The 71,868-nt window shown below is 51.5% G+C and overlaps 2 protein-coding genes and 2 pseudogenes across 2 annotated transcripts in view; 2 read left to right on the top strand and 2 right to left on the bottom strand.

Annotated features, from left to right (window-relative positions):
• LOC119099278 (uncharacterized) overlaps positions 1-3,550 on the top strand; it is a 4,182-nt gene extending 632 nt beyond the window's left edge. Inside the window, exons 2-3 of the mRNA XM_037222402.1 lie at positions 1,541-1,801; positions 2,943-3,550. Coding sequence (XP_037078297.1) covers positions 1,541-1,801; positions 2,943-3,064 — 383 coding nt within the window. The 3' untranslated portion in view covers positions 3,065-3,550. The remainder of the gene's footprint in view (positions 1-1,540; positions 1,802-2,942) is intronic.
• Positions 3,551-22,483: 18,933 nt separating this feature from the next.
• Positions 22,484-33,982, top strand: LOC119097944 (integrator complex subunit 2-like). The gene is given in 23 exon segments (XM_037220885.1): positions 22,484-22,954; positions 23,480-23,615; positions 23,983-24,199; positions 25,074-25,204; positions 25,643-25,816; positions 26,375-26,547; positions 27,129-27,326; positions 27,647-27,830; positions 28,276-28,424; positions 28,839-28,938; positions 29,356-29,529; positions 29,731-29,794; positions 30,637-30,658; positions 30,888-30,990; positions 31,037-31,083; positions 31,574-31,686; positions 31,689-31,801; positions 32,275-32,488; positions 33,052-33,095; positions 33,097-33,133; positions 33,216-33,393; positions 33,734-33,783; positions 33,936-33,982. Coding segments are annotated over 23 exon segments (2,955 nt in total). The 5' UTR covers positions 22,484-22,667.
• Positions 33,983-35,927: 1,945 nt separating this feature from the next.
• Positions 35,928-45,334, bottom strand: LOC119099323 (rab GDP dissociation inhibitor alpha-like; annotated as a pseudogene).
• A 19,876-nt stretch (positions 45,335-65,210) lies between these two features.
• LOC119097943 (uncharacterized) overlaps positions 65,211-71,868 on the bottom strand; it is a 14,424-nt pseudogene continuing 7,766 nt past the window's right edge.

Below are 71,868 nucleotides of genomic sequence, written 5' to 3'. Positions count from 1 at the left end.
GGAGTGGAGGTACTGACATGCCATGGACTACGTGCAAGGGCGTATCCAGAGGGGTCAATCCGAGGGGGAGACTAAGTCCAAAAGGTGTCCTGCATTTGTAAAAGACTCGTCGTATTTTGTTCGCTTTTGCTTTAAACAGTGGTGTGGAAAGAAGTGCATGAGTAACAGCTGCTTAGGTTTTTTCTTAGATTCACCAATATATCATCACTTGCCAAGCTCTGCCTATTTCCGGGCGCGGGCATGGCCCGGCCGCTTCCCTTGATTCGCCCTTTGCATACGTTTTCTGCATGCTCATCACTATACTTTTTATAGTTTCATGTTAACTTTCACTTGAAGTGAATAGGACAAGGATAAAGCCAAACATTATGCTGATGTATGCAGAATGCGTTGGAATAATACTCGCAGTCCGAGTTATCAATTCGGAAAAACAATTACTTGAACTCGATCTTCAGCTCAGTTATCATGAAATTGAGCTTAATACCGGACTTAGCGATTCCAGACCTTGGTCTTCGACTAGCTTTCGTTTCCGACGTTAATATCAAGCTTTAGGAGAAGCGTAAGACCACTGCCCAGTTCCCTTCACCCCGTCACCGCGTGCAGGCGGGTACTTGGTAGCCGCGGGCAGTGAGTAAAGCTTAGCCGCCCTGCCAGTATCAATCGTCATATTTGTAGGGAAATTCAGACCAAATGAATGTCTTTGCTTGCCACACCGAAACAAAACTGAAGGAAAATGTTCCGTTAGGTTCGCCATGATAAATAGGCGTGAAAGCCCCGCAGTCGGTCGCCGAGGGCACAGCGCCGATGTTTGGCGTTGTGTTGCTGCGTTGTGTTGCGATTAGGCAGTTTTATCCTTGTATCGTGTCGGCATTTACTTGTTTGTATGGAAATGCCGCTTTTGGACTCGAGGAAAGAAGGATTAGCAGACATCCGGCTGGTTGCCAGGGACACAAGGAAGATAACAGATAGACTGGGGGCTATCACTCTTCCGTCCCGCCGCTCATCCACCTCAGGTGTCGAGCATGCCAGCACGCAGCAGGGAATCCAACCGCTGCCACTTGCAGATTAGTGTGACGCCTGCCACTCCTCTTTCCAAGTGAAATACCGCGTAAAGGACCCACCACATCAACATGAGCTGCACGTGCTGCCAGACTCAGCTGTGTTCATTTCATTCGTTGTTTCAACCTTCCATTCGTTGTCATCATGTATTTTAAGACATAATTTTTCCTCTGCCATGCACGCTCATACCTTCGTGGGAAGAGCAGTGAGAGGCTCAGAAGATCGTAATATTCCAATGGAAAGTTTAGCATGAACCCTATAGTAATATATGAAAGGAATTGGCTTCAGAAATCATTTGGCCCTCCCGCTATCCGAGACGTTCTTGCGTCCCCACTAGGTGCCTGTATACTACCCTGCGTATGACGTCGTGCCACTGGTCCGTTTGCACGTCCAGTCTAGATTGAGGAATTCTTCGTGATTGCACCGTGTACCGCGCAGCGTGGCAGGACCTTCTGTAACGCATGTGCCTGGCTGTGTGGCGCAGCACGGCTGGTTCGGGGCCAGGAGGAATGGCCTGAACATGTCGGCTGCCCCACCGGCTACGTCGTCGACATGCGGCCTAAGGCGCAGAAGCAGTTCCGTCCAGGTTACATCATCTGCGCTAAGGGCAACTACCGAAACTGTGTCCTCGGCACCAAGTGGTTCATGCTCGACGGCAAGTCCTGCCTCGAGTGCAAGTGCCACGACGGCAACACGGGCGACTGCAACGAGGTGCAGCCCTGCCCGCCACCGAAGCCCCGCTTCCGTGAGTACATCGGCTGACTTGCAGCCCGTGGCGATGAGGATGTGGTGTCTTTCGGAGGTGACGACTGGAACGACACTAACGTAAGAATGCAATCGTAGCATGCCGAAAGCACAACCATGAATAAACTGAACTGTGGGTCCCTCGTGGAGGTCTTACGCAGCTTGTCTCAGTAGTGGCCGAGGCTCCGGCCCTCGGAGAGTCTGTTCGCAATAGGTCCTCCCGCTGCGCGGCCGTACAGTAATCTGCTTTTCAGTTGCCACGCTTTTGCCAGGGGCTTGCCATCAGCTGCGCCGCATTTATTTGATATTGCCTCACTTGTACACCACTGAGCGACGGCACTGGTTCGTATGCTACAGGTTTCAAACTCGACTATGTCCACATCTTTGTTGTTTTATTCTCACATTGTGCGTCCGCACAACTTTGATCATCGCTAGTAGCTCAATATTCGTCCTTGTGTGGCCGTCGCCCGCCATCCGCCGGGTGGAAAAACAGGCCGTTGAAAGCCACGAGCGAGCCAAAAACCTCGTTGTGGTACGCCGCCGGTTCAAACGCAGCGTGCAGACCTGGCGGCGCGAACATGCAATTATTTACAATTTGCCAGTGTGATTGAAGTTGTTCGCCATCACGGTGATGTCTCGCTGTAAAGCTGTTGCGTTTTGCGGTTATCTGGTTTGTGCGCTGGTATGCACTCGACTGTCAATCAAGCAACAGACACTGTTCGCATGACATTGTAAGAACGACCGTACTTATCAGTCGGGACGGGAATAGTCATAAAAAGCAGCGCGGACGCTGTGACGACACGTTTGATTTATTGGGAAACACTGAGGTCGGGTGGTGGGACCAGTCTGAGAATAATAACTTCTTCCTATAAACGCTTCATTCATCATAAGTCGCGTGGTTTATTAACAAGGTTTAGTACATTCATATTGCCTCCATAACCACACCAATCCATCCACTTCGCCCGACTTACGTTTCCCACATTTTGCGTAAAACGGAATGCAATTCATGTTCAAGGCTCCCTCAACAATGTCCTTCAGCGTATCTCCTCTGCCTCGCCCGGCACTTCTAAATGATCTGCCGTGTTACCGCCGCGCTGCCGTGCCGTGCACCGAGCGCCCTCAGCCCGAACTTCTGCCCTCAGCGACGCACCACCACTACAACTGCAGGAAAAGAGACCGCAAGGTGTGCCCCAGCGAGAAGTGCACGTTCCTGTCCCGAGAGCCCCGCTGTGTCAACTGCGACTGCGACGGCGTAGCTCTCTGAGCCTGCGACTGGGCTGTGGACCGCCGAGGTCAGGCGGCCGACACCTGACCCAGCGCGGGCGCTGGCACCCGGCACTGCCTCGTGAAGTGCCGGCTGGCGGGCGGGGCAGCCTGCTGGCAGGCAGGGCAGCCTGTTGAAATGATGCGCGGTGCGCCTTGATGACGGGCTGGTGGTGGACCCGTGGGGTATGGTTTTGTACGGTTTTTCTTTGTCTCGATGTGGGAGTGCAAGCACGATTTTGTTTATGTTTCATTTGTAGGAGACGTTCATTTACTGAGCCTGAAAAAGTGGAGGCGTTTGTGTGCCGACTAAAACGTAAATCGGTTACGAATTGAGACGTGTCACATTCAGAGAGTGCAGCAAAGCCTAGGCTTTCGTTTTGTTACGGAATGTTATGCGTTACTTCGTGTGACTGTTGACGTATATGAATAAGAAATACACCTGTACATGGACGTGCAGGCACGTACATGGACCAGCTGACCGGAACTTTATCTTATATTGTGAAGAATCGGGCGAACGCCTCGCCTACATTTGTCAGGACGAGGCATTACAACAACGAATGCACGACAAAGACATGGAGACAGACTGGAGCTGAAATGCGCTCGACACTACTTATGTGCTTGTGGTTTAGCAAGTGAACCACTGACATATTTTTCAAAAACTGTGGGTCTCAACAAGAGCATTTTCAAATACTCATCTAAAGACATAGGTGCATCCTGCTGCTGCAAGCTCACAAGTGCTTTGATAAATGTAAGACTGCGCTACGAGGGCGCTAGGCAACAAAACGCTCATCATTGGTGCAAAATATATCGGGCAGGGGGAGCTGTCACTGCCAGCGGTCATAAACTAGGCCGTCAATTTGGGCTGCAGCGATTTGTTCTGCTAAAGTGAAATCGCCCGATAATGGTATATAATCCCTTCCGATCGCATGGCACTCCAGATCATATATTTAATAAGCACCCGGTTAAAAGGCAATCAGCTATGTTCGTGATGAATGCGGAGAACGTATGCGGATTTCGGGATGAGTGCTACAGAGCCGGGCAGCGGATCTATGGCTCCAACCGGCGTTCTTCAAACTGTCCTGAGTTGTTCAGTTCGTAAAACGTCTCACTGATAAGCCGCTCCCAGTCGACCCGTTAAGAATGAGATGGGCTGGCACGAACCGGTTCCCTTACGGATGCGTGGGGATTACCACCGAGAGCATGCTTTTGCCTTTTGAAAGATTCTGATTTAAGCCTAGGACCGTGAAGCTATGGAACAGCGGCCGTCAGAACAGGTCACTGAGTGGGTCTTCCAGACAGGGATCTCATTAGTTATGTAAACCCTATCAACATCGTGGCCGTGGGCGCAAAACGGCCTCGACACCGACGCACGTAATTCTGCTTCGCCCATTGTTCATCTGCAGTCATGCAACAATGTGTGGGCATGCAGCAGGAGGCGCAGGGACGCATGCCAATGAGCGCTTACGGCCGTGGCTAACAGCACGCGGAGTCGGTACGTGTAGGCTGCAGTCACGGGGCGGCGGTGCCAGCCCCGCGACCGTGATCGGACCCGGCGGCCAGCAGCCAGCCTGCCCGCACAAAAATACGACGCGTCGCACTCCAACTATGTGTGTGTGTGTGTGTGTGTGTGTGTGTGTGTGTGTGTGTGTGTGTGTGTGTGTGTGTGTGTGTGTGTGTGTGTGTGTGTGTGTGTGTGTGTGTGTGTGTGTGTGTGTGTGTGTGTGTGTGTGTGTGTGTATGTGTGTGTGTGTGTGTATGTGTGTGCCTGTGTTACAGGCGGAATAAAAACCCGGGGGTTGCAAAACCGTCTGGGGAACTTGCAAACTATCTGAATGGCCAGGTGGTTTGCAAAGACCCTAGGGAGTTTGCGAAGTCCCTGGGTTGCTAGGGAATTTGCAAACTCATTATGGAGCCTGCAGAATCTCTGGACAATTCGTGATATTTCTCGATGATTTGCTTGCAGGCATCCTTGGTGCAAAAATGATTTAGTATTATAGAATTTACATCTGCATCGGATGCCACTCAGTTGCACCTCTGCATGCCGCGACCGAATTTGTTCGCATTAGACCTCACAAGAATCGTTCTCTTTCTTTGAATGTATTAAACTTGGTCAACCCTGACACAAACCAAAAGGGCGGGACGTAAGATCGACACAATGCATTGTGCGCATTCCTCTGTTTTTTGGAAGCTTACGTGAAGATCAGGCATGTAGTCCATCGGACAATTACATTTTAAAAGACGCACCAAGCATGAATATTGCGTTTGAACCATCATTATGAGGCATAATTATGAATGGAGTGGTTATAAACGCAACAGGAATTGTCCTATTTTTTTTAAGTGTCTTCTTGTCGATGTGAGTCACAATGGCACGCAGTTTATGAGCTTTGAAACAGGTTTGTGAGTGCAGCAGTCGTTCAGGAGCTGCGGCATTTAAGACCACAACGCATAAGCCTGGATTTACGCGGCTATTTTCGTTTGAGAGCCATGGTAGGTGCTGTATATCCGGATCTAACCGGTTTGAAGGAAGCTTGGCTGACCTTTCCAACCGCTGCGTGGTTGTGGAACGTCACCTCATTAGAAAGCAGCGTTGATCTGTCCGTTGTTGTGAAGAAAAAGACCCTAAGTCATTATTCTGAGCTTTGACAGATGGCTAGAATATAGCATGGGTGTCAGCTTTGGTCAATCATTGGCGTCGGGCCGAACTGAAGACCCCACAACCTGCCCCTCCCCCATTCTTCTCGCCGGATTTAGTCCGCTTGGTGTTGATAAAAAGCAATGTACGTGTGTAACTTGTGTATGTTTTACAAAGCAAATATTTTACTTAAGCCATACAATCGTGTGCAATGGTGGATCCAGGAAGCATAGGCGCTGTACGTACGCTCCGCTTCTTATCGGTAAGCGAAGGCGCTCCCTTAGAGACCACCGTAGGGCGCCGCTGACACTCTTCTATGACGGCCACGGAAGGCGGCACGTACTTTGGTTGTGGGGGACGTGGATAGGGTCAGCCATGAAGGACTTAGGCTATACCCGTTCCCTAGAGCTTTTCAGCTTAGCCTCACAAGAATTTGCGTGTCTTATGACCCTTGGTGTGCAAAGTTAACTGCATCGTTTATCCCCTCAACAGTTACGATTTTCATCTGGTGGTGCGGGCAACTACGACTTTTCATAGGAGGTGGAGGGAGGGTTCTAGTGTCGGTAAACGCAAAACTATATGAGAAGAGTATACGTTTCTGTGGGGAGGTAAACACCGGCTACATTGGCGGATCCAGCAACCGGGTTTGGTACCCAAGCCTTTAGACCAAATTACCGCTACCAGCGACCAGCGAGCTGCGCTGACAAACACTTATGTGGAATTTAGTCGAAAAGCAAGTTATTTGGTACGTAAAAATGCGTTTTAGAAACGGCGATGAGGACAAATTGACAGTAAATGTGACGTAGAAAACGCATGTGCTATAAGTAGAATCGCCACATTCCTACCTAATTTAGCACGCACTGGGCTTGGATGTCAATCTGACCACTCTCCGAAGGCTTTCCAAAACAATTTCCGACCGTTGCGGCGAAGCGGTTTTTAGCGTTGGTAGGTGCACAGTCAGGGGTGTAGCTTCCTATTCATTTACGGGGGGGGGGGGGGGGATAGCTCCATACCCAGCTTTGGGAAGCCAAGTAGCAAAATTATGGGAGAAACCTGTTTGTTGACATATATTGGGAGCGTCTTGGGTACTTTTTCACCGCCCACCCCCGAACTCATTTCGTGAAACTGCGCCCCTGTGTACAGCTTTATACGATAAGCATACATTTCTGTGGGGGAGGGGGGGGGGGGGGGTAAACATCCGACTATATTAGCGATCAGGTTTTGGTGCAGCTACGCCGCGCCAAATTTCGCATAGCTGTAGGCAATTGAGTTAATGATCTTGAGGTAAAAAATATGACATATACATGGTCAGGTCGCTGAGCTATGGCACGTCAAAGTCAGGCTATTTTTTTCTGAAAAGGCAATTCCTAAAAATGCTCAATCTGATGCGGCAAGAAAATGTTAAACGAAGCAATAGGTAAATGTACGAGACAGTTTTTTAGATTAGTGTTCGATTGTGGTTAGAATTACGACTCATTCCATAAAACTTGAGTGAAATATCGAAGCCTACGTTTTCCACAGATATTTTACTGTCTTTGCGCGTGGGGTGGCTCGACAAGTGCTAGGTGCAGAGGATTCAAAATTTATAAATTTCGCCCCCAGGATTGCCTCTGGCATAAAATGCAGCCAGTATATTACACCGACTCTGCAATCCCAATGCCCCGGATTGATGACTTGGTGAAAGAGAAGGACATCCGAAAGTGTACAAGGCTCAAAAATATAAAGAATCGCCCCTGGCCGTCTTTTCCCTTTTTAGGTCACGTTCCTCTCTTGTACTAAGGGAGACGCGCTAAGACCATGCCAATGTCTCTCCATCTACCCAGATGCCGACTGGAGGCCGCCAAACGAGTATTTTCTTGTCGTGCCGTGATAACCTGGAACCGCCTGCCTCCGACCACCACTATGTCTTTATCTCTGACTTCTGAGAGATTGAAAACTCGCATTTCAAAACGCCAATGTTGCGCCATGTGCCTTAGTTTTGAGCCTATGCTGGCTACCTGTATGATTGTTTGTCATATGTCTGTACGAGTTTATCGTTTCGACTTTGTGCAGGGTTTATAACTTCAAATTTTATAGTATCTTACTTATCGTACTTATCTTATCGTATCGTACTTATCGTACCGTATTTTATCAAATTGCATCATTATACTATCGTATTTTATAACCTACGTCGTAGTATCTTATGCTAGAGTGAAGTTCATAGCATTGCCTTTTACAGTACTTTATATTTTTGCAATGTGTTGCAATGTACTGTGTTGTAAATAATGTTTTGTAACGAGTGAGTGAGTGATTAAGGACACGAAGCTAGCGAAATACCTTGTGGATGGTTGGCCAGCAAACAAAATATAAAAGCATGAAGTCAGATGGTTTTAGCCGGTCAGCCTGTTTTGTCTTAACCAACCACTTTTTTTAGTCATTTTCTCGTAGTTTTCCAGCCAGTTACAATTTTTACTCAGCCAGTCACTTTTGGTTTGACAGAGTTCAAGCCTAAACTGCTTTCTCATTGAAGAACGTGCTTTAAGCTGATACTCCTTTCGCAGTTCTTAATCATGAGGACGTCAGCAGACATCTTATCGGGATTTCCTGCAGAGCAGAGGTCACTGACCTGAAATAACCCCATCGAGGGTTTTTAGCAACATGCCGCATAATGTATTCCTTCACGCGTATCTCACCTTCAGGCTAAAAAATATGATATGGGCTTATAGGTTTTCTACATTTTGGGTTCACCATACATTTCTGAGGCTTATAGGTTCGATAGGCCATCAATTTAGATTTTCTCACCGTGGCCTTCTTAATTTCAAATGAGGTCACTGACCTGAAATGGACGCCTGTGGCCTTTTGTCTAGAACAGGTCTCTAAGATAATGGCGGTTGTATGAGGTCTGGAGGCACTTCGTATACCGATACGGAGTTTGACTTTATTTAGCCCAAAGATCAACGGGCATTTTGACCTAGGATATCCCAAAATTTCGCACCCAACCTAGTTAACACACGGGTCTCACTACCTCTCGAGCTAATTATTTCTGGTTTTCTTGTTCTTTTTATCTCGGAAGTCCCATTTGACCCGTTCCCCGCCGAGCGCCACGCATTCAGTCGACCCGCTCATGTTAATTTGTTTATATATATATATATATATATATATATATATATATATATATATATATATATATATATATATATATACATGTGGGGGGTGGGTGTGGGTGTGCGTGTATGTGTGTGTGAGGAATGTGTGTGCCCCACATTTGATGTGTATGACAATGTGTGAAATTGTAATTTATTGTCGGTTAACCTACCTTCAACATCACAGATTAAAAGCAGACCAGCCTTCAAATCAGTTTCACGAAAATAAGTAAGGTCGCGCATGATTAAATGATCACATTTTCCGCTGCACCCGCCGGTGCGCTTCACCCTTGCAATCTAAAAGGGTGATTTATGACCGAACCGGTGAATTTCTTGTAAATGGTAAGAGATCGCAGCTAAATGTTTTAAAACACAATGGTCACAGGATGTCAGTTGAAAATCAAAATTTCCGGTCATGTTTCCACAAAAGCGTTGGGCAAGTGGAAATGTGAAAATGTGCAGAAACATTTCCAACCTTATTGGTTATGTTGGCATGCATTTATCTGTGTTTAAGGGAGTATTACACATTTATATGGGATTTTGAACTAAAATAGCCAGTTTGAACACCTTGCAGTGCCATTCACAACCTTGTCCTCTTAAGACGTAAGTGCCTGTAGCTTCTGAGCTGCACGCCCGCGAATGGGAAAAGGTATATGGGGAAAGTATCTAAAGGTTACCTTGGCATTCACGACGGCATGATAGCGTCATTGAAATTCTGTCATTCCATAACTCATGCGCCAATCAAGACTCAGGAAAACATCATTGTCGAGGCGTTCATATCTGGTGTTCCAGAGCAAGATTTGCAGATTTAACGGTGATTAACTGGCACTCGATCAATGTTGTGCAAGGAAGGGTGACGTAATGAAACTATGACGCATTGAGCAGCACATTCACTCAAAAGATAATTGTGCTGTCTAAAATGAGGCTTTTCCATTTAAGAAATATGCCGATAGTTACAAGTGAACTTGCTTCATCATATCTGGTACATGCTTCAACATCGTTACTTGTAAAAATTCCTTTTCACCATGCATGGCTGCCTTCTAGGCTACAGGTGATATGTTTGGATAAAAATAGCTCGTGATGCAGCAGTTAACAGACATTGCTTTGCGACGAACCCGTTGACGGCAACTCGCAAAATGCTCGCAAAAACCATATTGCCGCAAATATACACCAATTGTCTTTGCGGAACCCCAACGTTGGTAGAGCGCTGAAGTTGTCTGACCACATTTGTAATGTAGCGAAACGCATGGTCGAGGGTCCGCCTTTAAGAACAAGCGTTCGTGTATGGCTTGCCAAAGAGGGCCGTTTGGCTGCTGGCTTGACAGTGTCAGCCTGGTTGCAGGGTAGCCGGGAGTCATACAATTGCATAGCAAGGAGAAGGTTCTTTCTTGCTCTTCTGATAAGGGCCCAAAGCAGGATGGTTTCGTTGAGCCATCATTACAATAATGATATGGTGGTTTTGAGTGCCAGCAACACATTTTCAGCACAGGATCCGACTCAAAATCGATCCCAGCTGGGTTTTCGTCTTCTGTTTTGGCATTGCATATCTCATTTCATAACGGAACTTGTGTTTTAAGTTAACGATGTCGCACCAAAGATAGTATTCTGTAATCCGATTTTTTTCTGAGGCTGTGCATCTAAAAAAACGGTTCCGGGTCAAACAATGCAACTCAGTATTGGAGGGTCCAGGGCCGTCACAAAAGAATGCAAATCGACACCCTTGAATGGCTGTGATTAAGGCAGTTACTTTTCTTCACACTTGCCACTCACGGATTCAATGTATTATAAGCTTACCAAACACATAGTGCGATTGCTATATTAGATTACGGCCAGGATGAAAGATTCGTAATGCTGATTCAGTCCGTGACCTGGGGTCATTTTTCGACGAGAAGTGAGACGGCAGGTGACAGGCCGATGATGAGCGGTGTTCGGTCAGCAGCGGTCCGAGCAGACAGTCGGCACCTCGGCCTGGTCCTCTGCTGATCTGAGCGGATCGTCTCGGCCTCGTCGTTAGCGGAGGGTTCGTCGCCATGTCCCGTGAGTTGCTCTAAAAACTGTGGGTTCTTGGCTATCTTATAAAAGGAGGAATAACCATCGGTTTGTTTCGGATGAGGATTATGAGAGAATTATATGGTGCAACACTAAATAAGTCTGAGCGGTACGTATTTGTTTGGCGCTTCGAAAAGACCAGTGAAAGAAAGAAGTTCGGCGCCTTTAGCTTGAGGTGCTAGTCGAACGAATGAAAGGAGTACACCATTAATATGTGATCCAAAAGTAGAAGCAGCAAGTTTCTTATTTTGCAAGCGTCTCATTTCAAACACTCAATGATTGGGAGTGTTTTTGTTTTTAGGACTTCACAAATCAGTGCATCCAGAAAAGGAATAACTTAGGTAGTGGCGTATGCAGGGATTCACCGTGTAGGCGAATGGGGAAAGCACTCGACTCAAAATCCTCAGAAAAGTTATCACCTAGCACGCGGAAGAAATTTGGTACATTACATTGCACCGTGGCATGTTTTCAGCGTACGTTAAGATCGCTGGTCAGTTATTTTTGTTTTGGTCCGTATTCATTCATATCCATAGATATTAGTGCAGGTAAAAATTATAAACTGATCACATACACACTGAACTGTTCACTGAATGGCCCTGGGGTATTTCAACAGTCATTCACGCAGCACGCAAAATATGAATATCCTTTGCAAATACCCTAAAAATTTCCGAAGTAGCCCAGGGATTTCCAGCCTTCTAGGGTGTTTGCAAATTCTATAGCCATCCGGGGAGTTTGCAAATTGCCCTGAGACTTTTCAAACTGCCTGGCAAACTAAAAAACTTAACTAGGTAGTTTGTGACTTTCCTAGGCAGTTTTCAAACTCAATGTGTTTATTCTGTCTGTAACATGTCCATCTTTGCAGTGTCTTCTTCCGTATAATGCATATTTATGTTCTGACTTTTGTACTGGATATGTATAATGAAGCTTTGCCTCACAAGACAACATGCTAATGTGTGACTTGAATATAGCTGATTCCTTTGTTCCAACGTAGGCAGAGGCAGAAATGAAACGTACGTATCTACTACGAAGGGGTCGCTTAAAGCGAAGTGCCAGAAAGCTTCAGTTAGGCGAGTAGATGTCACTGGTGGCTTGCGCACTTTTACGCGTAGTTCAGCAATTTATCTCCTAAGTATTTGGGCATTTTTCGTAGGATCAAGAGTGATATTTGGCTGAGGTGTACGCTTGGCTTGCTGGTGGTGTTGTCACCCAACGACACGTGTGCTGCCTCTTCTGTGTTTCTAGCCTTCCAGCGTTCCTCTCCATTGACGATAGCTATGACATTCCATGGTGGTCGAAGATCGGTTTCGATCCTGGATGCTCCTCTACACCGACTTCAGAATCGAAGACCTGACTTCGACAAGCGCTCTCCGAAGCGTTGGACTGCTTCTAAGGACTGTCCTGACGTCTTGTCGTCCGCAAAATCTTCCTGTCTTCTCTGAAGAGCCATTACCGCAAGGGGCATACCATCGCTGTTGTCTTTCCTCTGCCCGCCCCGGCTGATCTGCACGCTCTTTGAGCTGGCTTCTCGTGTACGATGCCTGTGTATGGTACCGTTGCTGCGGTCGTGTCGGTTCGGTGGCTTACGTCTCTCTTCTCAGTGGCGTCATCAATCTTGGTGGCGTCTGTGCGAATTGAAGGCGCCTCACGATGCCTTTGTTGAGGGCGTCAGGGTGGTGTGACGGGAATTTCAGGCAGCGGCCGCTGGCTGTCGGTTTCCTATAAACCGGTGTCCGCAATCCGTTGTCCGTTTCCTCGATTAGTGCGGTTAGGAGCGGAAGCCTGTTATTGTCCTCACGTTCCGTAGCGAGCTGGATGGACGGCTGTAAGCTGGTGATGTGGTCGCGGAAAGTCGTCACACATTCCTGGCGCTGTCAGGGGACGAATGCGTATTCACCGTGTCACAACCACACTAATGGTTTGATTAGCGCGGCTTGCATCGCCATGTCCTCGAAATGAACCAGATAGCTGCTGGCAATCACCGGTGACGGAGCTGATGCTATGGCCATTCCCTAGTACTGCTGGTCAGATCGTCTGTTTAAATGAAACGTGGTTGTGGTGACAGGCCAGGAGAAGCACCATTCTGTTGTTGATCGGAACGGCTGTCCCTTCCAGAAGCGTATATGCGCACATCAGTTAAAGGTTTCATGTGTTGCGGCGTTGGTGAACGGGCTCACCGCTTCGAAGCTGATGATTTGGGTGACCGGTGTTCGGCACAGTTCTTGTCCCAACGAGGCGAATTGGGATGATTTATGCTGATATAATGATGGATTCTCCCGTAGAAGGCTTATAATTTTGGCATTATTTGGATCAGGCACTGGCTCAGCGAATGGAAAGCTGGACCAACCAGCTGACGATGGAGCTCAGGAGCACGCTGGCCTAGTGTATCTTTGGTAGTCCTTACATGTGTGACATTCTGCCATAATGCTGATTTATATGTCTGCATTGAGGTTCTGCCAGGTTTCAATCATCCTTGTTCTTTTAAGACGCTTCATAAGTTTTCGCTCAGATGTTGATGTATGGTCCTTTTTTATCCTCCCGTATAGCTTAGCATTCTCTACGTTTTTCTTCACCTCACGAGTGAACAAGCTCGAGGTCGAGGTTATGGTCGGTGCTGTATTCAAGGTGGGGCACCGGGCGCGCGTGCCCCTCATATGTTATATTATGAGAATATCCATGTGAATAAATTTCGGCAAGTAGAAATATAGAAAAGGCGACTTATGGCTACCATAGCGTCTTTTCAATCCAGCAAAGGGCTCGCAATCCCAAAACAAGGCCGCCTGTTCCAGAAAAGGACTTCCTAGTGCCCAGAGGACCCTCCTAATCCAGGATAGGATTTCTCTGATTCACAAAAGGGGGCTAGGTTCCCATTATCCCAAGTAGGGAATTCTTGTACGGAACAAGACCCGTTTGATGCATGAATTAGATCTCCTGTTGCAGTACATGAACCTCCTGATGTATAGCAGATACCTTTTTTATCGAGAACAGAGACCTTCTAGTTCATAACAGGGTCCTTACAAGTCAACAAAGAGGCCTGTTTGATTTTTAAAATGCCTTATGAGCTAGAGTGTTGGCTATCTAATTCACACGTAAGGTTTCTTGGTCCAGAAAACCGGTCTTTTCATGCAGAAAATGAGTTTTGAATCCGAGCCTGGTTTAGTGCTCCCCAGCGAACATAAGGTACCTTCTTTATATGAATTTTGATAACATACACGTACTTCCAGTTGGGGCGAAGGGGTCCCCGTGAATCTGAGGTGCAAAAGCATACCCTTGCTCACTGTCGGCAATCAACGGGCAACTACCCTCTCGGAAAATTAACTGTCAAGCAGCTGCACAGCCATCACGACTTGATTGAGACCAGGTATCAGTATTATGGATGGATTTAATCGAACTATCGTCCTCATCTGATGTATTAGTGTGTCCTTCTGCGTTATAACTTCATACTATTCGTCTCCTGGATATTTGGAGATGTATTGGCGGAATAAAATATCAAACAGTGCCATCTACCGATTTCCGACTTGCATACACCGATTGAAATACATATACCTATGCACGTGCCGATTTCACATTTGCTAGGATCAGAATTGCATTGTGTAAATGCGTTCACCCCCCCCCCCCCCCATGTGACGTTCTATTTACCTTGCATCTTGACATTGAGATGGCAGAGCCTTTCTATAAACCCTTATGTATGCGCCACAGAAGACTTATATGCTTAAAAATTCTAAGTTGGACGACATATCATTGGGGTAACATGGCGTTAACGTTATTTGACTTCAAATTTCACAATGAAGTTTGAGGACGTGTGTTAAAAACTTTCTACGGCCGTTGGGTTATGTGCTGATGAAGATTCTGATACTTACAATGCATAAGTCAGTCGGCAATTTCTGTGCTCAATGGAGCTTGCCGTGAGTTAACCCTGGGCATTATCTTGAAGGATGGTCTTGAAAGATTAGGACCTTTCCACAGACGCCGGTTTATGTGTTGAAGAAGATTATGACGCATGAAAATACGAAATCGCTCGCCAAGTATTGCGTGATATGTAGGTTCTGTAACTTCACCTTGAATTCACCATGTAAATTGACCATGTCCAGCTGGTCAGCTCTTCCCGACGAACGCTAGTTCACGCACTCGAGTAGATTCTGACTCTTGAAAGTCCGGAATCAGCCAGAAATCCTTCATTTTTGAGGGAATTTCGTTCATTTGACCTTGAATTTGACCTTCGCTACTTCAATGGATAGGAATTTTCATTGGACGCTACTTTAAGCGCTGAGAAAGAGTCTAATGACTAAAGCTCAGAAATGGGCTGGAGCGTTTTGGGTGTTACAGAGTTCCATGTAATTTGAACTTGAATGCGAGCTTGCAATTTGACAATCGTAGTTTAGAACTTTGATGGATGTCAGTTGTTGTGTTGAGGAGTGTTCTGATGATGAAATATCCTGCATCGCTGACACTCTGGAGTATCTTGAACTCTCCCCAAATAAAGGTTGGCCCACGTTTTACTCAACAATGACAGTGTATTTCTCGCACAATCGAGACTGTGGTCGCATTTGAATGATTAGTCAAGAGCAGTCGCCAGTGCTCTCACATGCGACGAATCGTAACTCTGCGAAAGATCCTTCTTTGGGGGGCGAGAATGAGGATCCTGTCCATACCGCCTGAGAGCGCCACCGTCGCTCTGACGCCCTTCTCGGCGCCCCTGAGGCCACTCCACGGGATCGGTCAGGATGAAGAGTGGCCGCAGCAGGATGGGGCGACACTGCACACGCCACGTGTACGGTGTCGCCTGATCGTGTTTTCTGGATTAGCTGGAGGAGCTTTCCCCGTGAATGCACATCAGATTAAGATTGTTGTGTCGTGGCTGCTCACTCGTCCGACCTGTCGCCCCTGAATTTCCTGCCGCAGTGTCACTTCAAGAACCACTTCCGCATGAACAAACCAGCACGCCTCCAAGGCTGTCCTCAGGCTTGACATGGGACTAATCACCATCGAAAAGATCGACAGAACAATCGAGCAATGCAACAGGTTCTGCTGTTGTGCATCCTGGACTGTTAGGGAGCCGTCTTGGACATGCTTTGTTGTCATGGTTTGATGGATTTGGAATTTCTGATGATTATCACTGTCGCCACTCGTATTTTGCCAGGGAATTGGCAGTTGAAGGCTGTGGTTACGCTTGGACGTCAAATGCGCCTGGTACTGTAGAACAAAACAGCATTGGTTTCCTTTGATCTTGGCCACTCAGTTTTTTTTTTTAGAAACTGTGTCCACATTGCAGTCCATGTTGTCCCCATCGATTTGTGTTATATTGTGTAAAATAGGTCAGCATTTGCAGACTGGTCTTAGATATAAGAGATCTATCATGTCAGGTCATTAGGTGTAGGGGGGAAAGGAGAGGTATGCCAGTTTTCACTCTGAGCTCCCTCCTGCTATAACTAGTGAGGACAAGACAGACAGACACTCGTCCGGCCTCTTCTCTGCAAACAGATATAACCTTCAGTTTCATATGTAGCCATAAAGCATTGGAGAGCACGTCTTCGCTCTGTGGTGAATGCCTTTTGAATGTCCTCCTTTCAAATGAGACAGCTTGTCCCGCCCTGGGCAAATTGCAATTCATGGTGCGGGAAGCTGTGCTTATGGCTGTATTAGCAAAGAATGTTGCATTACAAGAGGGCTGAATGCATTACAACATGTAGACGAAATGTGCTCCTCTGTGCTTTTTCGTAATTCCCCGTGTTGACGACATGACTGATTTTTGCCGTGTTTCCAATCAATACTTTTTACCGCTACTGCCACCTTGACTTCCGTTGCACAATTAGAAATAATGGGTCTAGATAAGTAATCCTAATGTCGACTTGTTTCCTGGATGACAGTGGGTCAAAGAAATCATGCCAGTCAATCATTGACAATGTGTCAGTCAATGACATGCTGTCAGTACATTGCATCGCTAATGCAATATGCTCCATGCGAAGATGACGTACCACGTACCGCCCGACATCTTGGGAGAAAGTTCGCGCCACCCCGAAATCCTGGGCAATCCAACGTCAAATGTTTTGCAGTAGACACAACACATGCAATTACCCACTTCTCAATGCAACATTTATATTCGTCTAGATATGCCGTAATTACCCAAACACACATTTGCACCGATTGCTATAGTTTTTAGCACTGTGCAAAAAAATTTATTTATCGTGCTCATCCTAAGACGCATGAAACGTATGCCACCGGAGGTGCACTGAAATGTAGAGGAACTCGCTGTGCGTCAGCTGAGTGACACGTGACTGCCATAAATCGCAAAAATTTAGAATAAATTGCCCTGATATTACATAGACATGTCAAAACTCATTCCACTCTCCCCTACCCATAAGATACCATTTGACATTTAAGTAATAGTATATTAATCGTGATGTGTTTAGGTACCTAGTGTGCCAAATGCTCTGATAATTTTGCTTTTCAAATTTCTTGCAACCAGTATTTCTTGCTGACATATGCACTGGGAATGAGGCTAGAGGAGCGTGGGAGGGGGGGGGGGGGAGGAGCTCAAGTTAACATTGGGGGCCTCAGCCCTCCCCCCAAAATATAAAGTGATGCCACTGTAAGGACTGCTTTCTTAGCAGTCATAGGGAGTACGGTTCGTAATGTATTGTGATTTGGATGGCCATGAGCTTTTCAGATTTAGCCCGGACCTTTTGCTCGGAGGCATTTCTTGGATGAGCAACCGCGTTAAAAGGTGCTTGCTTGGTGAACTCGGACCCGATCGCTCACATTTGGGTCAGCGGCGGAAGTTTGCCACGAAAGCTCAAGGGGAGTCCACATTTGTATGGGGTTTTGAGCTGAAATAGCCATCTTGGAGATTATTCGGTGCAGTTCACAGCCATACCCTTCTTAAGACCTAAAACACTAGTCTTTTTAGCTACAAGCCGATAAAGATGTCCCAACTATTTCAAGGTTATCCAAGCATGCATAACATCATAGTGACGTCATTCAAGTTGTGCCGACCCATATGCGGCGTTGCGGCGTTCAATGCCAGTGAGAATATTATCGTCGAACAGTTCATACCTGGCATCCGTAAGCACGGCTTCCAAAAAGGGAACCTCAATTAGTTCTCAATCAATGTTCAGCAGGCTTTGCAAGTTTCAGTTTTGTGGTACATGAGATAAGAAATTGGGCATAATTGCTAGTTAATATGCAAATGAGACTTAATGTCTGGCACTCCATTCTCATTTAAGTATATTACCAATGGTTATAAGTGAGCTTATTTTATCGTATGTGATACATACTTCAATGCTTCAAATATGGAGCCTTTCATTTACATGGAATGTTCCACATTTGCAGACAATGAGTTGAGCAACAGATATGATGTAAAAACCTGAGTTGTAATCATTGGTGTACTTCGAAGAACAAAAGACTGCTCTGTGGAGAAAAAATTCATTTGCAGGAAATACATCTTCAACATGTCATCGTTTGGTCACGTCATGGAACGTTTTTATGACATCAGAGCCGCTGCTAGAGTGGGACGTCAGGTTGCCACTGCAGCGGACGGGCTGACTCACTTGGAGCACTTCAACTCAGCGAGAGGTGCCCTGTTAATTGATGCGTTTGTACTGAATGACGCCGCCCACTGGTGGAGCCCCGTCCGCTCTTACACATACCCCGCAAAGGGTTCATTGTGCCGGCACAGCCTCGGCCGGATAGGTCCCCACTTCCCAGGTACATGGAGTCCTGCCCTACCACTATTCATTTTTCTCCATCACATAGCTCTGAAATGGCCACGATTGACCGAAAGGGCTCTGATCAGAATGGCCAAATAACCAAATCGCGTTTTTGTGCGTGGTGTGGTGCGTGATAAGTGGCGCGATATAGTCTGCACAGGCTCGCGTGCGCCTGGACCAGAAGCGAGATAGTTTCAGGCATTAAAAGGGGTACCTGTAAGCTGTACAAAATTATTTGTAAAATGCTTAGCCTAGATCCTAACTCCATCAAGCGTGGAACAGCCTTTTTTAATTTCTTCTAGATCCAATGTCAGCGTTTATCTCAGGGAAACCATCGTTCAGAGGGGAGTCATCAACTTGTGAGACATTCCATTATCCGTAACCTGTGCTAACATTTTATCCGATTTAGCACTCGCGTGCACCTTGACAAACGCAACTAAAAATTGTGTAACTACCATGTTATAGTATATATTTTTATATCCGACCGGCGTTGCCACTAAACTACCATTTGCATTTCGACGTGGTTGTTGTTGAATTGCATGATATAACTATCGGTAAACTGAGCGATTCATTAAAAAAAAATTAGGCAACGAGCCATAATTTTTATGAAAATACCTCCTTTGGTCAATTGCGCCACGAGAACACCTAACCTGACGTTTGACACTACGTTAAAGGGCATGGTGTTTTTCATTATTGGTACGGGGTTTCGAACTGAAATAATTATTTTAAAGACTATTCGGCATAGCTCAAAGCCTGTCCTTTTTTTAGACCTAAAACATCTTTGTTTCTGGGCTATACGCCCGCGACGATGCGCAGACATTTCGTGCAGACTGTTTTAAAGGTCATTCAGGTATACATGACATCACAGCAACTGCTTTTCAAATCCTGACGTTCTATTGGCCATGCGGCAATCAAAGCCAAAAATTATAACTGTCGATTCGCTTATATTTGGCAATCGTGAGCACGATTTCCAGATATAATTGGCTCTTAATCGATGACATGCAAGGCACGATGGCATGACCTAGCAATGATTCATTGAGGGGCATGTTTACTACACAGAAAAATTGTGTTGTATTGAGCAGCCTCTTCAGCTTAAAAGTGTGACGATAGCTACAAGCAGCTTATGTTTCATATGTAATGCTTGACTCGAAATTTCATTTGTGAAACATCTCCTTTAACACTTTTTTGAAGGCAGTAACCAAAATAAAATCTTGGAATCAGAACAAGGGGTGTCCTGTTTAAAACCCATGGGGGAGGCTGAACCGACGAGGTTGACCTAACTTAGCCCCAAACCCTGTTGAGGAATTTCGGTCGTTTTGGCAAGTGTTATAAGAATATCAATTCCTTTCCAAACTGCTTGCTGAGGAGGAATATCGTTCATTGTCCAGGCGTGAATGCAGTTCACAGAAAAACAACTTTTGACTAATTCGAGCCCTTGTGATCAACGAAAATAGGTGTGGCTCTCGGGTCATTGAAGGTGGTCCGATGCACAAAAAACAGCTTGAAGTGGAACAGCGTGGCTTGATATGTAATTTCGGGCTCACCGCCACGATGTATCTGTTTGTATGAGTAATACTAAACTTGCGCGACATTCTTAACAAACATGGCGACAACTGGAACAACAGTGTAGGTAAAGGCAAGTGACTGAATCAGTCTCCAGGGGTCATTACAAAATAGCATGACCAGTGCTTTGACACGAGTTGAAAGTTGATTTTCTTATTATATAGTGTATAATAATATCATATAGATTAATTAATATTAGCAGGAGAAACTTGAAGCTTGGTGTTCCGGGATCATGACTCGGCAAGTCTCATGTTAGTCCTGTCCGGCAATGTACTTAAGCACGTCCTGATAGCTCAGCTGACTAAAGCGCCTGCCTTAATATCCGCAGACCTGTGACGGACGGACTTCGAGTCGTTTTAGGCGTTTGCTTTTTGTTCCGACTGGGATAGCTTGTGGCCGGTGGTAGCGGCAGCATTGATGTTCTGTTAGGGGAATGCTCCTCAGTTGGACATATTGAAGAATATGGGCTTCAAACTGTAATAGCCATCGCGAAGATCATTCGGTGTGAGCCTGTACAATTCTCATCAGATATGATGAAAGAAGCTTTGTTATAAGTATTGGTATACTTTTAAGTGCACAATACTGCTCTAGAGAACACAGTTTATCTGTTTCGTTAATAGGGTATTCAATACGTCATTGTTTGAACACGTCATCATACGTAATAGAGCATTGATTGAGGGCCAATTAAAGGCGTTACGTCTAGAGACCGTGCTCACGAATGCCAGGTATGAACGGCTTGAAAAGCATATTTGTCTTGCCCTTGATTGTCGCATGGCTTATGGAATGTCGGGATTTGGATGACTTTATCATGGCGTCGTTGACGTCTGGGAGCCTTGAAATAGTCTCCCCGAAAAGTATGCACAGCTTCGCGGGCATGTGGCTCAGACACTAAAGGGGCGGCACTGTGGCCTTAGGAAGGGTGGCACTGTGAACTGCACCGAATGATCTTCAACATGACTCATTCCAGAACAAAACCCCATACAAATTTTGACCACTCCCTTGGAGGAGGGCTCCTTGAATCAGTGCAAGAAGATATTGGTTCCACTCGAATATCTTTAAGCAAGCATCGGATAAGATGAGATAGGCCTACCTGTAGCGTTTGGTATACTTTTTAGGGAGAAAAAGTTGCTCAAGACAGCTCATTTTATCTGTTAGGTAAATCAGCTCATACAAGCGTTATCATTTGATTAGGCTATTATATCTTGCACAACACTAATTGTTAAGTGACAGCTGTTATATCTGGTAATCGTGCTCACGAACGCCAGATATGAACGACTCGACGATTATGTTTTTCTTTGCTATAACCGTTGCATGGCCAAAGGCGCAGTAGGATTTGAATGACGTTATTTTGGCGTCATCGATGCTTGCGTGACCTTGAAATAGTCTCCCCGAAATAGCTTGCACATTTTCGCTGGTGTGTAGATGAAAAGCTCGCGCGGGTATATGTCTCAAGAGGGGTAGCGCTGTGAACTGCACCGAATGATCTGCAATATGGTGATTTCAGCTCAAACCAGATACAAATGTGATGCATTGCCCTAAAGGGAGTGTTTCACATTTTTATGGGGTTTTTAATTGAAATAGCCACATCGAATACCTTTCGGTGTTGTTTACAATCCTGCCCTTGTTAATGCCTTAGTGTTTGAGCTACACGCCGGCGGAGATGGGCAAATGTATATCAGGGAGAGTATTTCAAAGCCACCATGGCATTCATGGGGTCATAAAAACGTTGTTCATATCACCATTTCTGTGAGCCATTTGGTGATCAAGGCCAAGAAAAAAAATTATTGTCGAGGCGTTCATATCTGGCGTTCAGGAGTGCGATTTCCTGATATAACGGCTGTCAAATGGCTTTCAATCAATGTTGTGCAAGCTACGATGATCTGATCAAATCATAGCGCATTGAGCAGCATATTCACTAATCAGAGAATGATGATGTCTAGAGCAGTTTTTCCACTAAAAAAGGCATGCCAATAGTCATAAGTGAGCTTGTTTCACGAAATCTAAGTCTTGCCTTACTATCTTCACATGTGAAGTAACCCATTTTAACGTCAAAGGACAGACTAAACTATGCCGGGCATCGTTACTTATGCAACAAATACTTAATATTCTTTAAATGGCAAATCATTTAAGTGTTTTACTTGGCTGTATTTTGTTGCAGAGCTACACACTTGCAACAAATGCATCCCACTTAGCAATGACGGGGCTGATAAGTGGGTGTGCACACTGAAGTAAGGCTGTATATTAGGTCCCAAAAGATATGACGTCATTTGTTTTGACATTAGTCGCGCTTTGATACATATACGGTGTCGGTTTGAGATTCAGGGTGATTCCATCGCGCCGCGCCGGCGTTTATTGTTATGCTCTACGCATGTATTTCATACTTAAACATAAACGTAAAAGCGTCGTCATGACTCCACTGATCGTGGAAAAATTTGCAAGCTGCATTTCTGAAGTTTAGCTGCTGAGGACATCCAGCAAAGCACTGCCAAGCCGAGGGCCGTGTATTCGCGGTTTCACACTCAAGATATAAAGATGTCCTCAGCACTTTTACCAGTTAGTCCCAAAGTTTTTGAGGCAATGGAGAGTGTTAATGTTGCTGCACTGGCAGAGTGCTCTGAAGCAGAGATCCGCCCATTGCTGCCATGCTTGGTTCGGATGAGCCTGATAGCACCACTGGATCAATCCAATGAGTGCATGGAGAAAAGGAAAATAATCTTACGCATCTTGTCTGGCATAGAAGTTGTCAATTCTCTGGTTGCACTTCTATCAGTAAGCTTCCCACAGCTTGAAGCAGATGTCAAAAAAGAGCAACAGCTTAGGTAAGCCTGCATGCATGAAGTTAAACCATCTGTGGTGTTTCCATCATATGGTTTAGAAACTGGCCTCAAAAGATGAAATGTCTTTTAAACTCTGCTCAAAGCATTCCATCAATGTATGAGGGTTTTCTTCTTTCAAGTGGTACACCAGCATCTGTGTGTGTCAAGTGTTTAACTAGGAACATTGAGGAACTAATCTGCTCAATTTCAGAATGGCTAGTCTGGTCAGTGACATTTTAATTTTGATCCTATGGCATGATAAGGAATATTCAAAAATCGGGAGATAGAAGTAATGATTTTGGACAGCAAGTCATGTTCGGCCTCGTGAATTTGTTCATGGTCACAATGTCTATGTGATATGTGCCTAGTGTAAAGTGTAGTGTATGCTCCACATTAGTATATGCACTTGTTGACACCTCAATGTATATGATGGTGGCATTGATTTGGAGCTCATCACATGAATATGTTATTACGAGATTTTAGGTGTCCGAGCTATTTTTACATGTTTTTGTGTGGTTGCTCTCATAGGTCAAAGATGGGAGCCACAACAGACAGTGTGCTGTTGTCATCAGCTCAGGATGCAGGGGCACCAGATTTTGAGAGAAGTGAACCCATCCAAAAGCTGAAGTTGGTGCTTGCCACTCTTATTCTTGTCATGGCCCAGGTAAGGAAGTAATATCATATGCTGAACATGATATGCATGTGTATTTTACCATATAACACATCAAGAAATATTTGTGCATCTGTTTTATCAGAATTGTGTAGATGCCAACCACTATTAGCATACAATGGGTGAAAGAAGTTTTGACAAATATTTTTAAGGGGATCCATGCAGCACCATTAGCATGGTGACATTTGAGGCAATCCATGACTGCACATCCCCCCCATCTCTCCTGTAGCTAAACCCATGAAACCAGCATCCATCTACAATCCAACAAAGCCAATGTAATCCTCACCACATTTTGTGTGACACCAGCCTGCCAGGTGTGTGATCTGACACAAGCTGATCGGGCATGACCTGGCCGCCGCAGGCCCGTGACGTGCGCCAGGAATTCAGCGTGCAGCCGTCAGAGCTGCTGGACAACACCGTGCACCTGGAGGACGCGGCCGACATCCTGAGCATCGCGCTGGCCGAGCTGCCGCAGCTGCTGCCGCCGGCCGACGTCAGCGAGGGCCTGCTGCGTCTGCGGCACGGCGCCACCCTCATCTGCCGCCTAGTGGCCAACATGCCAGACGCCTTCCACGAGGGTGTGTGACGGCGGCGAGGTCGGCTGCGCCGCGCCGCGCCCCGGCCGGGCTCGGCCCAGTTCCGTACGGATACGGTTTGTTTCGCTTCTGTCCCTCCACTGCTGGTGGTACGGCTGGGGCACTGCTTCCGCGATCTCAAGGGTAGGGCGGACGGTGGGCATCGCTGTCAGCTTGCGAGTGTTTGCACTGCGTTTGAATGTCGTCAGTGATGATTTGCTCGCCTCTGCCACTCAAGGATTTGATTCACATCTGATGATGACACATCTTCACACATGACGTGTTCACCGACCAGGTGGGTGAGGCCAGGTATCGCGTGACGCTGGGACTCCTCCCACCCGCGAATGCCATAGTGCGCCCCTCTGGCGAGAGGGTCGCTAGTATGTATCTTACGGATGTGTGTCATGGACAAGTCGTATTAAATCTACGATGGCTAGTTACGCCAATGAGAAGCGCGTCAAGATGCCTCATATTATATATCATACTTATCATGAAATGTGAGCACTGCGGGACTCACCAAGTCATGAAACCTACATCGCCCACCGGTGATACTAAGACAGCTTTTAAAAGCCAACAGCGGGCTGCATCTAGTGTCTGCGGTTGGCGGTCCGTGCCATGCGCATGCCGTGCCTTACATGCGTGGGCTGTAAGTGGCATTGTGTGTGCCTTAGAGCATTGCCAACTCGCGCTTGCCATCCACACATTGTCAGCTGTGGCAACAGGCGTCAAATGACTGCATGTGCTGCGTGCTGGCCTCCTACCCCACCCAGTGAGAGCTAGGCGCCATGTGCACTCTGCTGACCCTCCACCCCTCTGTCACCCAGTATGTGTCATGGTGTGCACCCTCTGGCTGACCCGGCGCCCCTCTGCCTTGCAGTGTGCACGTCGCTGGTGACGAGCGGGGACCGGCTTGACGAAGACTCCCCCGGCGGCGCGGCGCGCATCACAGCGCTCCGCCAGCTCTGCCAGATGAACCCGCGCCAGGTGCTCGCCGTCCGCGCCGTCTGCGTGAGTGCCACTGAGGAGGGCAGGCGAGCGGAGGGTGCCAGTGTGCCATGTCGTGCGAACTGGTGCGCCGCTGGACAGAAGGGTAGGGTGGGATCAGGGCACTACCTTGATGCTTGGTATTGTGGCGCTGAGGAACGCCAGGTTTCCAGAATGTGTGTCACGTGGTGCGGTTAGTTTGGAAAGTTATGTTTTTCGATGGGGTTTGTTGACTTATCGGCTACTCCTGGGAAACAACCAGAGCCTTCCAGAGGCGGATCTTCTTCCGGTGCGTAATACCCTCTACCTGACCGACCACTGGTCACCTGCGGTTGGACCCGGTCAGCAGGCTTTGGACGCGAGCTGCGTGCGCGCCTGCGCGCCGCAGTGCGCCACATTGTGGCCGCGTGCCCGGTCCGCGGGCGGCCGGCGCGCCTCACCCCGCCGCCTGTGCCGCCGCAGATGGAGACGTGCCGCATGCCGAGCCTGGCGGTGAGTCTGTCGCTGGAGCAGGCGCGCCGCACCGCCGACACCGGCGACGCCGGTGACCTGGTGGCCTTCGTCTCCGGCATCCTGCTCGGCAACAACCAGCACGTGCGCTCCTGGTTCCAGGCGCTCGTCAGGAACGGGCAGAAGGTGTGGCCGGGGCCGGATTAGGCGGGCTGGGGGGCGGCGGCGCTGTCGGGTACTGCAGGCTGACGGATCAGGCGGCGCGGCGCGGGTTCAGCCGTGGTGGCACCCTCGGGTGTGCTGTTGTCTAGTGTGGGTTGCGGAGGTGGCGTCAGTTGTGGAGGCAACCCTCTGATCTTGTTTGGGGATGCGGCGCTGCGTCAGAGGCGTCCGTAGATGCGAAGTGACTCTGATCTGAGAATGTAGAGTTGTCTTCTCTTCAGCTGGCCTCTGCTTGAATGAGGCTATAGTGTGCAGATGGGCCGCCTACTTACGACTTGTTACGACTTGTCTATGTGCCTAATGTAATCAGGTGTCATCCGATCTCGTGTCACTCTGCCTACTCGCCAGCCGAGGGACCTGACATGACGATTAAGCCTGTTGTGCATGTCAGTCCTAACGCTGCGATCCGGACGGGTGCCCACCTACTGACTGACCTCTGACCGCGCTGCCTGACCTCTGACCGCGCTGTCTGACCTCTGGCCCCGCGCTGCCTGACCTCTGACCCCGCGTTGTCTGCTCCAGCGGAAGGGCACGCTGGTGTCGTCCACGCTGCAGTCGCTCCGGGACCGGTTGCTGGAGCGCCTGCAGAACACCCTGCTAATGGCCATGAACCAGCGGCTGCCGGACTCGGGCGTGGTGGACGCCGCCGCATCCGTCCGGCTTTACTGCGCCCTGCGTGGACTCGCCGGACTCAAGTAGGCCACTGCGGCTAGTGCGCTGCCCTCCGGCTCGAGGATTGTCAGTGGGAGACGGAGCTTAGACTCTGTGACTGCCTTTCCAGTGTTCGTTGCGACACTGACGCGTGCGTGCGTGTCGTGTCGGACATGACTTCGTGCTGCTGGGACGGGTGCAAGGGAGGCGTAACGGGCCTCCACATCCCAACTGAAGCTGCCAGTAGTGCTCGCTGTCCGGCCACGCTGCGTGCTGACCGTCTCCCTGGCGAGGCCCGCGGTCCTGTGAAGTCTTTCGCATGGGGTTGGCCGGAGTTTTCTACGGACTGTACGTGGGATAGCCCTGCGCGCTCGGTTAGCCGCGTGAACACGCTGTTAGCTTTACGGCGTGACACGCACGTGTTTGCGATATCTATGTTCAGTTCGCGCAGTCCGGTACAGTCCAACGCGTTATCTGTCCCGTGGTATGACAGTGGTCCTGTCTTCGTGAGTCAGTTGCTCCGTTCGGCCCCGAGACTACACCCTCGCCGCCCCCCTCAATGGGCGCCCTGCGCTCTTCGCCGCCGCCCTGCCGCCCTGTGACGGCGCCCCGGGGCGGTCGGCAGGTTTACGGAGGAGGAGATGCGCCTGCTGGTGCAGCTGCTGACCTCGCAGCCGCCGCCGTCGCCGGCTGGCGTGCGGTTCGTGGCGCTCTCGCTCTGCGCGCTGATCGGCTGCCCCAGCCTGCTGATGCACGCTGAGCACGAGCGGCGCGCCGTCGGCTGGCTCCGTTGGCTCGCGACGCAGGAGGCCTACTTCGAGCGGTGAGCCGGAGCCGGAGCCGGGCGGGTCGGCCTCCCGACTGACGCCCCGGGAGCTGTGGTTATCTGGCGGTTGGAGGTCCCCTGTCGTACCAGACGGTGTCCAGTGTCACGCTTATCCAGGTTCGCATCAGAGACATGGAGACCCACTGTATGAAGGGTCGGCCGACGTGTGGTACCGTAACGAGTTCCTCCCTTCTTTTGCCCGACATTTGTATTAGTTTGTCGTCACCCCTCTCCTCGTGCCACGTTATTGCCCGGTGATGTCGTGTGACACCGCCTTTGTTCTGAGTCTCGTTGACACGGTGCACGTGGCGGCCCAGGTCGAGCGGCGAGTCGGCCTCATTCGGCGAGACCCTGCTGCTCTTCGCCATCCACTTCCACGCCGGCAACCTCACTGCCATCATCGAGCTCGTCAACAACACGCTCGGCATGAAGATGAACATCCGCCAAAGTAACCTGAACCGCATTAAACATATCTTCACACATGACGTGTTCACCGACCAGGTGGGTGAGACCAGGCATCGCCTGATGCCGGGTCTCCTATCACTCGAGAATGCCACATTGCGCCCTTCTGGCGAGAGGGTCGCTAGTATGTATCTTACGGATGTGTGTCATGGACAAGTCGTATTAAATCTACGATGGCTAGTTACGCCGATAAGAAGCGCGTCAAGATGCCTCAGATTATATCATACTTATCATAAAATGTGAGCACTGCGGGACTCACCAAGTCATGAAACCTACATCGCCCACCGGTGATACCAAGACAGCTCTTAAAAGCCAACAGCGGGCTGCATCTAGTGTCTGCGGTTGGCGGTCCGCTCCATGCGCATGCATGCGCCTGCAGCGCATGGAACGGTCCTTAAGTTGGAAAGTTCGCCTGGAGAGTTTGCTGAGCTTCTTGCGCGACGCCCATTGTAGGCTGCAACGTCATGACTGACGTCATCTGCAGGTGGTGACGTCACACGCGGTGAAGGTGAAGGTGACCCCGTCGCTAAGTGCTGACATCCCGGGAACGTTGCCCGTGCACTGCGTGTACCAGCTGCTGAAGACGCGCGCCTTCACCAAGCACAAGGTGCCGATCAACGACTGGATCTTCAGGTCAGAGCCGCTTGCTGGTCCGATGGCCGGTCGCAGGTTCGGTGAAGTCCTGTTGCGGACTTCGCGAAGAAGGCACAAATGTGAGACAAGGGCGACATGCACACAAATCCGATTGACATCTAAATGCAAGAGGAAATTGGCTGCTTTTGCCTCAGTTTTACTGCTTCCACGATGTGACAGGCTCGTGCTTTTTTACCACCTTGACGTGCACGACATATTTGTTTGAAAGCCAACACCCTCAGTGATATTGGTAGCATCTTGACATGCAAGATGACGAAAATGTTGATGAATTTGTCCGCTCCTAAGACGGCCTCATGTTATGTTGTCAATCCGCTTATATATTACATTTAAAGCACGATACGATATAAATAATCAATGTGCCTGCCTCGTGGTCTGACCGCGATGTGTTTCCAGACAAATCTGCCAGAGTAAGACGCCTCTGCACCCCGTCCTCCCATCTCTGATCGACCTTTACGTCAAGTCCATGTTGGACACAACCCAAAGGCCTCAGCAGGTAAAGACCTCGTCCGCGGATTTTTTTTTAGATCGCCTGTCGAATTTTCAAAATCTTTGAAAAAGTTTTGATGCAAGCTCTCAGGTGAATGCACCCTCGGCATTTGGAAAAGTTTTCATCCGCACAAAACCTCCGTTTCCAGATCTGGAAGTGCGCACTATCATTTCCCGCGCGACTGCTTGCTTTGCGAGGATAGGTCGCGCAGTAATTCATGTTTATGGATGGTAGCGAAACAGCACTAGCATATGATGATCACAAACCTAACAGCGGATGTCTGCAAGTAGGTATGCAAGTGGGCAGGGGTCATCAGCTACGAATTTGTTCGTGAGCCGCGCTTGTGCCCGCACTGTGTCGATGGGCGCGTGAGCCGCGTGGCTGGACGCCTCCCGTGACCGCCGGCCGCCGCCGCCGCCGCAGCAGGAGCACACGAACCAGCCGATCGCCGAGGAGCAGATCGCCTCCGTGTTCAGCGTCTCCTGCTTCCCGTCGGCGGACGGCGCGCCGGCCGCCGGCTGGCTGGTGGAGCCAGCCACCGCGCAGCTGCTGCTGCTCTACTACCTGCTGCGTCACGACGAGCGGCGGCTGGCGGCGGTGCGGGCCGCTGGCGGCGCAGGGCCGCGCGCCGGCCGCCTACCGCGGCGCGCTCGTCTGGCAGCTGCCGGTGCTGTACCTGCTGCGGCTGGCCGAGCGGCGCCAGGCGCAGTACGCCCGGCCTTTTCTCGCCGCTGCTGGGTCTGCTCAACGAGCCACAGTCCACAGCTGTGTCTGGTCACACACTGGATCACCGCACAGCCCGACGAGCTGGAGGGCGCCGCCGCCGAGTGCGCGCCCCCCTCCGCCGCGCAGATCGAGGAAGGTGAGGCCCCGGCCCAGCCGGGCTCACCCGCGCACCTCGTGCCGCGGTGGATTCAGAGGTCGTGCCCCCGCTGATGACTCGTGCCGGTGATGGAGCACGCAGGGACCCACAGGCTAGCCCACTTGCTCGTGACGTTCTTTCCCGTTATGTTTTAACACTCCACGGGTGGGGTCCTCTCTCAGCGATTAAAGGACAGTGTCATGATAGTATGGTCAGGTTGCAGTGTTTTTCTTTGTAGAAAGCTTCGGCAAAACAGGCTTTCTTAAGCGCATGAATGATGTTTTTTTCGTAATGTGTAGCTTGTGAATTCTAAGCAGGCAAGAACCTTGGATGCAATAATGTTACGGGGTTTAAACGACTTGATTCGATTGAACGATTTGAAATGACGACTAGACGTACAGGTTTGGCTCTCCGCCACGTAGAATTGACTCGAATGCAAATGACTCCCTGATTGTATCACTGCTATTTCTCAAATCGACCCTCAAGCATCTCCGTGTGTGTGTGTAGGGAGGGGGGGGGGGGGTACTGCATGATTGCAAACATCGTACGCGGTTGGTGGCCTCATGTAGCTGATCGTACCATAGGTACAAAATTTCTGCCTTGTGCTGAACTCTGCGTCACCAGCTAGCGCTGCGCGCCGCCAAGCCGCGTGGGGCGAGACGCGCCGCACCCTCGGCTCCCTGCCTGGCTGCGTACGCTGCTGCGTCCAGTGGCCGTCCGCCTCTAGGTGTTCGCCGGACGTACCTGGATCGACCCCGTCCGCGTTCCTGCCCGGACCGTGCGGCCTGCGGGTATGGGGCGATGGCCTGGCCGTGCTTGACTCGCTCCGCTCCCGCCGACAGCTCTCAGCGGCCTGCCGGACACGTCTGCCGCCGCCGGTCGGCTGCTGCCGCGCCTGCTGCAGCTGCCCGGCCACCAGCTGTGGCAGCTGGCGGGCGCGCTCGTTGCCGCGCGCCAGCTGCCTGCTGCGGCCGGGCGTGTCGCGCCAGCTGCAGCAGCACTTCCGACAGCTGTGGGCGCGCCTCAGCCTGGTGTTCCCGCACCGGCTATGGGCGATGACGGTGACGGCGCTGCGGCCAGTCGACACGGAGCCGGTGCCGCCGCGCCCGCTCACCGGCGACGACCTCACCCAGGACCCGCTGCACGTGCTGCGCTGCCACCCGGCCGTGCTGCGCGCGCCGCCGCTGCTCGAGGTCGTGCTCGAGCTGCTCAACGTCTACCTGGCGGCGGTCGCGCGCGCAGCTCAAGCGCCACCTGCTGGACCACCCGTCACCTGTGCCGCCGCAGCCGTACGTACCGCCGGCCGTTACCCGCGGCAGGCGGCCTTAGGGCTCTGCGTGATGTGCCCTTGACTGTGCACTTCTTGATTGTGTTTTAGAGCTGGCCTGGTGACGTATCGTCCGCAGGTAGGCGTAGGCTGTGGAGATGTGCCCGGTCCACTGGTGTGAGGCTGTGGTTTCTGATGTCCTTTTGATATAAGCTGCTCAGCACCTCGTGCTTTGCACTGTGGTTGTTGAGTTTTTTCATCTCATGGTTGATGTGAGAAGGCAAGTTTTTGGGTTATGCTGGACAACGGACAGCAGGCGCCTACGCATGCGATGTTCATCGTCCACCCCGGTCATGGCAAGAGATCAATTTTTCTGGGGTGGTGAATGTCTAGGAAAGCCTCGTCCCCCAATACGTCAGTCATGTCCCGGCACGTACCGCCGGGTGTCGGTGGCTGCCGGTCCGCGCTCGCGCCGCTACCCCCGCCAAACCGCGGCCCGCCGCCGGTTGCAGGGGCATGCCGACGGACGCCGAGCGCGAGGAGCTGCGCAGCGCCCTGGTGCTGGCGCAGGACTCGGCCGCCATCCAGCTGCTGATCGAGGTGTGCCAGGAGACGGAGCAGGGACCCGCGCGGCGCCCGGCGGCCGCGAGCTGCTGCAGGAGGTGCGCTGTCTCGTCTGCACCTACCTCCACCAGGCCTTCATCGACAACCCCATGCTGGCCAAGCTCGTGCACTTTCAGGTGAGCGGACGCGCCAGCACGGCAAGGCAAGACTCGCCAGGTGCGGAGAGCGCCGACTGTTGCCTGCCGCGCTTCGCGTCCTGGTCGCGAGTTATGGCCCGTTGCTTTGGCGCCTCGTCTGGTCGGTGTGTCCTAGTACGGCACGAACTGGAACAGCTGATGCCGATCTCCCGAAGCAATCGTATCACATTTCACGCGAGTCTGCGGTCACGTGCGGCGGACGGGAGAAGCGTGCATAGGTAATGGTTTTGTCGCACGGTTGTCTCTGATTTTCCTTCGTGTCGGGGCTCACGCCACTTGCCTGCCAGACCTACTGTGCGTGCATGTGGCTATGTCTGCACTACAGTCGCCGTATTGCACCACCCGCTCTCGTGTCTTGCCGTTCTGTGCGCAGGCTTCAGGCTTGATACCCTCTCGCTCTTCGAGACCCGTGCGCATTGTCTGTAACGGCTCCTCTTCCTCCCCCGTGACAGGGGTACCCGGCCGAGGTGCTGCCCGTGCTGGTCGCTGGCGTGCCATCCATGCACATCTGCCTGGACTTCATCCCCGAGCTGCTGGCCCAGCCCGACCTGGACAAGCAGATCTTCGCTGCCGATCTGACCTCACAGCTGGCGGCGCAGTTCCCGATCCCGCGCTGCTACAGCACCGGCCGGCTGGTTATCAGCACTCTGACCACCCTGCTCAGCGGTGAGTTAACACCGTGACCACACTACCGAGAGGTAAGTCATCAGCACCCTGATCACCCTGCTCAGCGGTAAGTCAACACCATTCTTAGTGGTGAGTCAACACCCTGACCACCCTGTTCAGCAGTGAGTCATGAGTACCCTGACCACCCCCGCTCAGCAGTGAGTCAATACTCTGGCCGTCCTGTTCAGCAGTGAAGTCAACACCCTGACCACCCTGCTCAACGTTGAGTTAACACCCTAACAACCCTGCTCACAGCAGCCTAATCAGGATCCGTCGTCATTTCTGGATGCGTGAGGCGGACGCGGTACTCGGTGGTTATCATTCGTCGACAGGGATAATCGCGGCGTAATACGAGCCGTGGAAGCTCGGCAGGTCCGCTGCAGCCGCGGGACGGCCCACCTGTCGGGGAACGCGGCGCGCGCTGCCGAGAGTGCGGCCTGCTCCTGTCGGCCGGCCGTCCGGGTCCGCTGTCTGCGTGTGCGTGTGCGTGTGCATGACTGGCTCGGCGCCCGCCCGTGCCCGGCAGTGCTGGCCGTGGACGGAGCGGCCGCGCGCCTTCCTGCCGACGCTGCCGGCGCTGGTGCGGCTGGTGCGCGCCTTCCCGCCGCTTGGCGCGCGACGTCACGTCGCTGCTGCTGCAGCTGGGCCAGGTGAGCGCCAGCCACGCGGCGCTCGGGCGGCTCCAGCCACGACCTGGTCATCCGGCACGACAGCCGCAAGGCCGAAGAGCGGACGGCGGCGGCCGTCCAGCTGCGACACGCGCTGCCCGCCAACGAGCTGCTGGGCATCGAGCTGCGGCGCGCCTTCGAGGCCGTCTGCGAGGCGGTCACGCTGGACGGCCGCGTCTACCGTGACGGCAGCAAGGCGGCCGACGAGCAGGCGCTGCAGGAGCAGGCCATGATCTCGTGAGCTGTCGGCCGCGCAGGGACATCAGCCGGTGCTGTGGCGGACCGCGGCCTGCGGACGCAGAGGCTATCTTCTTGGACCGTGAGGTGTGCAGTGCCATTGGTCGGTGTTCTGAGGGTCAGGGGGCCTGTCCGAGCAGATGCCGGTCCCATGAAGCGTGAGCCCACAGTGACAGCAGCTAGGCAGACCCGCGGCGGTCAGGGTCCACGAGAACACGGACTAGTCCCGTGAACAAGCGTTGTACACGGACACCGCAGACTTCCGTGTCTGCTGGCACCACCAGCACTGTCCAGCTCGGCAGATCGCTCAGGGGCTGTCAGCCTTCGCCCGGGTCCGCAGAGCTGAGTACCGTGACGGCCCGGCGCAGGCCGGGCCCACCGCCGACCGGGGTAAGTCCGCCTGCCTCGCCGAAGACGACCTGAACGCGACCGCTGAAACCGCACGCTGGGAGTTGACCTGATTGACTTTGACGATGTGAGCTGACCTGTTTGGCCTTAACCGGGTGTATGAGTGGTCTGACCCAGCGCCAGACGTGCGCCAGGAGGCGCCAGTGGGCCGGCCGTCTGCATCAGCGCCGACCTGTCGTGACGACCATCTGCCTGCTGACGGCATCGCGGCGGCGGTGGCGGCCGCTCGTGATGGTCGGGCTTAGCCGCTGTCCGTCGTTGCGTCCTCCGCTGTCTGACGGTGTCGCGGCGGCGGCGGCTGCTTGTGATGGTCGTGCTGACCGCTGTCCGTCGTGCGTCGCCGCTGTCTGAACGGTGTCCGCGGGCGGCGGCGGCTGCTCGTGATGGTCGTGCTGACCGCTGTCCGTCGTGCGTCGCCGCTGTCTGACGGTGTCGCGGCGGCGGCGGCGCTCGTGATGGTCGTGCTGACCGCTGTCCGTCGTGCGTCGCCGCTGTCTGACGGTGTCGCGGCGGCGGCGGCCGCTCGTGATGGTCGTGCTGACCGCTGTCCGTCGTGCGTCGCCGCTGTCTGACGGTGTCGCGGCGGCGGCGGCCGCTCGTGATGGTCGTGCTGACCGCTGTCCGTCGTGCGTCGCCGCTGTCTGACGGTGTCGCGGCGGCGGCGGCCGCTCGTGATGGTCGTGCTGGCCGCTGTCCGTCGTGCGTCGCCGCTGTCTGACGGTGTCGCGGCGGCGGCGGCCGCTCGTGATGGTCGTGCCGACCGCTGTCCGTCGTGCGTCGCCGCTGTCTGACGGTGTCGCGGCGGCGGCGGCCGCTCGTGATGGTCGTGCCGACCGCTGTCCGTCGTGCGTCGCCGCTGTCTGACGGTGTCGCGGCGGCGGCGGCCGCTCGTGATGGTCGTGCCGACCGCTGTCCGTCGTGCGTCGCCTGTCTGACGGTGTCGCGGCGGCGGTGGCTGCTCGTGATGGTCGTGCTGACCGCTGTCCGTCGTGCGTCGCCCGGGTGTCTGACGGTGTTGTCGAGGGGCGGCGGCCGCTAGTGATGGTCGTGCTGACGCTGTCCGTCGTGCGTCGCCGCTGTCTGACGGTTTTGTCGCGGCGGCGGCGGCCGCTCGTGATGGTCGTGCTGACCGTGTCCGTCGTGCGTCGCCGCTGTCTGACGGTGTCGCGGCGGCGGCGGCCGCTCGTGATGGTCGTGTGCTGACCGCTGTCCGTCGTGCGTCGCCGCTGTCTGACGGTGTCGCGGCGGCGGCGGCGCTCGTGATGGTCGTGCTGACCGCTGTCCGTCGTGCGTGCCGCTGTCTGACGGTGTCGCGGCGGCGGCGGCCGCTCGTGATGGTCGTGCTGACCGCTGTCCGTCGTGCGTCGCCGCTGTCTGACGGTGTCGCGGCGGCGGCGGCCGCTCGTGATGGTCGTGCTGACCGCTGTCCGTCGTGCGTCGCCGCTGTCTGACGGTTGTCGCGGCGGCGGCGGTGCTCGTGATGGTCGTGCTGACCGCTGTCCGTCGTGCGTCGCCGCTGTCTGACGGTGTCGCGGCGGCGGCGGGCGCCGTGATGGTCGTGCTGACCGCTGTCCGTCGTGCATCGCCGCTGTCCTGCCTTCTCCGCCGACGGCAGTGAGTGTACAATGTTGGTCGTCGTGATGCATGCAAGTACTTTGGAGGAGCTACAGTGGTATGGCGTGAGTTCAGTGTCGATAGAACTGTACTGAGGTCGTGACCTTGGGGTGACGCCCGCTGAACAATACAGAGGCGCGTGCGCGGTAGTGTAATCTTCCTGTCGCTGTTCATTGTCGTGTTCCACGAAGCTCACACCAAACGAAACTGAACCGGTTAGATGCCAATTTAGTTTATTGGAATGCCAATACCAAGGCCCCGCAGCGCTGGGGTAATAGCGTCATCCAAGCCAGATGCCTCTCCAATGCCGTTGACAGACATAGACACGTAGCGCCCAGAAACGCCCAAACAATAATAGTTTCAACAACCACACATATTCGATACGTCAACGCACCAGGCCGGTACAGCCGTGCAATAAAATCATATGATAAGCGCCTTTGCAATACTCGACACCACCGAAAGAAGTCAAAATAGATGGCGGATGTGCCTAGAATCGAGCCGAACGGGTCCACCTACTGACTTCCTGAGTGCGGACGATTCGTCTTCCGCCCGCGGCGATCACAGACCTGTGCACAACCGGACTAGGGTGTCGGTGGCCCGGCGGACGCCGCCGCCGCGGCCGGGTGGCCGCCAGAAGGGTGCGGTGCAAGCGCGCGAGCGCGGGACGCGGCGACAAGCAGCGCCGTCTACTTGTCGTCCTCCAGGGTGTGCGTCACCTTCGAGAAGTCGAAGTCGCAGCCGAAGCCGCGCCGGAAGATGTCCAGCACGTCCAGGCACGTGGTCTCGAAGTGGCTGGTGGCGTCGTACGAGCTGGAGATGAAGATCTGCGAGCTGGTGCCGTCCTCGGCCGGCACGAAGTGGTCCGACACGGTCAGGAATCTGGCGGGGCCGCGGGTGCACGGTCAGAGGGGCGCCTGAGGCCGCCAGCACGTGGTCCGACGCCGCCAGGGGCCTGAGCGGGCGGAGACGGTCACGTGGGGCGAGGGCAGCCGGGGAACGTGTGCGCCGCGGGGCGACGGCGATCTGGCGGCACTAAATTGCAGCTGCACGGGAGGCGGTGCGTGACGGCCGCTGACGGCTTACGGCTCAGAGAACAGCCGCGACCTGACAACAGGTGGGTGCGTTCCTCCACACACTGTTGGGCCTGACACGTTCGGGAAAACATCGCATTCAGTGAGTGCGCGCAAGTCAAGGGCGACAGGGCGACAGAGACAGGGGAGGAAGGAGACTGCACGAACGCCCTACTTCTGCTTGATGGGTCCCAGCAGGTCCAGGCCGGGCTTGATCTCGGCCTCCGGGTTGTTCGTCTCCACGGTGGTGGAGACCATGGCCACGAACCATCCCTTGGCGGCCACCTGATGTGTGTAGGACACCAGCGATATGTAGATGTCTGCGGACAGACGGCCGGTGAGGAGGGCGTTGCCCGTCGCAGGTGCGGCCGCTCCAGCCGCACCGCTGACGCTCCGCCCAGCGGCGCCGAGCCAGACCACGAGGTGAACGACGACGCCGCCTCTGCGCGACACTTCGCATGCGCGCAGTGCGAACGAAGGCTGTCGCGCTGTTCGGGTGGCCGAGTGATATCGATTTTCTTCGCGTCTGGAGCTATTCCTAGCCTGTGAGGCAAGCCCGGCCGTCCCGGAGCGCTGCCGGTGGCAGCCCTCCCGGCCGCGTCCCACCGCCGGCGCCGCCACGTACCCGAGTTCCGATTGACCTGCTTCTGCGGTATGACGATCTGCGTGGAGAGCGCGTCCTTGGTGTTGGGGATGGGGTGGTCCATCAGGCCAGATGCAGCGCACCACCTGGCCGGACTGCGGCGGAGGCGGGAGGTCGGTCAGCTGGGGCCGGGTCGGAGGCTGTCGGCCCCGGCGGCACCACCCACCCACGCGGACGACGGGGCCCGCTGGACCACGCCAGACCAAGTTGACAATGTATACCAACCCCAAGTAACCCACAGGACCTGTAAACTTCGGGTCAGACCTGCCTAGTGTGCCAATGCTTGCTGGACCTGCTCGGTGATCCGGCTAACCATGCTGACCTGTGGTCCAGCATACTGGTCCCATCCACCATCCGCGGCCAGGTGCCGACCTCCAATGTCCCGTGGTGACCGCCCCCCCCCTCGGCGGCTCACCACTGACGCAGTGGACCTGCCCCGGTGACCCCCTCTGACCCAGGCGACCCGCCATCCAGTCCGGCGTCCCCGTCAGCTGACCTTGGTCACGCGGTCGGGCACGTAGCTTGGGTCACAGTAGACCTGTTTGCAGCGGGCCACCTCGGAGCCGGAGCGGACGCCGACGGCGCGGCCGTCCTCCACCACGATCTCGTCCACCGCCTTGTCCAGCATGTACGTGCCGCCGTAGATGGCCGCCAGCCTGGGGACGGGCCGCGCCTCGGTCACTGCCACGCGTCGCGGCTGCCCGACCGACGACGCGCTGGACGCCAGGCCCGGATACCTGGGTTCGAATCCCGGGCGATGCGTACTGTTTCACTGGCGCCGTCGCAACAGCTGACGTGAGAGGCTGAGGCGCTAATCACCGTGCAGTAACACACATTAATGGGAGAAGAAACCCGAAGCAGCGACGCAAGACGTGGGGAACAACGGTGCGAGACGAGCAGGGCTCGGTCGCCGGCGTGCGGGAAACTACCGCTCCGCCAGGCGGGGACCGCACGAGACAACGCCCTCCACGCCAGTGTACCACGTAGCCGACCGACAGACGTGGCCGTCACATGGCGTGGGGAAGGGGGGGGGGCTCTCCCCACGATCCTGGTGGACTACCGCACCGCGCGCAGGCCCTGCTTACACCGACGAACGGTTGCGCCCGCTGCACCACGACGTACTGCAATGCGTGACATTAGCTAAAGCGGCAGCGACAAACGACTGCTGCGGACCAAAGCCAGCCCACCATACGTCACGAACACGTGAAAAGCACTTGCAAATCGCTTTGTCCCTGGTATTTCAAGTTGCCACCCGCTTGTCTTCTGACCCCGAACTTGACAGAGCCGGCACGACGTCGGTCCGCGGCCACAGCTGGCGCCCAAGCGCAGCCTTGTTTCCCGCTGGCCGCTGCCTCCAGCGCCACAAGAATGCCGCGGCGCCCGCTCCTGGGGCCCCGGCCCGCCGCTCTCACCTGGCGAAGCCCTGCGGCAGCTCGCCCAGCCCGTACATGGGGTACAGGTAGGGCGACTTGCCGTAGCGAGCCAGGGACTCGCTGTAGAGTCGGATCCGCGCGATGGTGGTGCCGCACGGCTGGCTGATGTAGTCGTCATTCCTGCGAAGGCAGTGGCGTGCACTGAATGGTGTGCGACTGTGTGCGCCACTGTGGTGTTCACAGGCGACTAGTGACACGTCAGAGCGTAGCTCGTTACTTATTTCATGCATTACTGCAACATCACTTCACTGAGATGCACGCACAAGACAACTAGCATCAGGTAAAAGGCATTGTCTCATTACTTCATTACTTACGTTGCATTACTTAAGCGTTGCTTGACTGATAGACATGCAGAATTGTTTGAATCCTGCAGCCTCGTTCGACCAACGACAGGAGCTTTTTCACCTAACCGAACGTGGGGATAGCTCGCTTTAAATATGATCTACTAGTTTAACTACTATGCTTGGATATGTTGTGCGGGGAGCGCGAGCGAGCGTTTGGTTTGACGCGCAGCAGTAAAACCACACCGGGATGGAGCAGGCAGTAAAATCAATCACCACCGGGCCGGGGCAGCAGTAAAATCACACCGGGCGGGCCGGGGCAGCAGTAAAATCACACCGGGCCGGGGCAGGAGTACAGCAGCAGCACGGCCGGTCGGGGGCGGCGGCCAGCTGGTGCGCCGTCCCCACCTGTGCAGCGCCAGCGCGTGGCCAGTGAAGGTCGATCGTGTTCTCGTCGACGCCGAACTTCTCGAACACGGCGCTCATCGGCGACGTGTTCGGGTCGAGCCCCTTCCACGTGGTGGGGTCGTCGGCGCGGAAGTCCTGCACGAACGCCAGCAGGCTACGGAAGCGCCGCTTCTCGAACATGCCCATCAGGTCCGAGCTAAGCGCCTCCTGGGCGTCGGCCGGCACCTGGCGGCGGCGGGGGGGGGGGGGGGGGGAGGCCGGTCATACGCGCCCAGACCGCACACCAACCGCGCAGCGATGTCGGGGGACGAGGTATTTGCGGCGAATTATTGCACAATTGTGAAGATAATTCATCGCAGTGTTGAGAAATAACTCGCCGCGAATGTTGCGACATTTGCAACGGGTTATTCCCGCCCGTCTCCAAATCACAAATCAAAGTAATCATTGTCCGCTAGGTTCCCATGACTTGGGCTTTCCGGCGCGTCGACTACCCTGGTCATATAGCACCCGTTTCTGCCAGTTTCAATTTTTGCTTCACTTTTACCGCAGTTGGCAACACTATGCCTGCTTTTGGTTGAGCAAAGACCATAACCATCTGTAAAATGGTGCAATATAAGCATTTGTACCACAAACGACCCACTTTCGCCGACAAAAACTAATTCTGAATGCTTTACTAGTCAACACCAAAGTGATATCGGCCTATTTGCGATATGTGCTCTGATGTGGCGCAGTTGGATAGATTATCGGTTCGCACTTTCCTCATGTGGAGCTGAGTACGCAGCGCCTGTTGGTAACAACATATCATACAGAATCCGTCATGATGACCTGAAATCCATACCGAATTTTGTTTGACGTCCTGAATTGGAGCGCACTTTTCAACATATGAGCGTGCATCTCCGCATGCGAGCATGCAACACGCTGGCTGGTTTCGTAAACAATTAAACTAGAGGAAATTTTCCCTCAGACACAAACTACTGCTGTCATCCGAAGAACCAAACACGACAGTTATCAAACCGCCATGGCGTGGCATATCATGTAACGAAGACGCAGTTTCACAGCAAATGAATGGAGGTCGATTTTTTTCTGGGTAGAAGAGACTCAAGAAGTGCCTTTTCACTGCCGGAGACGACACTGCCCGTGAGAACGAAAACTTGGCAACAAGGCCGCTTTCGACCTTTCACTCCAAGATCCTGACAAAATCGCAATTTTGCGGAAATGAGCCGCCATTCCTTCGATTATTGCGGTGCACACGCGTGCATGTGCGGTGCGTACTCTGGTAACCAGCATCACCAGTTAACTGTGATGGTGCCGGCGAGAGCAGCCTGAAAACAGCCGGTGCCAAGTCGCCGTCACATGGCACGGCCGACTAGCATCCATTAGCATCTCAACGCCAAAGCGCGGCCTCCCAGGACTAGCTCTGCACAGACGTACTGGGTCACAGCATCGCTAATTGTTTGCACCCGGTGCAGCGCGAGCTCGGACTGTGGGTCAGGAGCGCGCCGCGAGCACCCCCGCGCACCTTCGAGATCTTGTTGCCCTTGTAGACGTAGCTGCCCTCGACCGACTTGAACTCCAGGTAGCGCGTGACGCCTGTGTGGATCAGCAGCTTCACCAGCTGCCCGTTGGCCATCAGAAACTTGGGTATCAGGTCCACATTCCAGTCCCTGCGCCGCGAGAGGCCCGAGTGATCAGTCGGCAGCGTTCCCCACACGCGGGCCCGTATCAGGAGCAAACGTCGACTGAACGTGCCGCGATGTGATCAAACGAATGTGCACCTGCTCCACTTGGGGGCACAGGCACAGTTCCGTATTTAGTTGGACGGGAGGACCCTAGTTCATTTCCCACACTTTCGGAAGAAAGCGGGATAAGTCCGTAGAGAAACCCGTTCGCTGTTGTTTTTTGGGAGGTAAATTTGGGCACTGTCTTACTGCTAAGACTCCCCAACTCCTTTTGCCGAACTTTCGCAATGGCTTGAGGATATGTCTCAGTACAGTCACGACATTGACATTACCAGCGTTCCAGAGTTCACCGCGCAGGATGTGCAGGATGTAAATATAAATCCATACTACCAGAATCCTGGCTCTCTGGCTGCCCAAGCACGCAGTTCGTTGGCGCTAATCCGTTGCCCTCTGTCCCCGAACCCAGACATCCGACCTGCCCGGCCCATTCGTGAAGCCTGAGGCAATTAAATGATGAGCTGACCGCCGCCCAGTTCGATGCTGATTGGCCGATCTTAAGCAAGGGGAGGGGCAACAGTCAGTGAACCCAAGCCGGGGGTATAATAGCACGGGAAAACACCGGCATCTCTGCCACCGAAGTGGCCAAATATTAAACACCGCGCATCGCCCCTGGCGGGGGCCCTCCTGACGACTCTGCCGCTCCCCTCCGACCCCTCCAGATCGATGGCAGACGCGACGACGGCGTCGGCCAGACCGGTGCGACGCTTACCGGCCGCGGCCGTACGACTCGTCCGGCTTGGGCAAGCCGAACTTGTCGAACATCTCCTCGAGAGGAGTGATGGAGGCCGACTCGCCGCCGTAGTACTTGTGGCGGTCGATGTGCAGCACCTTCTTCCCAGAGACGGACAGCAGGCCGGACAGGATACACTCCTGAAAGAACAGCGCGCCCTCTGTACGGCCGCCGCGGTCGGAACAGCGGTATCCTGTCGATGGGACTATCCTCAAGATATAAACTGGCACAAATTAGTGGTCTGAACTGTTCTTGTTGACATGTTTGTTTGGTGGCATTCAGCACCCACGTAGGGGTTTTATGAATAGCACGAAGAAGGTACTTAACACATCAAATTACACCAGCAGAATCACCAAATGCTTATTAACGACAAACGTGCGTAAATACACCACCCACACTGGAAAGAACATAATAAAATGTACAAGTGAATGATCTGTTATAAAGCATAACCATAACAAGAATGCAGTTGCACACATAAAACTAAGTGTTTAACATGTGCTTTCACATTGCTTCATCGCGACTGCACACCTAAATACAAGAGCCTGTCGCGACCTAGATCGCGGTAGAGCATGGCATGCCTCCACAGCCACTGGACTCTGCACAACAGAGGACATGCCAGCCACGACTTGCACTCCATACATGCTGACTGCACATGAACCAGTTGGAGAAGCCCAGTCTCTGCGGCGAGCGTGACGAGCAGATACTGCACTTTTGTCGGTCACCGTGCATCTATGGTGACGGTGTCCCTCTCAGGCAACACAAAAAAACAAAGACAGTCATCTGTTTAAGACATGTGAAAAGTAGAACCGCATTTTTTTTGTGTGAATATGGTCCAAGGCTATTCATGTGGCAGTGGAAAATACCCATATGTTTGGAAGAGGGTAAACAAGTTGATAAATGCTCCAATACAGCCTAAAATCTGATTCAACTTTGTTTTGTCAAGTTGTCAAGTTTGTATAAAGTCATTTTGCTTCAGAAATGATAAGAAACATCCAAGAAAATTATGTTGAGGTGTATGCAAAAAGTTCACAACTGTAGCCTGTTCTCTGGTTTGGGCTATAACTATATAATTTTAACAGACAATATAATGTCATCTATAATATTCCAACAAAAAGGAACAACAAAGAAGCCAAAAAAGATACAAAAAGTGAGAAAAATGACCACATAAAAGCATTGTGAGAACACTGGCCATGTAAATGTGTTGTGACAACACTGACATGCAAGCTCAAGATGTCTGTTAGGCCGATGTGAGCGGGTGCAAATTGTGCCCAGGCTGCCCTGTCCTCAGGGGCACCAAGACTTGCCAATGCATTTCACTTTTTGGCTTGTGCTAACTTTTGAACAAAATTGCCTTGCCCTATTCTGGCACTCCCCACAAAATCATTTAGTAAGAATGCTACAAAAATGTACTGAAAAGAACATCAGCTGCTTGATGCATCTCTGCAGTCCTAATGAAAGCTTGTTTGGGATGGTAGTGTGTCATCAGAGGTAAAGCTTTTTTTAGTTAGAGGGGGCTGAAGCTCCCCTCACTTGAAGAAGGCAGTGGGCCAAGTCTGGTAAGAAATATTTTGGGGGGCATGTTCTGGGAGTAAGTTGTGTCAATGTCTTCTTAACCTTTCCCCAACTCCATCGCCCCACAATGATTTTGTGAAACTGAGCTCTTGGTCAATCTAGATTTGCACTGATGCTCTTCCTACATTGTTCCATATCTACTAGGATTCTTAGCACCAGTGGCTTGGTGAACTAATGATGGAAGTTGTGTTAATAATAGCCTTCTCAAACAATTCAGGGCCTGTGACCAGCTGGTTGAAATTTGTCCTTTGTTCTTCATGGAATGGAATGGAATGAATGAATGAATGAATTGTTCTTCATGGAATTTTTTCTCATGCATGACAAGAGAAAACTCCAGCCCCCCCCCCCCTCTCAAGTCTATTCTGTTGATATATTATTCCAAAATAAATTGCATCACAAACTATGCCCCTGACCTGAGATTACAACAGCTCAGCACAGAATAATATGACAGTAAATTAGCCTGTCTGTGTTTGGGACTGTTTGCCTGGACCTTCACTCATCTCACCTGAAGTGGTCACTGAAACCAACCACAGGCTGTCAAAGTCAGGAGAAAATAGCAAGCATATGCAGCATCTTGAGCCCTACCTGTCATATGCTGGCTGGGATGCTGATGTTCAAACCAAATTGGATCAAGGGAAGTTAATTGTATGTGTAAAGTATGATACATATCTACAGTTAATATTAAAACCATATATGAATGGTTTGGCACAATGTTTCATGATGAGGAAAGATCATTTTTTAGAAATACAAATTGTACACTTTTTCCCATACTGAACTCAGCAAAACATGGAATTACAAAAATTTAATGAACTTTCAAGTTTGAATTTTTCATGCCAATCCACATATAAAATAATCAATGAACTTTTATACTAACTATGATGTGGACAAAACCAGGTTGCTTAAAGAACTACCTGTTCAGTGTATTTGCAAAGTATTCTTAACCCTGTTTTTTTACACATCACTTAGAGAGCTATACCTTAGACAGTAAAACAATGCAAAGGAATATGGGTCAGATATAATGAGAAAAGCATCTCAGGGTTGCATGGTTGGGAAATGTGTGCATAAGGCACAATGTGGCTTGTCCCACCTCCTCTATCAAAACCATTTTAAGCAACTATCAAAGGTTCATGCACCACATACAGAACCATGCTCATTGTCCGGAAATGAAACCTTTGTTGCACTTGTATTTGTATTGCATTTAGTGCCTCTGACTGCAGTTCTCTTTTAGAATGTTAACAAGATACTGTCATACTTAAACCAGGGAAGGATGTAGAAGTGGCACACTATATTCTCCATTTAAAATGTCATATTGCACAGATGAACCATATTGAGCAGCACAAGATATATCTGCTAACATGGTGCCTGCAACTGGAAACTAGGAAATGATGTTAAAACAATTTAAGGGAATGAGAAATAAGTGCATAGGAGCATTAAGTTACTCACAAAACTATATGGCAGCCACAGTGATATCAGTTGGATTGAGCAAAACTTGGAAAATAGGTGTCACACACATGATTATAAAGACAAGACAAATAACACAAGCCAAATCATCAAGTTAGATCTAAAAGTTAATACTGCAGAGAGCAAACTTAATAAGAATGCATGGGACATATACACTAGCATGGTAGATGCAGTTCAAAACCAGAAAATGATACTTTAAACAATTTTGAAGGATGAGAACAAAATAATTACTTCAGAAATAGTACACCAAACATACAGTGCTACTTCTTGGACTGGGTAAAAAATAGTGTAGGGGTGTCTTTCAGCAACTAATTATAAGAACAAGATAACATAAGCCACCTGACATATGTTACTATTGCTGACGATTCCAAGACATCATCGCACGGCAAAATCAGGCCATACCTTCAGCCCAGTTCCTAACACGATGGCATCATATTCTTCGTCCATCCTTGCAGGCGATTATGTGATTCTCTAATAGGCTTAAACTCCTTAACAGTATTCCTGTACGCTTCCCACAATTACGCCACCCCACCCTGACGCGTGACGCCGTCGACAGAGAGAGAAAGAGGGAGAGGGCGTCGGCGGCGCAACGGTATGCGCTGAAGCGGCCCAATCGGTCCGCCCAGTTTGGGCTGCGCCACTTTTTGTCATTTGTGTGCCAGGACTGCAGTAATCTCCTCAGAAAATGACGTCATAGAGATAGCAATTGACGTCATAGATCCATCCATTGTTTCTGGTGGCGAGCGCTCAGTTGAGTCTAGACCATCGCCGTAAAAATGCTTGGGTAAGATGCCCGTGCTTTAATAACTGGTGATCAGCAATGTTGCAGCAATGTAAGATTGCGGGATTCCCTACCGGAAAGGGAGGCGTCTAGCGGTCCCTCGTTGCGGCGATGAATGTTGATCGGCCATTCGCTTCCATCACTGCGTGCACTGCTGTATTCTGTTCACCTGCGCCATTTAAATACACGATAATGTGATCGTATATTTTCAAATAGTTGACCAATGAGTTATGTTTTCAACACTGCCACATTCATCTTTTTCGACTGTGTATCGCAGAAATGTTCAGTGTGGCTTAATGATAAACATTTTGCCTCACCTGCCAAGCAGTCAATATGAATAACATCGTCGCGGGCTGACAAAAACCTAGTTGTGCTAGCCATGAGCAGAACCAAGTGATGATTGTTGAAGGTATATTTGTTTCAGAAAACGTTTGCGAGAGGAGAAAGGTAGATAAAACCGGCAAATTCAACGGCATGATGTTTGATACCAGTATGTATGCTGGCGGCACTGTCTGTCAGTTCATATATAAACGAATATTGCTTTAAGAAACTCATTTCCTTTCGATAAAGGCATGCAGACGAAATATATATTCACCTACCACGCCAGCCTCCTGGTTATTCTACGAGGCATATAGACTATTTGTACTGTCTTATCGGCAGGGAATAGTAACGACATCCCAATACCAGATGGGCAGTACACACTGGCATGCAATCGGCGGACAGAAAATGAAAACAGCAAACGGAAGGTAGGAACAACAATTATACGACTAAAAAATGCAAAATGTGCGGCAAACAAGACAATGGCAGACATAAGCGTAGGAACGTGTCATTTCGTAGGAATTGGGGGTTGGGGGGGGGGGGGGGGAGAGGACAGGCTCGAGGTATACTTCAGGAACTTATTTTGTGAAGCAAGCCCTGTGACTGCGGGGATAGATATAGCGATTATTGTCCACTCTTAATTCAAATAGCACTTTGGAAATAATTAAATGTGACTGCTGCTGGGCTAGACATACATCCACAGCCGTTTCTCACGGGCTTAATCATGTCTTTCCGACTCATGTATGTCTTTCGGTAAAAAGGCTCTCCAGTTTCCTACGATTTTTCGTCTATTTTCACACCGTTTTCCTGGGGGCGCGGAGCCCCACGAGCGGGTAGATATTTTGGATCATTGACGAGGCATGTACTTCCACAGAGTTGATGCCAAAATACTACCTCGACATAGGCTGGTCAGAATTTTGAATGCGAATCGATGGCCCACAGGGTCTTTAAATTTGCATGCGCGTAGACTTCGCGAGTTTCTTTTTCTAGATATAAGATTTGTCGCAGAATGCTAAGCAGAAACAAATTCGGAAGCTTCAAATACTTACTGCCAAAAACATTGCGACAAAAACCATAAAACTGGAGTTTTTCCTTAAACACTAGGTCACAGAATGAAAGCTCTTTTGCCATATGTTCCCTATCTGAGCCCTGCCCCCCTCCGCCGTCAGCAGCCTCTGGCCTGGCCCGGCTGCCCCCCCCCCCCCCCCCATCAGTACTGACTGCGAACTGATCGTATGGCTGCTTTGCTGCATGTTTATGGAACAGCATTTTTAGTTATTGTTGTGTAAAACAAAACACAGGTAAAAAGGTTGTCTTAGTTTTATTGCTATTTTTACCCTGTTATTAGAACAGAAACGGAAACCAGAAGGCGCCGGGAGATCTATTCTGTTTGTATTTTAAAGCCAATAGGCTACATGAATCATGCGTTGAACAATTGCATGAAATCAATCACCAGTGCTCTTGATTTATAACGGCTCAGTAGACCCTTTCTAAACCGATACAATTCAAGAGTTTCGTCAGATTCTTTATTTGGGTCTCACAGCCACATTCAGGGCTCTGCGAAGGTAGATTGTATAGCGAAACGTTTGAAAAAGTGCATTAACGTGGCCAAGCCATGTTTGCCTCGAAATTTCCCACATTCAGTCGGAATCGATAAGCGATACAAAGTATGTGGCGTAGTTTTGAACATGCGCGCTCGCAAAGCTTAGCACCAAAAGCATCAACGCCAGGCGTTGCAGTCTCCGCATACCACGAAGCGTCGGCTCAGCGGTTAATATTGAGCTGTGGCTAACGGGCGGACGAAAGTGATAACGCTTCTGAAAGAAGTACCTTTCAACACTTAAATTGATTAGTGATACAAATTATGCTACGTAGTTTTGAGTATGCGCGCTCGCAAACCTTGGCAGCAAAAACCTCGACGACAGGCGTTGCAGTCTCCGTAGGCTCCGCACCGTCGGTTCAGTGGTTAACTTTGCGCTGTAGCCAATTAGTGGACAAAAATGATGACGCTTTTGAAAGAAGTACCTTCGAACGCTTCAGGATTTCCAATCTTACGCTTAGAAGGCGGTCTGGGCAGATATTTTGCCTGTGCGATTTGTAAATTGACGTTATGATGAGATTGGATTGACCGTTACAGTACTGCAAAGTGGTGCTCGAATCGGGTGTTGGATCTAGAATAGCGAACGTAGAAGGTTTATTTTTGTGTTGCTGTAACTGCTAATCGAACAGATTAACCACGGCGACCGCCTCCTGGCGTCACTCGCAGTGGCCAATGCCGTTCGGTTTTACGAAAGCTGCAGCCTAGGCCAGCGCAGTCCTTGCTCCTGAGATTGCCGGCGCTCACTTTCAAACCTTTTCATGTCATTTATCTCACTAATCGATTCTGCGAAAGAGCTAACGTTCTCAGGCAAACATGGGGTGGCCTTGTTCGTTTTTTAACTCACTTAGACACACTCTGTTCAGCGATAAGGAGACCCCTTGTTTCATTCCGGGCCAGGGGCCCTTTGAGTATAGCACTAGGGACACATTACTGCTCCCGGTCAAGGGTTGAAGGGCCATTCCGTCCCATCGCGGAGTGTCTTCCGGCTGTCATTCTGGTGACAAGGGGCGGGATCCCCTAGTCGATCCCCCGATATCCCCTTGGAGGGGTACATCATATCACATTGTTCTCCTCCCTGACACGGGAGGCCTTCCGACCCGCGCAGTCGGCCCCGGATCAACACTAGAACCCTTATTGATTTGTTTTGTTTTATGTTTTGCATGCAGTCAAAATTGATACGTGGGCTTGAACATGTGCACTCGCAAACCTCAGCAACAACAACCTCGACGCCCGGCGCCACAGTCTCCACAGGACTCATGGCGTCGGCCCTGCAGCTGTGGCACTAAGCGATGGCCAATGGGGCAAACGAAAAAGATGATACGTCTCCAGGAAGATGGCTGGGGAACTAGATTAATCGGCGCCAGGAGCCATTGCCCTCCCTGCCCCCCCCCCCCCCTTCCCTGTTCTTACACCCATGATAGCGGTGACACATGGGATACCCATACAAAGCAATATATGCATGCAACGGTGTCAATTCTTATAAATCATGAGGGTGGCAGAGCCGAGGGCCCGACGACCTACCCCCTCCCCGTTTTCCCCCAACGGAACTAGCCCATTATTTTGACGAAAGGGATTTAGATAGTAAATTTTTGTATGATTTAAAAAGTCCTTGATATGGGTTTCATAGCAGTCCTGCAGGGACAGATCCAGATGGAGGGGGGGGGGGGGGGGCAGCACTAGAGGCACGTGCCCCTTCCGTCCTATTGCTCGGAAGCTACACGTATGACTGCCGTGGGCGGCAGCACGTATTTACGCACGTGCCGCGCATTACGTATTGACGTACGGCGTGAGCGGCACGGCGGCAAGGGGTCAATAAGACTTCCCCTCAGATCTCAGACACCAAGGAATGCATTTGGGATACAAGGGACACAAGGGATACCAAGGGTGTCTTGGCCTGTACGTGAACCCGCTTGTGTCAGGATTTGAAGTTCCTAAATCATGCCTTTAATGAGGCCAAAAAGGGCAAACGGCAAATCTGTGTCTTAAGTACCCCCAGACCTTCTCATGCAACCCCCGTACACCTAGATGCTTGTTTTAAGCAAAGGGTTGCTGGTTTTCATTTCGGGTCAGTGACGTTGTTGACCTATTGAATGTCATGGTGACACAAATCATACAGGACTGCTCTGATTTTGCATTTGAATAAGCGTCAAGGATAACGACAGGCAGTATGTTCTTAACAGAACAATGTTGACCCAGGTCATTTTAGATCGGTAACTTGTTCTGCCCTTTAAGAAGTTTATGAAAGATGTAGTGCGGTTTCTGTTATCAAAAGTTCAAAATGAGCACCAGAAACTACTTCATGCAACAAGCTCTAGAGAAAAAACAGGCTGGTTTTGAGCTTGGTCTGACCTTCATACCTGTCCCTAGGCCAATGGAATTTGTTGATTTAACAGTTGCGTTGCCTAAGGAGGTATCTCAGAGATTATGACTTCGTCTGATTCTCCGTTTTTGCATGAGCTTAGGCGATTTTCTAAGAATTGTCTTAGCTGAACCCATATCCTGATGTTTACCCGTCATAAGTCAGTGACCTTACAAGGTACATCTAATGTTGGAAACTAGACGATCTGCTCTTCAATTGCTTACGATTATGCCAAATTTGGCGCGGATGCGCTGCGCCTTTCGGAAATCATTCCGGACAAACCTTCGGAATGGGTCAAATTGACCTCCACCCGAGCACGTGCTAATGACGAGCGTGGATGTGGGTGCCATCAATATGACATGCATATTTTTTACCACAGTGACGACAAAGTCATCCTCACCGTTGTTTTTATAGGGCATTTGCTGTATCACATCGAGATAGGCCGCAGCCTCAGTCCCATACAAGCAGCAGTCAACATAAATTGCTCATGCCATGACGTAAAGTTGTGTTAAAAATAAGGGACGGCCCCGGTTCATACCAAAATATTCGTGCACTGACCACACCTCACCCTCAAATCTATCCTAATAAATGAAATAAATCAGCGCTATTTGACACGGGGTTGCTGTGACCTAAAGCAAGGAAATAGAAAACTAGGGTCGGTTGTGCAATTCGTTCAAATGGCTCGGCCGCAAACCCAAAAGCTGGATCCGATAATGCATCCAGATATTTGCCGGCCCATAGAAATGGATATTCGTCATGTACAGCAGTGCACCTGCCAACACTAGAGCAGTCCCTCCCACCAAAATAGAAAATCGTGTTTGCTCGCTAAAAAAACAGCCAGCTAAAAATACAACAGCTGAGTCAAGGCCATGTAATAAGGTATGATCATCCGGGGATTTTTCCGGCACTTTTCCTTCACCATTATAGTGACGTCACAAAGTCGCAACCTGGCATCACAGCGCCGGCTGCATTACCTTCGCGTCTGCTACACCGGTGCACCTTCTAACAATTGCATCTGGTGATCGCTACAGGACACTTCAAAAAGTACTATGAGGAAATATGCAAGGGGATTTTTGTCACGCCTGTTGTCAGCGAACATAGGTCTAGGAACCAGTAACCCATCTGCCATGGCACTCCCATTTGCTGAGGATGCCAAACGTTGAGTCTATGGCGATGCATTGAAGTTGGCCAGCCTAGAGCTACTTAAATGCAGGTTAGCGAACCTGGCCAAGGTCCAGCCACTGCCAAAGGAAGAACTGAGTGGCACCAGGATCATCATCCGACCTGTCGCGTTGAGCCTCAGCACTATACATAATAACGCGCTGGGTTACACCGGTGTGCGATTGAGGCAGTTTGAGACAAAGAAAGTGATACGCTGCCTGGTAGAACGTAGGACATTGTTGACATTGCACATCGCGTCAACTATGCCACGAAGCCTCCGAAGGTCGTGGTGCATGGCGTTAATCAAGATCATATCCGTCACGCCATGCAGCCAAGTCATCGAACACACATATGACTCATAATTCGCCATATTTTATTAAAACGATTCTTGTGCCCAGCACACACTTCATTGTGCACACTTGGCGAGGATCCACAGCAACGGGGGGGGGGGGGGAGAATTCTTGCGCCCAGCATGCACTTCATTAAGCACACTTGGCGAGGACCCAAAATAAACAGGGCGGGGCCGGGCGGAGCTCACATAAGCACAACGATATTCACTTCGCGCCGACCACCTGAGGTCGCACCTGTTTAGCTGCGCGTCTGGCAGCAGCTCGCTCAGCCCCAGCCTGATTAAGCCATCTGAGGTGCAGATGGATGCGCGCCTTCACCAGCTTCCGAGCAATCCGCTTGTCCAGCGCAGAACTTTCTCAGCAGGAGCTTTGTGGGGCGGTCCACGGTGCCAATGTCTCGGTTCATGCCTCGGTCCATCACTTGTTGGAACACGATCTCGAAAGCCTCGACAACGCTTGTCCAGGCCGGCAACGGCACCATCAGATCACCCTGTCTAGCCGTGTGTATCCAGCTGTCTGGCACACAGTTGGGTGGTACCTCTCGGGTCGACAGTCCCATACTTGGATCAAGGTGTTTGCACTTGACCGCCACGAATCCCGCAACGAAGGCCAGCGGCCCGTGCTCGATGTGTGTGTCCTCGTCCATTTCGTCGCCGCAGTGGGGGCCATTTTCGGTCCTCTCGCCGTCACCGCCATGGAGCTTGCCTTTGCCCGATTCGTCGAACCCGCCGTTCTCGTCCACTTTGTTCAGGATGGGCATTGGAAGCATCGCGGCTGCTTGCTGGTAGGCGGCCTCCACGTCGTCCGTATGCGCTGCCGCTTCCACCACAGCTGGATCTTGGATCTGCGACGCAACGAAACGGTCATTTCCGCGTACCTATCAGGCAAATTAATCAGACCCTTTTGCATATCACCAGTTTTGTTTTTCATTACGGGAGCAAGACGTCTTGGACCCGGACATACCCATTCTTTCGTTATCGCATGCTTGTTTTGATACACAATGACCTTTTTGTGGTCCAGCGGGACATAATCCGGGCGGGTAAGAGGGACAGTCAACAGCCGACGAGTACTGCACTGCGTGCACCACTCTGATATCTCCCTCTCCTGGCCATAACCACGGATCTATCTGGATGGACCCGTTTCATGGTCCCATTTCATTACATCGGCTGCCCCAGGGAGGTGGCGCCGCCATTACAGTTTTTCGATGGCCCTCCGAGGGCCCTCCGAGGCTCCGACAGCAGGGCCCTCCGAGGCTCCAATCCCCCCCCCCCCCCACTCCGCCTCCATTCGTCTCTGCCCGTGAGGTTCAAGGCCTATGGTTTAGGCACAGGAGCAGTTTTTTACCACAGTTTTATTATATGCAATCCCGGGGTTTGGTGACCAGGCAAATGGCCTTTATTTGAAATCTCGGACACTACCATGAACAGTAACACGAAGAGCCCAAAAGTGGTTCAAAAGTAGCAAGACTCGCAAAAAGCCGAGTGAACATGTGCGCAGGTAAAAGAGCTGTTTGAGGCACCAGGGCAAACCAATATAAGAATCTCATTGATGCGCTAGGTACTGTACCTATTAACGATTGTGGGGTTTGTTGGTCAGTTCACAGTGCGTAGATGTAGTGTCAATGGGGCTGGGATTCGCTCGTGCAAACTTATCCTTCCTTCCCCCCTTCCCCACGTTGCAAACCCTGGCTACGTCCCTGACCCTCACCCCCCCCCCCCCTTCGCCCGTGTAGCATGGATGGCTGTGCCACTTGTGTGGTAGTCAGGCCCCACTTTGTAAACAAGGTTATGGCCGGAAAATCTCGCTTGAATCTCGTATTGTTGTCTATAAACTGCACGGAGCGGTATGTATTATGCAGGCAGTAGTTACTGTGAATCGGGTTTAAAGATTTCTGCATAAAACAGACGAGAATTTTCCTTTTAAGCACATGCATGCTCACTTAGGTGTGCTGGCGATGTCCAGTCGCATAGAAGGAACTGCACCTGGTCGAAGGCACGGTTTAACATTGGTTTTGAGACTGGCCTTAATCAGATGACCAGGATCATAGTCATAATCTTGAAAATGATCAGATCAGATTAACGCATTCTCCGCATTTATGGTGTTAGTCCAAGAGCAACGGTTCGCTCATATTTCCAGGACAGTTGGATCGTTTTTGTAAAAGAAAAATGTTTTATTGTGCCATCTCACATTCTTGCAAGAGACCACTTCACAGGATGGTATCTTGTTGCCAAAAACAAATTCCCTTTAATGCTCACTTTTGCCCCACGCTCACACGCCACCTCAAAATTCTCCCATCCGCGACATAATAGCACGCACTGAGGCAACACGACAATACAAACTTGATGTCACACTGCACGATAATCGCGATATTACATTTGATACATTGCATTGGTATTACACGGCCTTGACGATAATAGACAAGACCAACCACAGCATTTCTGCGTGACGACTGCTTTCCACGCAGTCGACGTTGCCATGCAACGCCTCAGCGCGAGCCATTGCGACTTTGTGACGTCACCGCCTAACGTTAACCAGGCGCCAGCCCGACCAATTTCTCACGCTGCGATGATGACCCCCTGAGCTGAGTCAATAAACGAAGTGATAAGCTTGACACACTCAGGGACATAAGAACCACATTACTTCGGAAAATATAAGACAAAATGAGTTAACAGGTGTTCGGATGCCATATGGGAAGCCGATTTGCTGCCCCCCCCCCTAGATCTTTCTTAGGGAATGACTTCGAATGGAGCCATGCAGCAATGCCAAACTTCGGAAATCTGTAGACATTGAATAGCCAAAAAAATCAAAAACTGATATGCCCCTAAAGATCGCTGACATGTAGCAGGTCAGAGACCGACCATGGTTATCAGTCATGGCACTTCTCACAAAATATTTAAGTTGATGCGGCAACGGAGTGCTGGATGTCATATGCCGCTTTTGAAATGTGTCTTAGACAATCGGACAATTGAAATAAGGTTTACAATTACTTCCAGGACCGGTCTTGGCTGGACGGAACAGGACAGGTCTTGTCTTCTTTTGCCTTTTGCCCTTCCGACGGTCCTGTCCTCTGTTCCATGCCTCTTATGCTCTGTCCCTGTTCTAAACAATTTGTCCTTAGCTCTGTCAGCTCTCTGTCGTGCCGAGTCCGATCCACTATGCACTGTCCTTTGTCGTGTCCATTTCATATCCTACGCTTTCTTCTAGCTCGCTAATTTCTCCTTTCTGCCCGCCTTTGCCCTGTCCTGTATGCTGGCCTGTCATGGCCTTTGTCCTGCACTGTCCTATCGGGGGGATTTCGACCCAGAAATCTTACAGGTTTTCTTTTAAATAATTCTGTACTTTTGTGGCACGAATTGTGGCATGTTTTTACATGCATGCATTTAACACGCGCTCGGGTGAGGGTCAAGTTGACCCCCCCCCCCCGAAAATTGTTCAGGACGGTTTCCGAACGGCGCGGTCAAGCCGTGCAAACTTTGGCAAAGCTCTAGACAATTGAATAGCGAATCGTTTGATTCAAAAATTTTAATGGAACTTGTAAGGTCACTGACCTATGGCAGGTCGAAGTAAGGCCATGGTTTCAGCAAAGTCAATTTCCAGGGAATAATTAAATATCATGCAACAACGGAGTGTTAGACAAAGCCATATATCTCTGAGATGCTTTCTTAGACAGCACAGCGATTGAATGAGCAAATTGCATTGACCTAAGGTCAAGTATGAAGGTCAGATCAAGGCCAAAACATCCCGGTTTTATTATTCTAGGGCTTCCTTCTAGGCCTTTTCTAATTTGCTGACAGCAGGAACCACATTTTACATCTTCTATAGACCTCTTACAGGTAAAAATATGTTATTGGCCTAAAATGACCTAGATCAACATTTTGTTTCTAGGAACATAGTTCACAGAGTAATGTTTGCTGCTCATTCAAATGCAAAAATCAGAGCAGTCTTGTAGGATTTTGCTCACCATGGCCTTCAAAAGGTCAAACAAGGTCACTGACCTTAAATGAGCATGTGATCTTTTGCTTAGAAACACTTGTCTAGGTTCCGAGGGCACTTTGGAGACCAGCCTGGAATGTTACCTTGTTTGACCTTACTTGACCCAAAGATCATGACTTATGAACCTGAAACGTTGACCTAAGTGAGTTTGCGTACGGGTCAACACACCTTGTGAATTTGGTGTCTCTTGCCCCCTTGGTTCCTGAGATCTCATGGGGGTACAATTGAACCCCCACACCCAAGCGAAGGGTATCCAGCCGGCCACTCGAGCGCGAGTTAACACCGAAAAATGTGTCGACAAAGAAGTGTGCTAAATCCGTGACCGTGAGTTCGTGAATAGCAAGATAGTCAGTTGTACTGTTATCAGCATATTGCACCAAGATAGCCTCCCAGGTTACAGTCAATAAAACCAAAAATTCAGTTAAAGGTCTTCACCGCCGTCGACTGTCGCCTGTCGAATCGCATGAGCATCACGTCAACCCGCAACATATGTGGCACTGGTTTAAGACTACGTATCGCATTAATTCACTTCTAGCACTGCATATGAGAGCAGATGGTATCGGTCGTAAAAACAATTGTTAACTGAACACCGTATTCTGCTTCCCGACGACGTGGCGTACGAAACAGCTTATGACGCGATCAGTGCACCTCAGTTTGGCCAAAACAAATGACAAAGCGCTAACTTGTTACTCAAAAGCACGCCGTTCAAATCAGTTGAGCGCGAGAGCCTCAAGAACTCGCCTTTCCTCGTCTTCACTGTCGTCCCAGCTTCGGCGGCATCTGCTGCTCCAGCGGCGTCTGCTGTTCTACCGTCTACTTCTGCAGCTCCAGCAGCGTCTGCTGTTCCAGTGACGCCCGCTGCTTCAGTGGCGCCTGTTGCTCCATTGGCGCCTGCTGCCCCAGTGGCGCCTGCTGCTCCACCGTCTGCTACTGCAGCTCCAGCAGCGTCTGCTGTTCCAGTGACGCCTGTTGCTCCACCAGCGTCTGCTTTTCCGACGCGTGTGCTGGTTGCCGCCTGGCGATATGTCGCTCTTCTCTTCGGGCGCCCCCACCAACGTCGGTGTCGACTCGGGGAAGCCAGCCTCGGCTCCAGTTTCACGCTGCTCCGTGCCACTACGGCGACTTCTTGGTCAGCCGCCCGGTAAGCGCCCTGGTGTCATCATCGAACAGGAGGCTCGCGGCCTCGTGCCTTTCCCGGATCCTCTTCGGAGCCGCGGCGGGAGCCGGCGACCAGAGCCTGGACCCTCATCGCGCAGTCCGTACATCGGCGCGGTCCGTGCCGTCCCAGCAGGCCTCCTGATGCGCCCGTTTCTTCTCCACACGGTCCCGCAAATTGTCAGGTGTCGCCGGCGATCTTCCTCCAACATCCACCACCGCGCTGAGCATTCCACGCATCCGCTGTTCACACTCAGCGCCCCAGCCGGGCTGCAGCCGGCAATCGCTGGCGTCGTGTTCTGATTGGAGGCGGGACATCAGCGGCTCCTGAGCATGGCTAGACCTCTCCTGATCAGCTGTCTGGGCTGCGGCCGGTGGATGCTGAGCATGGCCGGACCTCTCCTGATCAGCTGTCTGGGCTGCGGCCGGTGGATCCTGAGCACGGCCGGACCTCTCCTGATCAGCTGTCTGGGCTGCGGCCGGTGGATGCTGAGCATGGCCGGACCTCTCCTGATCAGCTGTCTGGGCTGCGGCCGGTGGATCCTGAGCACGGCCGGACCTCTCCTGACCAGCTGTCTGGGCTGCGGCCCGGACGGTATTGATTGCTCGTTCGGCCTGATCGAATGCCTGCGAGCGCTGGGGCGACACCCGCAGCTCTGCAGAGCGACGTACAAGCTAATCCTCAGGCTGACGCAATGGCCTCCTCCCTTCACCGAGAGGCCCGCCTCCACATAAGCTGCAGAGCCGCTTCAGACATCGGCTGGCTGCATCAAGCGCCGCAATCTGCTCCGAGGTATTCTAAGCTGGCGCTTGTAAACCCCTGTCAGGGCCGAGTTGCGGCTGCAGCACTGATCCAGTCCAGTCTTAGTTTAGACTGGAGCTCACCAGGTGACGGCCGGGGAGCGGCGGGACATCCCGGCACGTGGCAATGCCGCAGTGTGGGCTGCGGAGCTCTCCTGGAAGGCGTTTGTCGGCTCCCCTATGACTTGGTCCCTTTTGGGCCTCCATTGCAGGCCAGACAGTCTCCGCTTTACGCGCACTGCACCTGGGTGTCCCCGTGACAAGGGAAGCTCATGATGACGAGCGAAGGAACAGAAAAAATTGTCCCTCTCGGCGTCAGCTAAATCCAAATAAATGCCTTTTCCATGAGAGAGGTGTGCTGCAAGGCACCGAAAAAACAGAGAGCAGCGTCGGGTCTCACCCCTTGAGGGCAACCAGTGTGCCTCAACATTCGGCCAATTGTAATGCTTCTGAACACAACTTCGGAAGAAGTAAAAGGTCTCAGGCATTTTCACTTTTCTGACCAGATGGGCTCAAATTGGGGCCTGAATCAGATTCAGGGTAAACAACGGTATACGACTCACCTATGGCCAAACAATGTCATAATCGATCGTTGGTATCTGTCAACTTTCAAAAGACTACTGACTTCAAGCATGAGTGTAAGGATAGGGAGCAGGGGGCCGTGCCACCAACTTTTTGGGAAAATATGTGAAGGGAATCTTATAGTCAAGCATGATAAAAATCAACTTCTAAACTGACCTTGATCCTGCCGATGTTTTAGACGCTGTTACGCTTGTGGCTTCAGGAGTTACATGCGTGATTAGAGAACAACATTTTCAAGGCCTTCTAGGGTTTATAGGGTTGGTACCTAAGGGTTTCATTTGCTGCCAATGAACACCAAATACCAGCATTTGTCGTGAAAATGGTATCGCAGCCTCCCAAGACGGCGTCAAAGATCAATGGCCTGATGTCGCCGGGGCTCATATTTTCAAAAAGATCTGCAATGATTGTATCAACTATGCCAAACCTCACAGTGTTGCCTTTCATCTCTTTTGTGAGGTCCTTCCAATTTCGCGAAATGTAGAACAGGACCATTCGTCCGGCGAAAAGCACAAAACATTCGCCAAACATTCTCTCTCTCTCTCTCTCTCTCTCTCTCTCTCTCGCTCTCTCTCTCCTCTCTCTCTCTCTCCTCTCTCTCTCTCTCTCTCTCTCTCTCTCTCTCTCTCTCTCCCTCCTCTCTCTCTCTCTCTTCTCTCTCTCCTCTCTCTCTCTCTCCTCTCCTCCTCTCTCTACGTCTCCTCTCTCTCTCTCTCTCTCTCTCTCTCTCTCTCTCTCTCTCTCTCTCTCTCTCATCTCTCTCTCTCCTCTCTCTCTCTCTCTCTCTCTCTCTCTCTCTCTCTCCTCTCTCTCTCTCCCTCTCTCTCTCTCTCTCTCTCGAGCCCTCGACCTTGAACCCAAGCGGTGCAAATGTGCCCGCTGGCCGGCTCGAGTCCTTCCGCTGCGGAATGCGGCGCGTCCCGTCCGTCGCGCGGAGCGGCATGCATGTGGATGGTCTAGCGCAATGATCGGGGTCGTTTGAAGAGCTGTCGGTGGGTTGGCTGCCATCCTGCAGACCTTGCGTGTTCAGTTCACCCAACGTTCACCCAACCCGCATTCAGTATGCTAAGGAGAGCTCCACTCCGTGCTCCGCGACCGGGGCCGGACAGCCCAGTCTGCCGCGGCGCGAGCCGTGCAATCAGTCCCTGCAATAACTGTCCTGATCACGGCTGTCGGGGCGTCCGGCTCCGGTCCTAGCTGCCGGGGCGTCACCGGCTACGGTCCCAGTGCTCCGGGCACCACCGGCTTGGGTCCCAGCTGCCGGGGCGTCATCGGCTCCGGTCCCAGCTGCCGGGGCGTCATCGGCTCCGGTCCCAGCTGCCGGGGCGTCATCGGCTCCGGTCCCAGCTGCCGGGGCGTCCATCGGCTCCGGGTCCGCTGCTGGGGACGTCACCGGCCTCCGGTCCCAGCTGCCGGGGCGTCCACCGGCTCCGGTCCCAGCTGCCCGGGGCGTCCATCGGCTCCGGTCCCAGATGCCGGGGCGTCATCGGCTCCGGTCCCAGCTGCCGGGGCGTCATCGGCTCCGGTCCCGGCTGCTGGGGCGTCATCGGCTCCGGTCCCAGCTGCCGGGCGTCATCGGCTGCCGGTCCCGCTTGCTGGGCAGTCATCGGCTCCGGTCCCAGCTGCCGGGGCGTCCATCGGCTTCCGGTCCCAGCTGTCGCAGCGTCCTCGGCTCCGGTCCCGGCTGCCGGGCCTTCGTCTGCCTAGGCTCCGGTTTGCTGAAAGGTGGCTGCTCCGGCGCTGTACCCGAGATGACGTGTACGGCGATGCTGCGTTCCAACGTACGGACAGTTTCGACTTAAGAGCGCCAGGCATTTACTTCAGTGCAGGGTGTTTTCCTTATCGCGTTGCCCAAACTATTTCTGCAAGCTGAGAAGCAATAGTTTCGCTCCTTAATTCACATTCTCTTCGTTCTGTTTGTTTCCGTTCACTGCAGACGGCAGGGATCACGTGGTCTGACGCGGTGTCCCGACACGTGTTTGAGCTACGGCACGCCACGTCAGGTCGCGTTCAGTGTGTGTGCACTGCAGGCATCTGCGCGGTGACCACAGACGTATCTATCCAGGCCTTCAGCAGCCGGAGCCGCCGCTAAACGGGCCGAAAACAACGCGGCTGAGATGGTAGCGTGGAATCCTGCCAGCGTCCATACCCGTTCTGGTCGGGTTTCGGTCACGGGTTGCCCAGTGCGAGAGTTGGGTTGGCCAGTTCTCTTACACACCCGGCGCATCGCATATCCGCGCGACGAAGTATGAGGAAACATTCAACATCCCAGTGTCGTAGCGACCCAGGACCCGGTTACGTTTCGCTGCAATGCGAATGAGACAAGAATTCGTTCCGGCACACATTCTTCCTGCCATGCAATGTCATACTCGCTGACGACCGTAATGCATGAAGTGACTAATTAAGCACGTGCCGAGGAGGCCTCAGAAGTTGTAGGAGGCTACTGGACATGAAATATAGATGGATGAGCTCCAGGTAAAACGAGTACAGGTAAGTTATTGAGTGCATTTACGAGGAGCATTATGCATATACATAAGACAGTACTAATAGCCTTATTCCTCGTAGAATGGCCAGGGGAAGGGAGAGATAAATGGATTGGTAATTCGGCTCCATGCCTTTATTGAAACAATACATTATATTGTGTATGTGGCCGTTAGAAATCGGTCATCTTGCTACATTGTATTGCACTACTGATATTATTTTCGATGAAGACATGTGGCCGAAATATCTCTTCATCTATCCCTGCATTCTCCCGGTTGTTGTGCAAGGAATAAGGCTATTAGCGCTGTCCTATTTATAAGAGCACAAATAAACTCCATTAACACGCACCCAGGGTTGAATGCCACACGACGGGGTCAGGGGCTCAGGTTGGCTCCATGACATCTTAAAAACTGAGACAGATAGAAATCCAAAAGGACAGGGTGGATGACCTGTTTGTGAACTCGCTTGAGCGGAAATTTGAGAAGTGGGCAGCTTGGCCTCCACTAGCCAATCCACCCGTCATGGACGATGTACCGAAAGCAAACAAGTATGGAATGTATCGGTTATTAGCGTTGTCACTCAAGCGTCCACGAAGACTAAAAATGTCCAAAAGCTGATTACGAGTGTAAGTGTGTCAAAAAAGGTTTTTCTTAAACTTACATCACACATCGGTTATAGGGTCACGTCCCCCATATTCCACGCATCTTTACCACCAGCAAATTGACTGCAGCACGTCAAATGGTACACGTTTTTGCACTTACAGTATGGATAGGTGGTTTTTACGCGACTCAGAATTTTCCTCGCACTAAACAGTGTCGGCATTTTGCTTTATTCTTTACCTGGGTCCATTAGCAAGTTCACCATATTTTGGTCCAGCTGTTTCGTCCCGCTTGGGACCTCAGCAGGTCATGGAATGAGCCAGTCAATATTTCAGCGCAATACCTAGCCACAAGTATGAAGAACACCATTTTTATGTTGACATGATATGTTTGACGACACCACATCATGCTTTTATTGTATTCCTGCCTCTATCTTGACGCTCGTCTCCACCAATCAAATTCAAATTTACTCGATCTGAAAGTCGCTTAAACTGAAAAACAGCCGTGAGCTTTTTTCTGTTACCTCCTTTGTTATGTATCAAGCTAACCTATAAACAGCCGACTCACCGCATATATATACAGCCTCTCCCTAAAGAATGCCAAAGGCCAGGCTGGGCGTGGGTCGCTGGCAGAATGATTGAGCGAGGATGGGGAATATATACATTTTAGGAGGATTCGGCGTTCGCTGGCTTAGACTGCCCATGCCCCCCCCCCACGCCTCCCCCTAGTCCACATGTTATATTAGGTTAGGTCCCGCTTTAGGCTCGCTAGACATGTCGCAACGCCAAATATATATGACCCCAGTCTTTCTCCTCTCGAGAGGCAAGATTGTCAGTCATAGCGCCAAAATCCGCCCAGAAAATTACTAAGTCTAAGGGGATAACCTAGCCCTCATACAATTCAAGCGAAGTCCCCCACCCGCAACAGGCTTCAACGCCTTGACCGCGTAAAAGACGTTGTTGGCTGTCTCGAAGGCAGTCCCCATTTATTACAGCTGTTTGCATCAGCTGCTGTTGGCTTCAGCGGCGGCGCGATTTACCACCAGAGTCGGGTCCCGCTGGTTGCCGGCGATAGCCCGCGGCCGGGCGGGCTGTGTACGGCCCAGTTTATCACAGCCCCCGCAGCCGGCCGCGTGGCGCCGCAGATAGCTCGCCCCAGCTAGAGCGGCGTCGCGTAAACCACGCTCGCAGGAGCTAAGCTTAGCCGCACCAGTCACGGGGCGGCGGGGGGTGAGTTATGGTGTGCGCCACTGGCTGCCGCAGGAGCATGAGCTTCGGCGCCTGCCGCAGAGACGTCATCTGCGCGCGCTGGGGTCATGTCACGACCAGGCGCCAGCATAGCCGAGATGATTAAGAGATGACATTTATTTAGCAGTAGAATGTCGGCATTGATGCCAACAAGAAATGCCTGTTTGACTTGATGCGCACGTCTGTGTTCTGTGTGCGGAAAGTTGGGGCCGCACTTCACTGCGACCGACGAACGTGATGTGTTTCAAACAGTCGTCCATGTTTCCAGGCGATGTTAATTTGATATCATGATTTGTTTCGCCCCTTATAATGTCAGTGCTTTTGCGGCCAGAAAGATTGCATCGTGAGATAAGTTGGCGTGCGCACTAGGTAGATACCAGTAGATAATTGGCGTCTGCGTGTATTTATGGGTCGTGCCTTCCAATTCACCACCTTCGGCCTGGTGGTGTGCTTTTCCAAGATGAGTGGATCATAGTCAACCAAGTGCACGTGTCTTGTCGCCTCTCTCCCCCTCTGCTCCCCTCCCCCCCCCTCCCCCTCCCCCCAGCTCCCGGCTGCCGTGTTTACGGCCATCATCAAATATTGGAGAGGTTATTAAAATGTGAGCAAAATGCTATAAAAACGTTCACTGTGTTCTCAATCGTGCTTTATGTAGCCTAGGGTAATGACCTAGGGTAATGACCTTTAGAAGCCTAGGGTAATGACAGCACATTCTGAACACGATACCGCCAGGAACGGTATTCCTTTTGACTATTAATCAAGTCTGTAAATCTGTAAGTACTAAGCGGATCTGTGCGGTCGGCGGTTCAATCCCTGCGCTACGGATGGCGCTCCCGGGTCTCTGTCCAGCAGGGGCAGCCAGGACAGCAGAACACTGGTGTAGCGTGGTAATCTCCCACCCCACGCCCGATCCGGCGCTCAGCGGGTGGCTGGCGGCTCCACCCGTCCGCCCGCTGAGGCGCACGTGGACAGTCCGCGTTGGCGGGATCAGCAGGCCATCAGCTGGCGGGACCAGCAGACCTTCAACTGGCGGGATCAGCAGACCATCAGCTAGCGAGACCAGTAGACCTTCAACTGGCGGGATCAGCAGACCATCAGCTGGCGGGATCGGCAGATCGTCAGCTGATGGATCAGCAGACCATCAGCTGGCGGGATCAGCAGACCGTCAGCTGGTGGATCAGCCAGACCGTCAGCTGGTGGATCAGCAGACCTTCAACTGGCGGGACCAGCAGACCATCAGCTGGCTAGTGTGCACGATCTGAGCCGCGCGATTGCTGACGATTGTTTGGTACTCGAAAGCTGAAGATCGAGATGTAGGCCGCTGTAGCAAAGATGATGTAGTACGAGATGTAGGTAGCAAAGCATCTTGTTGTAGAGGTGCAGCTGAATGTGTGTATTCTTCTGTTCTTGTGAAGCAGCTTGCTCCACCTTTGTATCATTTGCACCCCGCTCTCCTGTCATTCAGGCTCGGGCTCAGGCATTTGGCTCCCAAAATGATTACATATATTGCAACGTGCATTCAAGCAAGAATGACGACACCGATTGATTCAATAAACCAGAGATAAAATCACCCCGACACCCATGTCACGATAGGCTCTCAAAATAGCGGATCATCATGATACGCAGTAGGTCACGAGAAGGAAAGCACCCTTGAAGCCAACGAAAGATCGAGAACCGAAGTTGACGGCTGCAGAGGACGAGCTGGCTTCATGGCCATACAGAGCTATGCTAATGGAGACGGGTCGCACTCCACGTTCGTCGGCTAGCGGCGCTCTATAACATGTGAACAGCTGCGCAGTGACCCGGCTGTTAATCTTTGAAACAGAAACCAACGCGCCACCCCTTAGGGGTGCTCTTCGCTGCATTTTTTTTTCGCTAGCAAAACTTCGTTTAGGAATCGCAGCTTTTGCTCAGTTCTATAAATATTGAACAAAGGAAAGTTTTTGAAACGCCCAATCCGTCTACAAACGCATTGCTTCTGAGCCGTGATACGCAATGTCATAGAAAGAAGTGAGAAGACGACCGGCAGCACACAAAATGACGTGCTCATTTGGTGCTCGCTGGTGTGAGACAAGATGCTGTGATAGGTGATCCGTCTCATAATCAAACCACCATTGGGGTCTAACAACGGGCAAGCCTCAGGCTCACAATGCAGGCGTTAAACCCACGTACGAATGGCACTTCTTACCCTTCGCCGGGCGAGGGCGTTAGATGCTGAGCCCCCTAACATCAGAGATTCCCTGCACGCCAGGCCGCCCACTGGTTCCTGTTTCACGGCTCCAGCTCAAGTGGGGAATAAATGGCAAGGGGCACCTAGGAAGGACATGAACACCCCTAACCCCAACTCGACCCGAGCTCCCAGGCCGCCAGGCGAAATCGCCCCCGCTCGGCGGGAGCTATTCTTGGCTCACTTGCGATTCTTCTAAGTCGCTGATGTAGACCTAAGGTCACCGCTGCGCACGTCACAAGTTTGTCAACTTACGTAAAGCAACACCACGGTCTCCGGTCGGAAACCCCCACGGCTTGAATGGGACCCGTACCACAAACGGATACGGCCAACACAACGCATCGCAGTTCACAGGTAAAGCCTCACAACAGCGACATATGGCACGACACAGTGTGCTGCCGACATTGGTCACAACTGCTTAAGCTGTTTCGTGTACGCCTCGTTGCTGAATGGCGGTCGGCGACTCGACCGCTAGTCCACACGGAGGTGGCGACGGCCCACCTCGTCACCACACATGCACGGGCCAAGGGTGAGACCTCTCGAGCCGGGGTCGGCTCCGGGTCAGGGTGACATCTCCCGATCGCCGATCTGGCTCAGGAGAGTATCTCGAGGTCCGCGCGGAGCCGCGATGTCGGCCGCGGGGCGCATGTTTATTCCGGCAGATACAATACGCCAATATTGGCAAAAATGTGCTGCAAAGATGCCAAATTGGAGAATTTTTCTTGCTGTGCTTACAGGGAAGAACTACTGCGAACACAAAATTGACGAGAACAATAAATATTTTGTGCAGGTTTTATATTTGTGCAGGTTTGCTCTTGATGAGTCATGTAGGAGTCACGACGTGCTTTTTATCTTTACTCTCTTCGCAGATCCTAACTATTGCTGACCAAGGTAGGAAAAAACGCATTGTATTTCAAACTCCGAGCAATTAATTTGAGGGGGTCCGGTGGTGGTAATCTAACCAGAGCCGCTCACTTGAAAGTACTTGATTTTTGACTATGTGCGATTCGATCACCTCGTTCAGCATCGTTGCCTTCTGATCCTCGAGTTGAGTTCAAGAACTCTTACGACTTCGCTGCCACTGGGCTGTTGTGCTGTTATTATAAGGTCTTGGCTACCACACGTCGCGTACCCGTGGCGGTGTATGATGGTTGCCTTTGGTATTTCGCGGACCCAGCAGCCCAGCGAATAAACGTCTCTCATTTTGTAGCTTTGCAGCAGATTTTCTCCACCATTGGCGTTTTTAGATCCACCGGAATAAGTGCGCGTGCCGGGCGACTAGAATGCATCGCGCAGGCGTGCGCACGTCCATGCAGATGACAGCGGCGCGGGGCTCAGTCGTATTCGGACCCGATGGTGATGCTGATCTCGTCCGACACGATCTGCGTCATGTGGTACCACATGTTGGTGTCCAGCACAACTGAAACAGTCAGACCAGAGCGCCGCTCAGTGCTGGTAGTGGCAGCGGGGCTCGACAGCCGCTTGCCGGCGAGGCGTACCGGTTCTCATGCTCAGTACTGAGTGGACAGCTGGGACAATGGGCTGCAGATAACGAGGCGGTCGTCGACTTTGCTGACGGGGGTTGGGAGGGACGAGGAGAATCAGAACTGGTGCAGCTGTGGATACTGGACCGTGAGTTCAAAGCGTCAGTAGTCGGGGTTCGGTTTATCGGATCGACAACATAATCAAACGCCCCAGGGATGTTCCAAGGCCCCAGGTTTTCGACTGGCACAGACGCAGCTGGAGGTCGGTTTTACCTAGTGAACGGCCCATGAAATACTTTGTTGAGCAGCGCCGGTGGAACCTGCCTTGAATGTGGAAAACAATCCCTCATTTTTTACATTTACATCACCATGCAGTTGACCACCATGATCAGGCCAGAAGTGGTAAAAGCGAGGTAACCCGTCGCTAAGCCCCTTGATTATGCACACTGCGGCAGAACATTCCTTGATTCATAGCATGTGACTTACCTGCTGCCAATGGTTTCAACGTCATTATCCCACTTCCTAATCTCTCCCCCGCTGAAGGTGACCTGCCCAATGTGGCCTCACCCACTGATCTCCCCCTGGTTAACAGTGACCTGAGTAATGGACCTCATTCACTGATCTCCCCCTGGTTGACAGTGACCTGAGCAATGGGACCCTCACCCACTGATCTCCCCCGGGTTGACAGTGACCTGAGCAATGGACCTCACCCCTGATCTCCCCCTGGTTGACAGTGACCTGAGTAATGGGACCTCACTCACTGATCTCCCCCTGGTTGACAGTGACCTGAGTAATGGGACCTCACCACACTGATCTCCCCCTGGTTGACAGTGACCTGAGTAATGGGACCTCACTCCTGATCTCCCCCTGGTTGACAGTGACCTCAGTAATGGGACCTCACTCACTGATCTCCCCTGGTTGACAGTGACCTGAGTAATGGGACCTCACTCACTGATCTCCCCCTGGTTGACAGTGACCTCAATGGGACCTCACTCCACTGATCTCCCCCTGGTTGACAGTGACCTCAAATGGGACCTCACTCACTGATCTCCCCCTGGTTGACAGTGACCTGCCAATGTGGCCTCACTCACTGATCTCCCCCTGGTTGACAGTGACCTGAGTGTGGCCTCACTCACTGATCTCCCCTGGTTGACAGTGACCTGTAATGGGCCTCACTCACTGATCTCCCCCTGGTTGACAGTGACCTGAGTAATGGGGCCTCACTCACTGATCTCCCCTGGTTGACAGTGACCTGAGTAATGGGACCTCACTCACTGATCTCCCCCTGGTTGACAGTGACCTGAGTGGGCCTCACTCACTGATCTCCCCCTGGTTGACAGTGACCTGCAATGGGCCTCACTCACTGATCTCCCCCTGGTTGACAGTGACCTCAATGGGACCTCACTCACTGATCTCCCCCTGGAACAGTGACCTGAGTAATGGACCTCACCACTGATCTCCCCCTGGTTGACAGTGACCTGAGTAATGGGACCTCACTCACTGATCTCCCCCTGGTTGACAGTGACCTGAGTAATGGGACCTCACTCACTGATCTCCCCCTGGTTGACAGTGACCTCAGTAATGGGACCTCACTCACTGATCTCCCCCTGGTTGACAGTGACCTGAGTAATGGGACCTCACTCACTGATCTCCCCCTGGTTGACTGTGACCTGAGTAATGGGACCTCACTCACTGATCTCCCCCTGGTTGACAGTGACCTGAGCAATGGGACCTCACTCACTGATCTCCCCTGGTTGACAGTGACCTGAGCAATGGGACCTCACTCACTGATCTCCCCCTGGTTGACTGACCTGAGCAATGGGACCTACTCACTGATCTCCCCCTGGTTGATGGTGACCTGAGCAATGGGACCTCACTCACTGATCTCCCCCTGGTTGACGGTGACCTGAGCAATGGGACCTCACTCACTGATCTCCCCCTGGTTGACGGTGACCTGAGCAATGGGACCTTACTCACTGATCTCCCCGTGGTTGATGGTGACCTGAGCAATGGGACCTCACTCACTGATCTCCCCCTGGTTGACGGTGACCTGAGCAATGGGACCTCACTCACTGATCTCCCCCTGGTTGATGGTGACCTGAGCAATGGGACCTCACCCACTGATCTCCCCCTGGTCGATGGTGACCTGAACAATGGGACCGTACTCACTGATCTCCCCCTGGTTGACGGTGACGTCCATGCTGCGGCAGACAGACAGACACTCGCGTGGGGGCTCCAGCGTCCACATCTTGCGGCCATGCAGCTGCGCCTGCCACGACGGGTGCTTCACGTGGTCAATCTGCAGGTGAAACGGCGCCGGAGGACGTTAGACCTGTAACGTTAACGGCCGACAACAATGAGGCGACATTATAAAGAACGGAACACGCCTCCATACTCCGGCAAAAAACAGTTCACAAATGTGGGTTTAGCTCGCAGTTTCACAGGTCAAGACGTCATGAAAAGTTCAAGCCTTCTCTTTGTTTTTGTATTTCTGCTCAACGAATTTCGACACTTAATCCGTGTCATGCTTCTCTGCGCATTGATAGCAGTGGTCCGAGCGGGCTGAGGTTCTCTGACGCCCTGTGCCATAGAACTGACAGCTTGTAACCTGGAAAGATCCACGGGATATATTGATCAGTTGCATGTTACCACACGGCATCTAAATAGGTCGATATTTCAACAGGCTAAACACCTTAATTTTGGGCATGTCATTCCGAACAATAAGAAGAGGAGACAGTTATTCTGCGCAGCAATGTTGCATAAAGTCATGAGATCTATCAACGCAAACATTGGTGGGCCCTACAAGCCTATCAACCAATCAGAAGCGAGATGCAGATGAGACCCCTCTCGCCCTTGGCTGATCCCTTCCCGCGACAGTATTTATGGACCTGATTGAAACGATGGTCCGATGATGACCTGCCAGGATCCCAAGGTCCACAACCAGGCATATAGATAGCATTCTCCAAAGATGGACCATGAACCACATGCTTCCGACAAGTTTCCGCTTTTGCTAACGACTTGCGCCCAATCCCGTCCTTTACTGTGAGAAGTTCTGGCCATTATGATCACTGACACACCGTTTATTGACAGCAAAAGGTGACAGAACAATGATGACGACAGCACAAAATGTCCTCCACTGCATGTTTAAAACCTACGGCGTAAACCATAACGTATGGAAGTATCCATTTTCTCTTCTTAAGCACAGACGAAGTGTTTCGGGTCACCCTTACAGCCCATAAGGACGATCAGCCTAGGAAAAAAGCCCAACAAACAAGTCAGAGGCATGGACATGCCGAACAACTTTCTCTTTGACATTGGATATCCACACTCGTTAAGCCTATTAAGCCTATTAAAATTATTAAACTGAGCGGAATTTATGAAGCTAATGAATTTTGGCCGCCTCCGTGGTCTTGGGGAAAGATGCTGGATTCGTAATCCAGCGGCACTGGCTACGAGTCCCAGAGTGGGCGCATTGTTCAACCCCGACTGAAATGGAAAGGCCAGCTGGCAACAAGCCAACGAGGTTCAACCCATACCCGAGGCGGCCGTGTCGCAGCATTGTGGCGGCACGTAAAACCCTCTGCATTCCTGTCTGGCGAAAGGGTGGAGGCAAAATTAGCTGTTTGAACTGGACGGCAACGCTTGGGTGGTGGGTTCGGGGTATACGCAACAAGCTATGCTAAGCAGGTACTCTGAATCCGAAGTCACCCATATAAACCATTCGGAATAAATTTTAAAGAATGAGACTTAGTAGAGCTGATAAAACTTGGTTAAGCTTATTACTTAACCCATTAAGTTTAGCGAAATTCATTAAGCTAATTTAATGTTATTAGACTCATTAAAGCTTACAAATTTAGCAAAGTTTATGAAACCTATGCTTACCATGGACCTATCCCAAGAATTGGACATGCTTTATCACCCGTTCTAGGCAATGAAGAAGTTCGCCTGGAATGGATCCACCTAATGCTGACAACGTGACCTCTGTTTCCATTCCATTATTGACAGCACATTGACAGGAAGGGAAAATGCATCTCATAAATCTACTGAGCTGCCAATTCGTGGCATCACAGAGCGGTACACGCTTTCAAATGGCCACCAAATATGGCTCAGACTCGTCAAAAGATCTTTCGTTTAACGCATGATGCAACGTTTGCAGTTGAGGTCTGGCTGGTTGTTGTTGCGCTCAGCAGTTGTTCATCCCTACAGCTTGTGACACCTGCCAGGTTGATACCTTGCGGCTTATCGGAAAAAGCAGCAGAGAGCGATCGTTAAAAAAAGACACGTTAGGCGTTCAAGACAAGTCCAAGAGGCAAGAATCCTCCGGCCATTGCTCCTTATGGATTTCGCCATTGTATCGTAACCACCGATCTTTGTATAAAAATGCCCCTACTATGGCACAGACGTTGCAAACTGAATTTTACGAAGTCAATAGAAACACAGAACTCTTAGCCCAACCACAACATTCAGAACCCTTCCCGACGCCCAGTCGCCTCTGTGCCATACAAGACGGCATAGTACTCAAACAAGACATGCACAATAGCATACAGACGCCTGCACCCACACCCCTGCACAATCACTCGCCCATTGCCCTCCCTCGCACAGGCGGCCATGAAGTACACAGACGTCTCACACGCAGACTCACGCACACACCCGCGGAGACGCATGCGCAGCAGGCTGACTAAACTTACACTGCACCGTAACTGACTTCAGCTACTGATCGCATTGTTTGTTTCCTGTGATAGTCCACACAAATTAAAAATACGTCACGAACCGCGACTGACTTGTAGGATTACGGAATTGCTTAGCTCGAGTGATGGTGTGGACAATTTTACCATATTAGATACGCGCAAGCTGAAAGTATTGTCCAATTGCACTGACGATGTTTTATTTAAAGGATTCGTAAGCTGTTTCGACCGATATGTGGCATGCGTATATACCCATCATTGAGGCACTGTTATACTCGTCAACAAAACTGCCAAACGTCTTGCATTCTGATTTTGTTTTGCTGGTCCTTACCATCTCTGATGAAGGACCGCACCAGAAATAGGATGTTTCATGTACAACTATCAATACCAAAGTAGCAAAACGCAAGTATGCATATATATATATATATATATATATATATATATATATATATATGATGTGTGTATACATGTATATGCTATATGTGTACATTTGCGTGGGTATGTATGTGTAATAGATCTTTCAGATTGAGCAAAGGAACATCATTTCTGCTCATTGTTATACTGGCATTTTTGCGCTTATATTAAATTTATCCAGCATGGCTGCCGCAATACCGGACAGTCGATACAGGGCGGTCTCTTAAGTAGGCTTAGTAGGAAGTGTTTTAAGGATGGGCTGCTTGGGATGGTAATTGTCCATGATTATTATCATGCTACGGCTGCCCAAAACAAAAAAATCTGGGTTTCCTTCTTGGATCAAAGTTAGGAGGGTTCATCCGGAGATTTAGGGTCTGTCTCTGTATGCGACGCCCATAGACGTGATGCTAAATTCCACTAGGGTGGCGGAGTCCTCTTGCTATATGTGTCAAACACATGTTGCAAAGGGACAACAGTGACTGTGCAACTAACATGCAAATGTGCGCCGAATCCGGGCGTGCCCATGAAGATCCAGTCGAGTCGGCTCGACTCGGCCGTCTCCGGCAGGAAGTAAGGCCGGGTGTAGTGGCGGCGCAGTTCGTTCCCCGCCGCCGAGTCGCAGCTAGACCTGCCCAGCAGAAGGTCTTGGGCTCGAATCTTCCGGTGGATGAATACTTCGGTTTGGCCCTAAGCAGCGCTAAATTGGCAACGTTGCCGCGTTAACCATGCATTATGCGCCCACGAAGTGTTCACCGAAGCATTTACTGACACACATGAGGCACACTTAAGGTGCATACAGATGCTTCCAATATCCGACGCATCAGTCAGCATAACGTTGAAACAGACCTGTAACAGCAATTTCCTTACCTTGTTGGTGTATTT

This window comes from Pollicipes pollicipes, unplaced genomic scaffold (assembly GCF_011947565.3).
Source record: "Pollicipes pollicipes isolate AB1234 unplaced genomic scaffold, Ppol_2.1 Scaffold_4740;HRSCAF=5597_pilon_pilon_pilon, whole genome shotgun sequence".
NCBI lineage: Eukaryota > Metazoa > Arthropoda > Thecostraca > Pollicipedomorpha > Pollicipedidae > Pollicipes > Pollicipes pollicipes.
This window is presented reverse-complemented; position numbering and strand designations above follow the sequence as displayed.